Below are 72,089 nucleotides of genomic sequence, written 5' to 3'. Positions count from 1 at the left end.
GCTATATTGGTGAAAAAAACGGCGAAAAACGTAGCATAGTTCAGAGCATGCTATTCCGGAAATCATGTCACTGTTCAGTGAAATTTTCAGGACAGCTGTCATGGCCGACGCCAGTGACTGTCAGGCGGGGCAGAGCGAAGGAGTTTTTAAATGTAAGTATTGGCTAAATTTGTCCATGGAAAAAATATTTTTTCTGTCAGATATCTTAGTTATAACGACACAGAGCTACAAATGCAGTTTTGTGTTTATATGTGAGATAAAAATTTAATTTTGAGAACTCACGATGTCGTAGATAACTAGTAGCCCTGTAGCCATGGAAACGCAACGTTACCGGCTAAGTTAGCCAGCCAGTGGAGCGTAACGACGTAACCCACGCATTCCCGTCACCTGACTTGAGTAGCATGCTACATTTTCTCACCTGCTATATCGTTTTCGTGGAGTAGTAGGTACTAAGTAAAATGCTACCTCTAGCCTGCTATATAGCAGGTAGCAGGCATTTCGGACACAGCTAGTGGTTCCAGAACCTGCAGTTCTATGTTGCTACCACAAGAGCATTTACCGTTTTCGGCCACAGGAGGGCAGCAACAGGCTTAAATAAACAGTGCTCCTTGTTCAGTGGGCAGCAACCATGGATGTATTAATAGAACTGGATGTGGTGACTACGTTGACGCCTCGTTCTTGAGGGAAGCTTTTTGAACGGGCCACCGACCCCTTTTGACATGCGCAGTTGTGTTTTCTCACGTCACAGGCATGCGCAGTTGTGCTTTTTAACCATGTGATTTGTTGACCCGGCCGCGTCCACAAAGTTTACACGTTCATGTGGATTTTTAATGAGCGTTCACCGCTCTCCCCGATGTATTGCATGTCCCTGCATTAGCATTGTTAAGTACCTGCCATCAATCACGATTCTGTCAAATATCGTTTTGAAAAATTATTTCTTTATCCAGGCATCTTAGTTTTAACAGTTTCATTATAGCAGAGCAGGTTATATTTGCTCGTATGTGGTATTTATTCTGTTTACAACTTTGCGATCGTACAGCCAGGCTACAGAGCTCCAGAAACCGTAGCCATAGCAGAGGAGCGGCCGGAAAAGAATGCTCCTGTTGCGGTACAGTAACGCAGCTAATAGCGGAGTTTGTGGTGCTATTTTCCATTCGCCCTTGATGAATCCTAACGCAAATCCATATGTATAACATATACATTCTGATTCTTCTTCTTATTATTATTATTATCATAACCGTACTCAGCGAATGACCACATAATAGCACCACAAACTGAGCTATTAGCCCTGTGCTTGTACCCGCAACAGGACCTCTCTGGGCCGGCCACAATGTGATGCAGCTCGGCTTGGCATAGGGGGTTCTGGAGCTCTGTAGCCTGGCTGTACGATTGCAAAGTTGTGAACAGAATAAATACCACATACGAGCAAATATAACCTGCTCCGCTATAATGAAACTGTTAAAACTAAGATGCCTAGATAAATAAATAATTTTTCGAAACAATATATTTGACAGAATCAGTATTTTACGCAAGCTAGTTCTTAATGCTAATTCAGACACACTAACAGAGCGGGGGAGAGCTGTGAATGCGCATTGGAAATCCACAATAACGTGCGAATGGTTCTTGAACACGGCGGGGTCTGAGAAAAGCACAACTGCGCATGTCAAAAGGGGGCAAGATGTCGCTGATCAAAATGTTTAAGGAAGTAAATTGCTTCCTGGCCCCTTGGCAGCAACAGGCTTAGATAGACTGTTCCTTGCTCCGTTTCAGCAATTCAATGAGCATTTGAATTAGGCTATTTAGTTTTTTTGTGTTAGTTATACATTATTTTTCTTTATTATTTCAGAGACCACACACTCACTGAAAGGTCAAATAATGTATAAAGGGTTTATAGAGGGGTCCACAGTCCCAGACCCAATGTGGCGCGAGGGGGCGGAGTCTTGCCACCACGCTACTGTCCACACCACGGACCCCACAAATCAGCCCCTGAGAGGGCTAGAGAAACATGGTCTTCACCGGTGGGGGCAGGTGGTTAGCCCAGAGAGGGGTCCACAGCCCCCGACCCAATATGACGCGAGGGGGCGGAGTCTTGCCACCACGCCACAGACCCCACAAATCAGCCCAAGAGGGCTAGAGAAACACGGTCTTCACTGGTGGGGGCAGGTAGGGGGCCCGGAGAGAGGTACACTGTCCACGACCAGCTCTGACCCGAGGGGACGGAGTGTCGCCATCACGCCGCTATCCACGCCACGGATCCCACAACTCGGCCCCTGAGTGGTCTAGAGACACACTTGTCTTCACCGGTGGGGAGGGGTGGGTGGCCCGGAGAGGGCTCCACTGCCCCTGACCCAATATGACGTGAGGGGGCGGAGTCTCGCCATCACGCCACTATCCACGCCAAGGATCCCACAACTCAGCCCCTGAGTGGGCTAGAGACCCACGGTCTTCGCCAGTGGGTGCAAGGAGATTGCCCAGAGGTCACTGTACTGCACTCAATCAGCTCTGACCCAAGCAGGCGGAGCCTCGCCACCACGCCACTATCCATGCCATGAACTCCACAACTCAGCCCCTGAGCGGGCTAGAGACACACGGCTTTCACCAGTGGGTGTATGGAGATTGCCCAGAAGTAACTGCACTACACCCGAACCGCTCTTACGCGAGGGGGCGGAGTCTCGCCACCATGCCACAGACCCCACGGCCAATAGGCCTAGAATATAGACAATTAACTATCGGTGGAATGGAGGTGGAGCATCCATCGGGGACCCGCTGTAGGTCCGCTAGCCTTGTGTTATCTGGGTTTATCCCTTACCTTTGTCCAGAAACAGAAGTTGAACCAATTACAGCAAAATAGCTAACGTTACAGGAATCATCAGTGTAACTGCTTTAGCCACTGACCGCTACCATTAATGTTATGGAAGCTGCTGCTTGTTGTTGTGAGCTCATGAGCTAACTGGCTATCTCGCTCTTATTGTGCAGGATTAGCATTGGAGGCATTGGAACTGTGTCCAGGCGATAAGACCTATGTTAATTTATCAGACATTATTTCATGTCATTTCAATTCACAGCTATTTCAGTGGCATGACTAGCTTCCGTCCTACCAGTCCTGAACAGAAACAAGCCAGCCACGCACATAAGCCAGGCTGGATCTGGCCTGGTTTACCTTCATGCCACAAATTGAAATAAACACTCATTACTGAATAAACTCTACACTTCTGTTTAACAGTGAAAGAACCTCCAGATAAATCGAATGAATCTGGTTTGTTTTCCTCTTCTGTAGTGTAGCTACTTAACGTCCTGGGTGCACTCCCGACAGTAGCTCCTCCTGCTACACCTTTTAGTTTTTTTAATCATAGGTTCACATTTTATGACATGTTGATTGATTGAATCTGCCGCCTGTCTCTTGTTGTGTTGTGTATTGCTGTGTTGTTCTATGTTGTGCCGTGCTGTGAGCTACAGTATAAGATACATAGAATTTCCCTAAGGGGATTAATAAACTTTCTATCTATCTATCTATCTATCTATCTATCTATCTATCTATCTATCTATCTATCTATCTATCTATCTATCTATCTATCTATCTTTCTATCTCTCTCGCCAACATCTTATTTCTAGTATCTTCATTGCTGAAGATGCATGTACCAGGATAGTTCAGTGATCGCACTATTTGTCTACTATCAGAATAAACCAACACTACTGGTCAATGGAAGAACTCCATATCTCTAGCTAGCTATCTGGTAGCATTGTAAGGCGCCCCATGGTACGGGGTTGACCGTAGCACTGGACGAGAGTATCCTGTGGCGAGGAACAACTTTATACCACCAAAGCTCCTGTCAAGAACTGCCGATTGAAACAACTTCACAGGCAATACTGTATGTACTTCATACTGTAATCGCCTGGGTCCCGAGATAATCGTGTCCCAGACAGAGACATCGAAGGTGTCATCAGAGAGAGGTCACATTTTCAGCATAGAAAAAAAAGACAATGTTAGGTTTCATACATTGGCCCTCCTTTGCAAAACAATTGTTAAATGATTGAATTAGGCTTAACTTGCAAACCATATACAGTAGCTGTAAACTACGCTCACAAATTAAACATCATGAGAGACCCGTAATTCCAGCAAAAAAGATTGACTAAGCGATGCATACATTTCCCTTTGTCTTTGCCTCAAGGTGAGTGTGTTCACTTCATCAGATGCATGTATGACATGTATTCTCTAAAGAGCTCAGAACAGGACAGACCTCTGCCTCTGCATACCAACACACAGACTACAAAAACCCAGTAAGGCTGCCCTTTCCATCAAACACCTGCAAAGACCACACACAATGAGACACACAAACAGGAGGGATGGGGTGGGGGGGGGGGGGTCATGTTTACAGTTGTAAATAATGGAGTGGATTGCAAGTGCTGTAAATTGGGCGGTAAACTGTCACCTACAGTAGATTTGTTGTACTATAATTTGTACCTGAACTTGATCTCAGACTCGGGCCATCAACACTGGTCTGCATTAAGGGAAGCTCTAATGGGAGCCATGTCAGCCACCAGGACTTTTCTGCTGTCGCAGGCCACAGTACTGTACGTTTCGTACAGCACATTTCCATAAAAGCCAAATTAATCATGTCATCTTCAGTGTCCGTGTGATTGATGCTGACAAATGACAGTTTAAAACCAGTTGTCACAATGAGGACCACGAATCACTCTGAGGAAGATCAAAATATTCAAGAATGTGTGTGTGTGCGTGTGTGTGTGTGTGTGTGCGCGTGTGAGAGTGTGATTAAAACATTAACCCTCCCTAACTCAGGAGTCATATTCATGCTGTGAGCAAGGCATATTAGGAGCCACATACTGTAGATAAATACCCTAATATCTTCATTTATCAATTAGCATGTGTCTTGTTCTCTGAATGCAAACACAGCAGGGTTGCTTTGAAATGCAACCCTATTGCTGAGTCTAATTAGTGTGAATGTTAGTCAGAAAAATGTAAATACATCCTGGTATTAATCTACTGCAGCCCTTCTTATGAAACATTGTTAGTTTTCTTGGGTCCAACGTTCTTTGAAAATGGGCAGGATTTTAAAAAACAATTCTCAAGATGTTTTGCATGACGAGAAAGTTTGTCTGCCTAGAGAGATGTTCATAAATTATTTTTTTTGCCAGCGTCATCGGAAGAATAGGGTGGGTCAGGCAGCAGGCCAAATGCAATTTGTGTGAGATCGCTTGCGCACGAGGGAATGATGCTGGCGATCGGAGAATTCCAGTATTGGGCAACTTCCTTGCACATCACGACGTCCGCTGACATCAAAGCAGGTGTGTTGAATTTTAAAGCATTGACAGAACAATATTTCTTGACAATCTGCATCTCAGGGATGAGCAGTTGAACTGTCAAAGTGCTTGTGATCTGTGTGACAATGCCTTACAGGATAGTCTTCAATGGCATTGTAGCCTACTGTACGTACAGTACAGTAGCTGATGAATGAACTGTATGACCACACACTGGAATACTGTATGTGAAATACCACGCGTGAAGACAAGACTAGACTGGGTGTTTTGGATATTGTGGATCATAAATCTCTCTTGATGTAATTAATGCAATCTCTAACTTATGCTGCAGTGGATCAAATGGCAGATCCGACAAATAGAACCAAAGAGACAGAAAAAGACATTCAACATACAGTTGAAGAGAGAAGTTCTCTGGTAAGAGATGGTAAGTTTATCTTCTTGAAAATCATCAGTTTGCTTAGGATGTGTGTAAAAATGGTTGGGAAAAGGCACTATAAATCCTAAGAGCAGCAGATTCTTAATGAGTGAGAGGCAGAGCAGATTGTAGTTTTGAAACAAAAACTGAAGAATGTACAGTATCATGCCTACGGCCTTATTTCTCAATTAGCTACAGTACAGTAGTCCCACCAACCAGCTGCAGCTGTTACCTTATTTCTAGTAGGTACCTTATCAGACTGTTTTTCATATCAGGTATGTTACAGACATCATGGGTTGTATGTTGCGTGTTGTACATCTCCTCTTTCAACAACTCCTCTTGAAATCTGATAATACAAGATGACAAATCTCTCAAGTCAACAACTGTATAAAATGTTCTTTACCCAAATGGAGAATTTAGTTTACTCTTAGTTTGAACCTTCCCATTCTTAAAACACAACAAACCAATCTTAAAGTAAGGTAACACAGCCCCTGCAGTACATTGCAATACAGTATCTCCATGGTGATTTTAGTGCAGATAGGCTAATGCTAATTCCTGTTCCAAATGTGTCCAGCATGTTAATAAATCATAGGACATTAAATGTTAAATAAAAGAGAGAAAACAATTAATATTTGATCTGGAAATGGTGATTTAAAAACAAACATGCAGCAAAATTCATTAATAAACATTCAGAAAAGCCTGTGAAAAGCAGGTTCATCAGGTAAAATCTAAGTGCCAATGATGAGCAGCAGATCCTGCTGCATTTCACGGGCAAAGAACCATAAAAAGTGCATGCCTCTCCGGTCAACTGAATGTACTAATTTGCATGTTCTGGTACCAAGTACACTACTCTCAGCTTCCCAACACCAAAAACGATGCCATGCCTCCACCCTCTCAGCTAATAATCCAAGGTAGTGTTGATTTGCACAAAGATAGGCACACCTTCGGGATTGTCTCTTCTCCCATCTACTCAAATATTGAACTGAACTATAGCACATCTGAGTCTCTAAAATGGTGTTAACACTGCCCAATCTCCAGAGTGGTACCTCATAAAACCCGAACAGCTGTAGGTGCACTCTGCTCACTGTCTGCTCGGTGTGTCCATTTATGCCATAGCATATGGTATACTGAATAGATTAAATCCACGACCAGCTGTTATCCAGCAGCAGGAGAATGGACAGTTGTCAGGTTGAAGGGAGGTCACTTGATTCAAATAAGAGTTTCCAATCAATAATTTCCCTCCGCTGAATAGTCATGACACTGCACAACTTCGGAACACTTCCCAAACTATAAAATCCTTGTGGATGGAAAAATGAATGCTAATTGAAGCCATTAGTTGTTTTCATACTGATGCAAAGTGTCCATCGTCTTCCTCCCTTCCACCAGGGGGTGCTCTCCCCGGTCTGACAGAGGGAGTTCAGGTCGAGGCTCCGGCCAGTGTGCAGAAGCTCAGCGTCAGTCTTGAGTACGAGCCTGGGAAGACCAGCACAGGCAAAGACTCCCATGAGTCTCAGCGGCAGAGGGAGTGTGACATCACTTCCTCTCTCTTCCCCACGCAGAAGTACAGCAGGAGGTCTTCTTCATCGTCATCCTCTTCCTCAGACTCCCGTCAGACAGACACGGGAGGTCAGTGGCACTGGCTTTTCAGCCAACTGATGTGCTTGACCTAGTCTGTTCTAGCCTGCACTCCCCAGACCAAGGAACACGCTGGAAGCACAGCATACCACTGTTCTGCATTGAAACTGAGCTGTTATCACTGAAATAGATATTCAATTCATTTGCAGTTTAATTGTACCACATGCACGTTCTCTATATTAGACCCCTCAGAGGTTGTTAGTAAGAATTCTAAATGTGATGAATTACAAGCTTTATCCTTCAATATGCCGTGAGCATATTTAAATGCAGCTTTCTATTATTAATTATTAAAATGTCTGAATAATTCAGACACAGAAACTACAGCATTAAAAATGCTATAATGTAAAATCTGACCACAAGAGTGGAAACACTTTCACTAAATGAAGTAACATAATTGATTACATATGTACTTATGTACTTGCATTATTAACAGCATAGATCAGTAAACAATGCCATTGTACTGATTAGATAAAGCAGTAATTTCAAATTTGGGCTATGTTTTACATAGTTAGACCATGTGTCATTTTGTTTATTCAACAGATACTTCAGAATTTATTCTACTGGTGTTGTAATTAGTATTGTATTTTGCCATCCTCCAAGCATACAGTAGCATACAGTACCATACTGAACAGAGACCAACACCCTAAAAATTTCCCATCTATCTCATACATTGCTGTCTGTTCCTAGTCATCACCATAGTCCAGTGATCTCATTCTTGATCACACCCAGGGGGACACCATTTTGCAAATGGTGTTAGGAAGGCCTAGTGCACATTGTTTCACAGCAGTTACAGTGCAACATGGAAATGTTCCTCAGGAGACAGCCATACAGTAGAGACTGCTAGTAATTGATTATGTCTCCAAACCGCTCTCTCAGTTGTCTCTCTATGAGATAGTGGCGATTTCTTCAATTATGCATGTTGTAAAAGAAGGTCCTGGAAGGGAGATGAGGCTTTTAAAACGTTACAGAGCTTTAGGAGCACCCAGGATCCATTTAGCACCCAGGATCCATTCTCCACTGAAAAGTCCAAAAGCACAGATTGGATATTCAAAGCATTCTTACAGTTAAGACAGACCTTTAAATATTATTAGAGAGAGAGCAACTGCCTCAGATTCAGACCAAGTGTTACAAACCTGCATTCACTGAAATTGTTACACAACTTATTATGCCATGTTATTTAGCGTGTTATTTTAGTTTGATATGCACACAACGTCCACTGGAGTGACTGCTAATGAGCTTTGTTCTCTATTTGTCACACAGCGGACTGTGCAGGGATTGTCCTGAAATGCCTCTTCTGCAGATTCTATGACTTGTGCCTCATGCTGCCGGACTCGTGCGAGAGAGCGACCAACCACTGCTGCCCCACCTACAAACAATTCTCTGCCTCTGTGGACACCATGCCCAGCAACGACTGGAGGTTTAACTGTGACTTTGACTGTGGCCTGTTGGATGCCTGTCAAGAGACAGGGGAGTGCCTGGAGCTGGCTATGGAGATCTCAGAGATATGCTACCGCTAGCTGTCCATGCGGGCCCAGAGACATGGCTGTGCTCAGCTGACTCCGCCTTGCCATGTGACCTGACAAGATGGCAGAGACCCCCAGTAGGCTACGTATGTGGCATAGGGCGGACTGTCCCAGGTAAACAGGGGACGTGGCCCATTGGTCCAGAGGGGATTGACAAGGCTCAAGCTGAGGTTGGATGAACTGTTGTGTATAAATGTAGGCATGGCGGGCAACCGTGACCTCTACTGTTGGGTGTTGTTACCCAAACTCATGACAAACTCATAACCAACTCATTCATATCAGAGAATATACAGTTGCTACCTTGCCAAGTGCCCAACTGAACATAGTTAGCTTAATTGTTGCATGTGCATTTGTATGACAGAACATGTCTGACAGAACGCTGTATGACAGAACACGTTTTCGTGCAGGGTAACCAACATATATTCCAAAACTCTACACCCCCTCACTGATGCACTGCTACATACTGTAGGAATGTAAACCAACAGGCACTCGAGCTTCAGCACAAGATATTATTCTGAAACAGAAAGAATCTTAGAGCTTGTCCTGTCCCCTGTTTGAGTGTCATTGTGAAGGCACAATCAGAGGCATCTGTAGGACACTCGTCCTTGTGCTCCCATCGACCTTAGTTCTCGGATGGCGAAGACAGTTCTCTCAAGTGTCGGCCGATTGTTTGGATCACTTCAGTCTCAAATGGGCCCTTGTCACACAATAGGACATGGGCACGGGGGTACGGTCGCTTTGTCACTCTGTGACGACTGAAGAGAACACAGCCCAGCGTGAAGTCATACCTCGTCTGTTCCCCTGGGAGCTCATGAGAGAGGGTGTGTACACCATACATTATTGTTTTATCTACACTTGTTAAACATTTGTCGTTCGGCTAAAAGATGCAGATACCAAAGGAGTGATCCTGCTGTATGAACAAGAGAGGGGAGACGCACCTCTGTGTCGGAGACTCTGTCACTTCTGCTGCAATGCTGTTGTCAACTGTGCTAGGAGGTTCAAACAGGAGCTAAGTAATATTTCTACATAGCAATAGATAGCTAGCATATACATATCAACCCGTCTTTTGAGAAATTAGGAACAGTATTGTATTGGACTATGGTGATAGCCACCTCTCTAAAGTAGTCAGACTGCAGTACAAGCACCTGAGGGTATGATACTGAGCATGCTGGGCTAAATTGCATGTTTCTGTTCATATCTACAGGCACCGCTGCTTGTTACCAATTACCTTATTACCTGCAGAGGCACAATTACAAAGCTGACTGCTCTAGCTAATACTGCGCCATAAAATCTATTGGCGGTCCTTTGTGGTTTTTTGAACATAAAGTGTGTCTGCATAAACAGATGCCTTGCCTGCTCTAAACTGAAACATCTGCACGTCTTAAACTCACTGGAACTCTTTCAAATGACCTGATAGCTCTGGGAGTTGCGTGGGCTTCAGGAACTCAAATGCTTTTTAATAACATCCAAATGGGCTGTCCTTTACTGCCCAGGTTCAGAAGCTGTCCCAACTCAGTCCAGCAGGGACACACAAGGTCAAGTGCTTGTCATTGTTACACAGCGATTGCATGCTCTCAAAATGGTTGCTCAGAGTATTGTGTCGACCCATAGCTTACACAACTGCACCACTATTTAGAGCTTAATTCAAAACACGGGTACTGGCCATAATACTGTACAAGCCTACAGTGTATTTGAACGCTAGCTGTGCTTTCTGTGTATAGCTGTGTATAGACAGCAGCATAAAGTGCTGCTTCAGTCTCTATGATGGTGTTTAGTGATGCTAGACTCACGTTAACCAGGTGATGTTATCGTATGCCGGGATACAATGCTTACATGCATCTCTGCTAATCGGATATGAGCTGTTCTTTGGAGTTTAGGCCCCAATCGCCTTATTAGTGTGAAGCAGACTCTTCCTCCAGAGCACACAGCACTAATACCATTTCCCCTCAGACACTCAGCACTACCCTAGAGTGGCCTCCCGAGGAAGCTGCACCATTAAATATGAATGCCATGTGTTTAGAGGGTTTTTATTTCAAACGGCGGGTTTGTCAGCATCCCATGTGTTGTTCCTCAGGATCCAGTCCATATGGAAATGGTGTGCCAGAGCCTGATGTACTGTATAGCACGGTGCCTCTGGAATAATTTAGGCGTGTTTTTCTAATGGTCTTTCTGTGTTAATATTCCTAACATTTCAACCGTGATTTTTTTAAACAAATGGAGCATTTCTAAGTGGACTGGAGTGATGCTTACTGGACTGAAGTGTAGAATGTAGCCGATCAAAAAGCGTAGCAGAAGGGGTGCGTGAGGGTTGGCAGAACTTCTCACACAAATGTTGACGCATGTGTTTCTCATAACATTTTTCCCTCTTTTTCTCTCAAAGTGCATTCATATTCATATTATATTTATATTCAGGAATGCAAATTCATTACTTCTGTTCACACTTTATTATAACAATATAGACATGTAGAACTGGTTGCAGATAATTCATTAATTCATTGCATTAAAAAACTTTCGATTTTGGACCGCCTTGCTCTCGAACCAATCAACTATCACAATTGCATAATATTTACTAAATGTTCATAAAGGATAGTTATTAAAGTGTTAGTAGCTTTTACTGTCACAGAATGGTGAAATCGAATCTCGGATTCAGTCATTCCCTATATCATGTCTTTAGTGGTACCTTTGCCTGAATCCATCACAACACTGGCTAATACGAATGCAGACTGTTAGGAGGGCATGCTTAAACCCATTAAAGAATCCTACTGAGCATTTTTCTCAGTTGTCCTCATTTTTGTCATTTGTGCTATTGTCCTAGTTCAGTTTACATGCCCACTCACAATTACCCCTTACAATGAACTTGACCTTAAATTCTCATAGAGAAGGGATGTATGTGCATCATACCCAATTAGGCCAGGGGCATTTATAGCACAGAATAAACTATCACTCCCGCAACATCCTCCAGGAATTGAGCCTGACACCACTGACTCTCTTGAATCTATATTTGGGCCATGTGTGTGGATGTGTGTCACTCACAGGCCCACTTGACAGTAGAGAAAGTAGAGTGAGCTCTGTGCCCATAGGCTGTGAGTGCCAAGGCACAAAGGGAGTTCCCAGTGGGCCCCTTGAACCAGGCCCTAGGCAGGTTTTTTATGATACCTTTCAATCAGCCACAGATTCCCAGCTGAAATGACAGGCGATTTGACTCAGTCTCCAATTAATGACCTCATTTTGTCAATTAAGAGCAGAGGCGGACGGGAAAATCCCACATATGGATCTTCAATGAGGGCTGGGGGCGCACGGCAACAGCTTGATAGTAACAACACGAGGCCATCTATCTCCCCTGCCGAACAGGACCACCGCCCGTCCTCCCAGCCTGACCAGCCCCCGCGTCCTGCCAGGTGGCGTCCTAGGCCGGTTCCGGATCCTTGAGAGGGGCGGGACGACTGGCATGGGGGGGCGGGCGGAGGAGACAGGGGGTGAGTAGGGGGTAGCAAACGTGGCAGTGGATGATGGAGTGCATCAAGCTCTCCTTGCGTCCCCCCCCCCACCCTCACTCCCACCCCCCACAGCGTAGAGGAAATTAAAGAGCCGTGCAGCAGGAGGGAGGAGAGGAGAGGGGGGGGGGTGATTTAGAGCGTGGCACAGGGGGATGAGGACCCGGCGCATTGGAGTTAATTACTGAATAATGAGGAACAATTTATTGTGTTCTTGTTAGAGACATCAAAATGCTGGATGCTGCCTACAGGAAAAGAGCATGGCTCTCCCTTTACCCCCCCCCCCCTAACCCCCTAAACACAGAGTTTAACTTGTCATTGTTGTTCTGGCCCAAACACAGAGTTTAACTTGTCATTGTTGTTCTGGCCCGGGCTCTGACAGAAGGGGAAGGCAGGTTTCCCAGGGCTGAGTGTCATTTCAGTGCCACTGTCCTACTGTAGCGCAGGGGGCCCCTAAGTGCCTGTCTTCTGTTTGGAGAATTTATTCAAAGAAATAATGAGAGCTGCATTAGCTGCAGATCGATCTCTCTGGCCCTATCTCCCAGGCCGGCGCTGATGAGCACGCCATTACTCCTCCGCCTCACCTTTCCACCCCTGTAAATCTGCATCAGCCTACTGTACGCCGCGTTGGCCTGAACCCTGAGGAACGCCTCTGTGATGCTCATATGCGTTACCTGCTTGAAGTCACGCACTGTTCGGAGGTACATGTAAGAAAACAGGTCATGAAGAAACCTATAACACAGCACTTGAGATAACCTCTTCTATCTACAGTTGGCATACTACATAATAGCATACTGTAATAGACCATAAAACAGGAAAAGAAGCTCTAACTACTTTAGTAACCTAACCTAGTACAGTTGAGAATTTCATTAAAAAAGAACTTTCCATAGCAAGAAAAACTAAGTTTGCACAACTTAAGCGTCAGACGTCCCATGCGATATGTGAAGTACTGTTAACTTTTGATGTGTTAAATATTAAATCTGACCACAGAACAAAGCAGCTGTCAACCGCTGGCACTTGTCAGAGGCAATCCATGCCAATTATTATTGAGTATGTCATGCCTGATTCAGAGGCTTACTGTATACTGAGGTATGCCTAAGAATATTTTGGCAACAATGCAACCTAAGGAAGTCCTTACACCGCAGTCCTCACTTGATCTAATTAATGAATGTCATGCTATCCTGTGATCATCTGTGATAATCTAACTATGTGGTGATAATATTATACAAGATTCTAGATTCCCATCATATCAAGATGACTCGTGTTTTGGTTCTGTCTGTACCCTATGTCCATGAATCTATCACTTTAACTTTGTCAAAGGTTTCCCACCGTAAACAGCACCACAAATCTCAACCGCTAACATACATCCAGTGCCTCCAATGACATTGAGAAGAAGAGATGGCTCTGAGTGTGTAGCCATGCTGTGTAGCCCAAATAAACATGTTCCATCTGAGACTGCTGCAGCCTTCAGAATGATCCCAACAGACAGATGAGTGCTACTTGAATGTTAATGAGGACTCCTTTAGACACGCATAAATTAAATCATTACATGTCTGCAATCATGCAGGTCCTGAGGTGCCCCCTATTTATGGCATTTGAAATGTAGCTGGCTTTATTTACGACATGTCTCTCAGCACAGGCTTCGCCACCTGAGCAGCCTAACGCTTTCAAAAGACCCGTTTTTTAATGACCTGTAAATGAATCACTCTGACAGAATCATAAGAGAAATGGAATCCCCCTTGAAAACAAAAGAAAATTGTGCCACGAAATGAGTGGTTCACAGATACTAGGGCGGTAAGAAAAGCAGAGAAATGTGAAGCATAGAATGTGTGGAAATGTGTTTCAGAGACCATTGTCAGTAGTAGACACGTAGATACGTCTGACCATTGAGAGGGGCGTCAAGTGACAGTAAATGGATGTTCTGGATTCTCCTGCTTAGTCAAAGATCTTAGTTACAAAACAACGCTGTACTTAATCAACATCACAAAATGGTTTTCAAGCAACAACAACCAACTTTTTTTTGTAACCTCATAATTACAGCATATGTCTCGTTTCCAGTTTTTCTCCCTTAAGAGAACATGGTTGTCAAGCCCTAACCCAGGATGGAACGTGGTACAGAAGACAGAGCGGGAGCCTCATTAATCAAAATAAGTAGACTTATCTTATCTGAAGTTCAATGTGAGTTTGATATACATCGTCACTGCGAGCCAAGGACGCTTCAGACGCTATTGAATATGATGTTCTGTTCGGTTCTATTCTGTTCTAATGAACGCTTTGCATTGAGTATCCCTCATTAATAAAATAATAATCAAAGAGGCTGCTTGAGAGAGATGCAGCCATGTGTGTCCAAATACTCCAGCAAGCTGCAGGCCCCATGACAGAGACTTACAGTAGGAAGTGATTGCTTTTCTATTGAATCATCAGGCCCTTTTTAAAGACATCTTTGGGGCCCGAGAACACCCCTGGGTGCAAAGGCAGCAATAATGAGAAGTGCATAAGTTTCAATCCCACTCTCAGGCCAAAGTCAGGGCTTTCTGTGGAGAGCGAGAGAGAGCGAGAGAGAGCGAGAGAGAGCGAGAGAGAGAGAGCGAGAAAGAGAAAGAGAAAGAGAGAAATTTCTCTTAAGATTCTCGCTTATTCCCTTCTATTTATTAGGATAATGAATTTTTCGAGTGCTGTGCCAGTTCCACTGAGCCCGCTCCACGGCCTAATTCTCTGTAACATTTCCTCATTGCCGCTGGGGCACATTATATGAAGGCAGGGCTTACAATACCATCAATATGCCCTGGACGACAATCGGACATTTCATAGATATTAATGGAATTGCAAATTAAATCAAAGTTGGAGTGGAGCTATCGGGGTTATGATCAATGCCTTTTGCACAGTCAGATTTAATACGGGGTTCGTAATTTGAGTATCCAAACAAAATGTGCATCTTAATGGAGAAGATGAAAGCCATCCCGCACGGGGAGGAAATCACACATTAGCTGCATTGTAATTAGAGAACTCAGAGTGCAATGTTCCTCTCAGCCAGTGCTAATGTTGAATTAAAGCCTTCCAAATCTGTAACGCAGATACAGGGTGCGGATGCTCAAATGAGTTTTGTGGCACACAGGAGATATCTGTCTCAAGCAATGAAAGTGTCAATGAAACCTTGAGAATGACAATGGATCCAGAATTAGAAGTTCTACAAATCCCCAGTCTTTACACATTGTCGCCTGACACAATATTGGTACACAACAAAAAAGACTTAACAGTGATTTCATAGGCCAGCAAAGCAATTCATAGGTGCTTATATGAGAGTATCTCTCAATAATGCATGCGTCTTCTTCCGGTGTCCTACCTCTCTTTAAATATAATATAATAGTACAACACAGGTTGACAAAATGTTCGCCTTTTCATTATTTATTGTAAATCCATCTTTCTGTACACAGCAGCCTCCAGAAATTAGATTGTGTTTAGTCAGCAGGTGAGCATGATATCAGCAAACACCACAACTAGGTTCCAATGAATAACCCATGAGCTGACAAACAATGCTGCTCCCATACCCCACCTGCCACCTAGGGCAGTGACCACACAGCCACACACACAGGCACGCACACATACACACACATTTTTGTCCTTTGGGTAAGCAGCGAGTTCTTCAAGGAGGAGGCAAGTGGCTGAGCTGATGTAGCTCTCAGACTGAGAGACAATTCCACAGTGGTGTAAGAGCTGCTTTTCTGAATGAATATGAATTCAAATGTACTTGACGGAGCCTTTAAAAATGAATTAAGCAGCCTTGACGGCCATTTCCCTCCCCTGGGCTTGAGCAACTAGGGTTTATCAATAATTGCTCATTTAAACATGCATATAATTAAAAACACTATTATTCCCAAGTTTGAATCGAGGTCCCTAAAATGTCAACCACTCTACAGTTTGTAAAGGTTAGCCTACTTGGCATCTGTGTCTTTTCCCACATTTCTTCCCTCAAATTGCATTCTCATAAGAGTTGATCAGCTTCCTGTATGTTTGAAGGACACCACACCACCTTGACAGGGTTGTAGCGTTATATATAGCTTCTTGTGTAAAAGTTTAATTATGTGTGATATTTCAATAACAGGTCATTTTAGCATCTAACCTGCTGACCTGCTTTAGAGTAGGCTGTTGATATTTCAGATCATTTGCTCCAGAATTTACCATTGAAACTATGATGTCCAATCTCTGGCAATAGGCCATGAACTATAAGCCTCAACTCAATTTCTAGGGGTAACATTTCATTCTCAGATGTCTCACTGAGTAGGCCTATAAGGAACGACGACAAAATCCATCAATAAAGGCGTATTGATGTTGTCAAATGTTAATATGTCACCTATAAACCCCGAGGTCCTTCTTCACCCACACAGGGCCTGTGCTGCATATTGTCTCCTCATGTTGTGCAATATCGACCCAGGTCTACTCCTGAATGGCTTCTGCTGTAAAACGTTGCATGCCAGGACAGGCTTGGACATTAATCAAAGTTGATTTGAAGTGTGAGGGCACAAGTGCTTTTTCAGCAGGAGAACTGTTTAGCACAACAGCGGCATGTTCACAGGGCCTGCTCCTGTGCGTAATTGCAACACAAGGAGGTCATAAATAATGTATTCAAGATCACTTACACCTCATGAAGCAAGCCATAGGTCTGAAGAGAGATCATATTTTGCTGCTGAAAATACTGATTTCGCTCTTCTGGCTGCACTTCCAAGGGAAAACAAGACATTTAGGGAGGGATTGAAAGCGTTTAGAGCAATACAAAACGCCATGACAGCATGGCTGCTGCCACCGATTATGCTATGAATAAACTCTTGTCTAAAATGATGGGCGAGAAGCAGCACTACTCTAGAATAAAAAGATCCAATACAGAGGATAGGGGTTATCTTACTGTATTCCCTTTACACTCCATGCATATATTGTTGAAAAGATATGTCCCCTAACCTGTTCACCTTAAATCAGCTTCAGCTAATGGGAAAAATCTGAAGTTGTTAACAGAATTCAAAGCCATGTTTGTTTTGAGGAGAGATTATGATGGTAGATGCGAATTATTATTAAAATGGTCATTATAAACCCAGGGTATTAACATCACAATGATTCCAGACCTTCACAATTACTCACATGACCTCTTGGCAGGCTCTAGCAACAGATGAACATAATTACTTAATTTTTTTATAAAATGGAAATGTATCCATTTTCTATCCAACTACTTTTTAATTGAAAGTACATTTGTATTTAATCATTTCTTTCAACATGAATTGATCCAGATCATCTCCAATGTCCAGCTGTTTGCCTACTAAAATTGGAAAGATGTCACTTCATCATAATTTCCCCTCAAATGCATAAAACAGAGCTCGTTGTTATTGCTCTCCGATAATGGCAAATAATGTGTTTGATAAAACATCCATTCTAACTGCGAGTTTCCTGAACGGTTGCACAGTGAACACCCCATGGTACAGCTTCCTGTCTATAGACTGCCCCTCGGTGGCCATAGAGGGGAACGCTTGAGAAAGAGCCTGATATCAGTGCGATTACAAGTTTATTTGGTTTTACAGGAAATAATTCAAAGAAGAACTATTCAAACACCATGGTGCCTACCAGACCAGACTGGTTTAATCTACCTTATGCAGCTAGTCAAACTGAATGATAAAGAGCATCAGATCTCTCCATATCTTAATGGGATCCTCTCACTAACGATCCCTATTAATGACCAGACCCAATTATGTAAATCTGAGTATAGCCACTAGTGAGAAGTTTCTCACACAAAACACAAGCATTGTCTCATTGCATAGATGGTGTTAATTGCAACTCCTTTGGAATAATTGCAGGGGCTGGGGCTGTGGCCTCAGCTAACCTCTCTTCTAAGTATTGTTTTTCAACACATAAGAGTACAGGAAGCAATTAAGATGGTGCTCATGAGCACCACTTGGGGGACCAATCAGCAAGACCATGACAGAGAGAGAAGAGGATGGACAGAGGTCCAGTATCCGGAGATACAAACAATGAGAGGCCATGACACACAGATACCACATATTTCAAAACATTCTTGATTTATTCCAATGTCTTGTCCAGTGGTCACAATTAGAAATAGCTATACTACGTGCAGCTGAATATAGTGTGTTAAGCAAATCATGTGCAGCTACATGTAATTTGTTGATAGGTTACTGTACTGTAGCTTGTGTTAATATGAAACAGGATTGTGCTATGTAAGGTGTCTTTCCATTTACATTTCAATTTATGAAAGATGGAAGATTTTTTTTCCTTTTCGTCCATCCACTATGCCTATTTTCTTCATTTAATTATGTAAAACCGAACATGCAGTAATTGGCAGTATAACACATCATTTAGCGCATCAAAATCTTGAACCATGACCCATTCTCAATTGTACTGTGCACTTATGAAACAGATCCAGCTGAAAGAGCCAATAGCTTGAATGCTTGTTTATGAGGGTCACCTACAGATGAATGCAGCATAATTATAGTATCACTCAAATCACACCCAGGTAGTGAAGTAAGCAGTGCAGCTTTATGAGCAATCTCTACTGCCCTCTGCTGGTGTGCAACAAATCTCATGCTACGAACACACGGACAGACATACATGTCACACATGTCACGTACTGTATAGAAGTGGCTACACTGCTTAAAAACAACAATCTAAATAAGGATGATATAGAAGTCGAACAGAATTGTTCTGAAAACAAACACTGTAGATTAAGGTAGTCAGACAATAACTGTTCCCCTTACTTATGGAATATAAAAATCACAACCAGGTGGTGAAGTAATGAGGTAAGGTAAAGGAAGGTTTATGAGCAATATCTACTGCCCTCTGCTGGTTGATTGGTGTAAATCTTATGCTACCAAAGGACATGCACAATATCATGCTACGAACGGACAAAAATCTCGTGCTACGAACGGACACACGGAATCTCATGCTAAGAACGGATACCCGGAATCTCATGCTACGAACGGACACACAGAATCTCAGGCCAAGAACGGACACACGGAATCTCATGCTAAGAATGGACACATGGAATCTCATGCTAAGAACGGATACCCGGAATCTCATGCTACGAACAGTTATACACGTATATAAACGTCTGCACCGCTTAAAAATCACTTGATCAATCTCTCCATCTATTGGCACAGTTAGCCTGTGTCCAGGGTGGTGGTAACCACGTAACAATATTCCTGTGCATGGAAGCTATTCTCAAGAGTGATTCCAGGAGAGGAAGAAAGAAAGTTCGTCTCTCCCACTCTACCACAGACTTTGCCCACCCTCTATGACTAAGTTATGCCCTGTCATGTAGTCAGAGGCATCAGATGCCAAGTAGACCACTGCAGCTTGCAGGTCTGTCACTTGAGCCAGTCTTCCAGCAGGGATATCTGACAGCCAACGCTGCAGCAGAGGTCTCAGCCTCTCTGTGTGGATGAGAGGGGTGTCAACAATACCCCTGCAAAGAGAGAGGGAGAGAGAGAAAAAAACAAGAGGCCTCAGAGACATCAGAGCCAGGAGTGACAACGTCGTATCACAGACACCACTTTGGTGACAAAAATAAACCCAATTATCCGATGGAGAAAGGGCATACAGTACGCGCCATCTCTGATGATATTTACAGTGGGACCACTGGTGTTCTGTGACTGACACATCTCACGGAACGCCAACGGGTACAATACTACCCTGGGTGTCATTTGCCTTCAGGAGTGTGTTGATAAGCACTTTCTATGCATCTCGCTGGCACGCCTGCTTTGATACGTGCCTGATTTGCGCCTGAGCTGGTTTGATTCCGAGTGCCTGAGCGGTATTTAAAAGAAAGCAGGTGTGTTGGTGCTTCTGGTGTTTTCTTCCTCTGAGGCAGGCACTTTCAAGACTTGGCTGCGTTCCTGTCTAATAGCTGCGTGTCAGCATTAATGAATCATTACAAATTACGTTCTCTCCACATAATGGGATGTATCATAGGCTCAGTGTCTGAATAAACATGTCAACACGACCGTGTCTAATGCGGGACGACTTCGGACTTTTCATACAATTGACGTGACAACGGATAAAAGCACCAGGGCCAACTCATCTTGTGCCAAGAGCCAACATATTCCGGCGCCTTGATATGAAATTCCAACATTTGGCTAAATTAGCGTTTCCGAGGAGCGTGTGACACCTTGGTTAACATATTCCACCTCAATTATATTTCTCTTCAGCAGCCCTGTTATCTGGAACCTTTCTTGGCAATCAGACGTGCTGTTTTCCCTCAGCCAATTTTCTAGATAATGCAGCTTATCACCACAGCGGCTAAAGTTGCCAATGAAATCAGGCAGCAGTCAACCTCGCGAGTGCTAATTGTGTCCCTTTTTTATGCATATTTACCGACTGTCACTTCAAAGAAATCAGTGGCCCATTGAGACACCCTGTTAGCGGGGGAAAAGAATTGCTTCTTTGCAAATTAAAATTAGCAAACAAGCTGGCGATAAATAAAGCTGAGCGTGGCGTATGAGTGGGTGAGCGGGTGCTTTGTTCTGGGGCTCGTCCCGCCGACTGGACGGGTTTGCTCAGGGAGGGCTGGGGCTGAGGGCTGAGGGCTGAGGGCTGGGGGCTGGGGCTGGGGCTGGGGCTGGGGCTGAGGCTGAGGCCTGGGCTGAGGCTGGGGCTGGGGCTGAGGGCTGAGGGCTGAGGGCTGGGGCTGGGGCTGAGGTCTGGGGCTGAGGCCTGGGCTGAGGCTGGGGCTGAGGCTGGGGCTGAGGCTGGGGCTGAGGGACGCACCACTTAGCACGCTCGCCTCTTTTCTTCCCTGCTGCTCAGCTTCACAGACAAATAGATACAAACAAGGCGCCATTGTGGCGGCGACACTTAGATTGAGGATGCTAATTTGATTCCCTAATTGAATAGAACAATTAGAGCAAGTGTTTGCTTGATTCATCCCTCAAGACGTCATCTAATTAAGCACAGATGCATTGTTTGAGGGCTTAAATTGGCACCTCGTTCTTAAATGGGGCTCTTCATGTGAAGGCAAACGCAGAATTCCTCCTCTGCATATGTTCTTTTGGCTGCTCAGTACATGAAAATATTACAGTACTGTACAAAGGACAGACAACTCTTGTAGATACATTTCAAGGCAAAACTTACGGCGAAATGCAGTTGACTCGGACTCCTCTGTCGATCCATTCTGTGCCTAGAGTCTGTGTGAGTTTGACCACTCCAGCCTTCGAGGCGTTGTAAGACAGCTGCTTCTGTGGATGGGGCACTGGAGATGAGACAGATGGGAGAGGAAGGACTGGACATCACAAGACAGCACTTATCAATACTAGGAGAAGTTATCTTAATGGCAAGAGGTGTGTCAATTATTGCTTAACTCGGTTTAGCAATTCTTAGTTGGTACCAGAGTGGATCTGTAGCCTTTTATGTCTAACCACTAAACTAATTCAGTTTCCTCTCTGTCAGCCCTGGACCACTTTAACTAGTTTCATTGTTAGAAAACACACCTACAGTATGGTCATACTGGGCCTAACTCTCCCAGCTCTCTGCTGGATTCTATATGAAAACAAGTCCATTAACAGTTTGGGACCCTGTGGATGAAGTCATGTAAAATTAATTGCTTGTAATGTCCAGTTATGCACCGTCCACAGCAACAAAGGCGGCATGCCATTTGTTTGCCTTGACCATCACAGATGCTGCACACTGCATGGGATGCTGGGAGAGGGGCTCATTTTGTGCCGGTTGATTAATCATCATAAGGAAGGCTCCAAGTTACATACAACTTTAGTAGTTAACCCCCTCACCCCGTGATCTTGCTGCCAAATGGCTTTGGTGGGGACGGGGATGATAAATAAGAGCCAGACGCAGAGAGGCAGGGGCCAGTCCTGGGGAGACAACCACCCCCCCCCCCCCCCCACATCCCCCCGTTTGTTTTAAAGGGAAAAGCGCTGATGTGCAGGTGGAAGGAGGATGCTGTGTGTGACAAAGTGAAGAGGAGACTGAGGAGAGTGGGGGCTATAGGGGCCCGTTACGGGGTACGGGTACGGCCGGGTAAGGTATGGTTGGACAGAGTAGGGTAAGTTGGAGTGGGAGAAGGTAAGACGCGGGGAAGGGTTGGGCAGGGTAATTGGAGATAACGCAGAGTAGGGGAGAGCATGGTAAGTTAGGACTCCTGAGGAACAGGCGCGGAGGGGCAGAGCACCGGGCGAACGCACGGATTGAAGGTGAAATCCGACTTATCAGGACAGGAAACGGAGCTATAAAAGCAGCTCAAACGCCTCTAATCCCCGCTGAAGACCTGATGATACAGCTCCCAAAATACCGTTCAGAAAACGCCTTCATCCTTCAAATAAACCCACATTGATGTTTTCACCATCTCTTAAGAGAGACGTAATCCTTGGAGAGACTGAGGGAAGTACAGGGAGAGTGTTCTCTAAAGCCCTCTTTGACATTCACCCTGCTACTTAATGCCCATTTCAAGTGTGGGGAAAACATGCTTTATCAAGCATGCCTTTCCATTCTGAATTCCTCAGGACAAAGAGAGTTCAAATGATGTACGCTTGCTGAAGAATGGTGACATTGAGCATTCTGTTCTCAAGCGCATTACTATTTAGATTAGATTCGATTCAAATTTATTGTCATTATTATACAGATATGCAGGTATTACTTTGAATGGGAGCGTGTCCTCGCTCAGGTCAAATCTGACCAATCCAAACCACGAATAATCTGAAAAACACAAACCTAATGCTGCCCCTCCTGTCGATAACTGAGCTGCCCCTACTGTTTAAAAGTGAGCTGACCCTCCCGTCTATAACTGAACCTCTGTCCATCATTCTCTTGAGAACGAGGGAGAGAGAAAAAACCCCAGCACATTGTATTCAGCAGATGGACAAAAAGCTGTCACTGTGCATCTTAATTGGACATTCACGGCTGCTTTCTGGTACTCCACTTGGCTAGAACAGGTCCCATCTGATTATACATTATGACAATATTATAACAGATGTCCAGACCAATAAAGTTAATTCCTGCAGGACTGCACGTAATGTGAGTAATTGATCACTTTTTTATGCAGGCCACTATTTACCAGCATGCTCCTGTTTTACAGATTGCCCCTGCAGTTGGGAATGGGGCCCATATGGCACAGCGGTTTATTGGCGATTTGACTACACAGCTGATGAAGTGCCGCTGTTCCTCTGGAGGAACCTGTTGGAGGAGGAATTACACTTGGCGGTGAATCACTCTGGTTTTACAGTGTGCTCAGTTACATCTAAAAGCATCTTCCACTGCTCGACGAACAAGGCCCTTGGCACAAGCAGGGATGTTGCCGTTGAGCAGGTGCCCCCCCCCCCCACCCACCACACCCCGCCTTCACGTTGGGCCGCAGGTCGTCTTCCACATCCTCCCCGTAGCTCCGCAGAGATGGAATGTTTATGATGATGCAAACTGGCCTGGCAAGTAGCAATCACAACATTTATTTGCAGCTGTATGCGCGTGGATACACTAGTGTTGTAAAACAATCAGTAAACTGTTTCGAAGCCTGAAGGTGCTCTCTGATGCATGGTCCAAAGTTCTCGAAGAGAAAATGACACCCAGAGAGACCAGGGAAAGTCTACGGGGGGCTGTACACAACTGAACAACACACTTATCATGCCACTGAGGGAGGTTACAAAATGCCACTGTGATGATGTGTACAACTCTGCAGGGCAGCAGAGGAGGCATTCAACACTCAACTCCTCCATTATCACCCCATGCCAAAAAGAGAGATGAATGCCTGAATGGATGAGATCCAAAGGGAACACACGGAACAGAGTCATCCCTCACCTATGAGGCTGGCCATGGACGCCGTGTTAATGATCTTGCCGTAGCCTTGCTTCAGCATCACGCGACCAACGGCCTGAGGTGAGGATTCAGGGAGAATGAACACGTTAGACTCCACATCACTACTGTAATGCTAAATTATGTAACTGATGACAACTAAACTCTTTGGAAAAACAGCTCTCCGTCAATCAGAACAAGGAAGTGCAAGCATTCTTAACAAATCTTGCCTCACAGCAGTCAAGGTTCCCAAGTGACAAAAGGAATAAAATAAATAATGCTTAAACATCTCATTGTTTTCTACTGAACAGAGGCCCATAAAACTCTGCAGGGTCGACCCACCTGACAGCACATGAACGTGCCCCTCAGGTTGACATTAAAAGTTTGGTCCCATTCCTCCAGACTGGTGTCTTCACTGGCAGAGTTCATGTTGATACCAGCATTGTTGCACGCAATATGGATCTCTCCCCATTTGGACACTATGCTGTCAATCATCATCTGGACCTCCTCCGGTTTGCTGATGTCAGCGGTGACCGAAATGCAGTTGATCCCTGTAGCCAAAAAAGCAGAGGTCGTTTACAAACCATGTCAAACCCATCTGCACCGCTTCAAATGATTAACATAGTACAACTCAAAGCAAGATGGGAGCTTGACTGTCATGTCTGTCAGCACATAAGAGAGAATTGCCCATGAAATTTCAAAAGACAGCTTTTTTCCATGATAGTTGACTGCCACCTGCTGGGCAAAAATATTTAAGACGGTAAATATGAAGCCAAGCCGGTTGGTGAAAAACGCCACACCGGTTAATGGGCTCACATGTTGCAGGTCACCACAGTGCTGATTGGCTGACAATACACCTGGTACTAACCTTTCAGAGTGAGCTCCTCTGCCACGCCATCGGCCTTCCCTTGGTCCAGGTCCACTACTGCCACCCTGGCCCCTGCCTCTCCCAGCGCATGTGCGAACGCCCGGCCTATGCCCTGGCCCGCTCCGGTTACGTAGGCCACCCTGCCGTCCAGACGCATCCTGTCCAGGATGGGCTTCCCCCGCACACCCCTAAACACCACGTCATCTCTCACCAGGCTCTGAAACACATGGTGAACACTGGTGCAGTCCTGAGTGAATGGGACTCATTAACATCATGACACGTGGGACTTGTGGGGACATTGCTAACCCCACAGCCATAGAATGAAACCACTGCTGGGGATCACAGGGTCCCCGGTTCGAACCCAGCTCCCGGCAGTGTGCTGAGGTGTCCTTGAGCAAAACACTGAACCCCAAAAACCTCCCTAAACCGTGTGCTGTGTGTCTCACTGTATGACAAATAAAGATGTTTGATTTGCTCGAGCGTTACTTGCGAGCCAGGACGTGTCAACACCGTGGGCACTCTGCGAATGATACTGATGCCGTCTCTCAGCGGGACAATAACCTGTAAAAGAACAAATTAATTAATTAATTAATAAAAAAATAAAACTAAATAAATGTCGCCAACACAACATAATAGATGACATCATTGAAACCATTCCCAAAAGCTATGACCTGCTCAACACGAGGATCACTCCTAACAAACTGGTTAAAGTCTCGGAGGGCCAGTCCGTTGGCATCGGTGGAATCTTTGAGGTAGACCTTGCCCTTGAACAAGGAATTATCCACACAGAGCACACCGCTGACACGAAGGAGGTTGTTGTCCAGGATGTACTTGTAGTAGTTGATGTAGTTGTTCTTGTCTGCATCAATAAAGACCATATCAAACTGGTCTCCTGCTGCAGCCAGTTCCTTTAAGAGAAAGAAGACCTGTTGTAGTGACGATATTATTCATTAACTAGATTCTGTACATTGATGCTAAGTAAACAGAACTGACTGGGGAGCAGGAATTAGCTTTTAAATTCATTTAATTTAAGTCATCCAGAGCAACTGACATGAGCAATTAGGGTTAACTGCCTTGCTCAAGGGCACATCAACAGATTTTTCACCTACTCAGCTTGGGTATTTGAACCAGCAACCTTTCAGTTAAGGGCCAAATGCCCGTAACCGCTAGGCTACCCACCACACACTTCTGGCTTGCCTGAGTCTTCGACTAGCACTCGTGAAATACACGACACATGAATGGGTTTTGGTAATATTGGACTGTATGTTTACAGTATACAACAATAATATTAACATTATTTCAAACCAATAGTAACATTGGTTTGAAATAACATTCAGCCCAACATGTTAAACCACTGCAAGCTAAACTTAATTACTGATAATAAATCAAGCTTTGGTCACCTTCAAGGTATCCATCGCTAAACCAATCTTGACGGTTATCTTTTTGCCGTGTGGAGACTTATCAAATATAGGCTGAGCAAATTCTCTCAGGTATGGCTCTAGCTCACAGGCGACCACGGAGCCATCCTCAGGCAGTCCCTCTGCCATGGAGAGAGCTCCGTACCCCGTAAACATCCCTATCTCCAGGATCCGCTTGGCCTTACTGATGTGAACCAGCATCTTCAGAACCTGGCCTGCAATCCAAAAAAAACATCATCAAAGATAGTGATTGGGCATATCTCAATATTGATATTACTGAAGATCTACGGTGATTTATTTGTAATATGCACACAATACGGGTACCATGTACAATTAATGCTTAAAAAAAGCTCTGTTGACTCGATGTGCACTGCATACTTAATTAAAAAGGCTAATATGTAAGATTTGAAGCTTTGAAATATCTCTATATTTGTAAATTGAGTATTGGAGTTTCTGAATTGAGCATAATCTTGGAGCCGGCAGCAACATTTCACCGTGACTGTACAGCGTACATTACATGAGACAAATAAAGGAATCTTGAATCTATATTACTTTGATAAATGGAGGGGTTGATAGATGAAAACTGCATCTTTGTAGACCGCTATTTGGCTCTGCTACAAGACTTCCGAAAATCTTTTGTTGAGTTGATGAAAGACCTTGAGAAAAAGATGCAGCTAGGAACTGAGGATGCCTCGTGGCGTGGCCATTCCTAGTCCAAAACATGCGCATCTCCTGAGCTTCAATCAGCAGCAGTCCCTCATGTGGGAGGGAAGGCGTAACCAAACTGCTCAAAAGACTGCATTTACCCCTGCAGACAGCAGGTGGAGCATAAGTTACATATCCTGCCTTTAATGTCAAACCTTCCACATGCCCAGTGATGCACTCCTTTGGAAGACGGAACAGAGTTTTGTCTTCCTCGTGAACTTTGTCCCAGTCATGATCCATTGTTTTCCTGCAAATGGATCAGAGGAATAGTGTGTTCACGGAGTGATGCAGTAACAGAGAGTATGGTATTATTAGGCTACCATTTATTCACTTATTTGATACATCTGTAGCCTAATTCTACGCTTTAGGATAATGTAAAACCACATTTCTTACTTAAAGAGTTCAGCTAAAGGTTCGCTTTCCTGACTGCTTGTCCTCTCCAAGTAGCCATCTAGACCCACTGCCATGTCCAGAGCCTTCTGCAAATTGCACCTCAACTCTTCTGGAATGTTGACACTGCCATCTGCTATCTCCTTGGCCTTGGTTAAGAATTCCACTATGAATTCCATTGGTGTGTCAGAGACTGGAGGAAAAAAGTAAAGTTTGTAGGTAACAAAGGCGAACTGATGTCATGAAATAACTATGTATGTCAGCAGTATACTAGTCATGCACAACATCAAAGTCAGACCACTGCCACAGGTCTTGCAGGCAAGCCGGTCTAAACGGTCTGAACCCGACGGCAAATGGACTGTAGCCTGCCTGATCGCAGCAACTAGTGGCCGCCATAGCCTTTCGCCCCAGCAGTATATTGTTTCAGATGCGGACTGACATTGACCATGTGTCACACATGCAAAAACGAATTGGTGTTCTGTTTTAAAAACACAACTATTTAGTCTATTCAAAATATCAAAATATGAAAATAGACCTTTGACAGCCTGCATGGTAATCTTCGTTGAAACAACTCAGGTCCCGAGCAGTCGAAGATTGCGAGGCAAGGAGACAGTAGCCTTACAGTAAGCAGCACTGTCAGTGACGGCTTTACGCGACGAAAGCTAGAAGAGTTCCTCCACTCTAGCCTGCTATGATCTATTTCTGTCAGACGACTCTTTCGTAGTCTAGCACTACGTTTTCTCCCTTCTGCTGACTTTTGGAGACCTCGCGTGGGCATTAAACAGAAGAACACGAGCGTCTGCTGGCAGCAGGTCTATGGTTTTCAGGCTGTTGGTTGTCTTGATCAGGGGCGTGTTTGTTAATTTTGGGGTCCCCAAGCAAAGTTCCGTTTGGGGCCCCTCCTTCTTTATCTGTCATGACCGTTTTAGCATTTTAGCACACATCAGCTGCAACAATAAAATAACAATAATAATTTATAGCTGCTGCGAAGAGATAGGAGACAAATACTGACCGGACTAATTATTCAAAACTTCTTAAATTAAAAATATCTTTAAAATCATGTGTCTGAAATCCAATCAGTACAATGCCTGAAAAGGCATTAACATGTTTATTCTGCATCACGCAGGGCTTGAACACACAACCATAAACACCAAGGCAAGGTCATGTTCTTGTTGAGCCAAATTAATAGCTGGCAGTTAACTTTTATTAGAAGGCCCAAGTTCTACAAAAGAAAGTTATCAAACTTAAACACACATGGGGCGGCACGTGGCAGCCTTCATGCATGTATGTATGTAAGTAATGCATCATCTTCTATCTGCCTCATACAAGACAAACTGACTGGGGTATGAAACGTTTTTTTGGCTTGTCTTCCTAATTGCAGAGCTGTGGCTGTGCTCAATCAGTGGCCAATCAATTTGGCTGGATCTATGTAGTCCTAGGGAGGGGCTGGGTGGGGTTGCCAACAGCAACGTCTCTGATTGGTGGAGGTGGATGAGATGAGGATAGCGTTCTAATTAAAATGACAGTATTTGAGAAACTAAAATAATGAAAAATGTCACACTACATCTACCATGTCAGTGATCATCATGAGACTTTGCAGTGAATGAGGAGCATGGCTGGCTTCAGATAGCTCTAACTAAAAAGGGATAACTCTCACAGCTTATTAACACAGTAAGAATACTGGATAAACATTTTAGTAGGCCTACATACTATGATGGGAATGAGTTGTGGGACTGAGCATGGATTCACTGATTGACTGAATTGATTGGATTAACACAGGTGGGACTGATGTAAGCAGACAAAAGACTGGTCAGATGAAGAGATGCAAACAAGATGAAACAATGGGTGCGTTAAGTAGCTGAGCGCTTGCATTATAATGCTCAATGTGAGCGCCGAGCAATTTTCAAAACCATACAGGAATAATGTAGCCTGACTTAAAACTTAATGTCCATGTGTGTGTATGTGTGTGTGTATATATATATATATTTATATATATATAAATATATATATACACACACCACACACTTTATTTAATTTTTTTCCTCACTAGTCCATTATGAATTTTCCCCCAAATCTGTTTTCACTATGTGTTGGATCTTGAGTTGTTAACTGTTGTGTTGTTTGTGTTATTGTTTTTGTATTATGTTATTTTTATCTTGAGTTGTTAATTTATTTGGTTTGTGTTATTGTACTGTTGTGTTGCATTTGTATTTGTCATGCATGTATTTTGGAATTATTGTTTAATAAATAGGACCCCAGGAAGACTAGCAATTGTCATTAGACAGTTAGCTAATGGGGATCCATTATTAAATGGAAAAAAAGACAAATACATGTCAGCAGAAATGCCTGGATCATAATTTAAAACTTTAAAATATATTTTTAAATCATGTCACAGCACAATGAGTATGCATTCACATTTTAATTCTGCATCACACTGTACATGAACTCATGTTACACCAAGGGATCCTTCTTGAACTACCTGCAAAGTGAGAAGCCATTGGTTTCGCACTATGATAAGCTGAGCTCCACGAAATGGAGCACATACATATAGCATGGACGCCACTAAGGATGGTCCCGAAGAAACGTTATTCAGAAAGGCACAGATAATGTGATGTCAACAGATCATTTTTATATTCTAAGTTATTCATTCGGGGGGGGGGGGGACATGTGTTGTGATGTACGTCCTAGTAGGTCATGTGCAAGTGTGTACAGTACAGTATGTGTTTGCGGCATGACGTGAGTGTGGGCGTCCTATACAGTATTATTCATATGTATAGGTCATGTGCAAGTGTCTATCGATGGTATCTTATGGCCATGGGGAAGAAGCATGCAGACGTGCTCCTGATTGATGGCAGATTTCTGCCTGAGGGGAGTGGCACAAAGAGATTATGACTGGGACCCGATCACCTTCTTGGCGGACCAGATGACACGCTGCAGTCTGGCCCTGTCCTTGGCTGTAGCGGTGGAGTACCAGATGGTGATGGAGGAGGTGTGGAAGTTTAAGGAATGTGAGAATTGAAACAGGCAGACGATGAATTTGATTGATGACTTCAAAAGATAGGTCTCAGTCTGAGACGAAATGTGGTTTGTGGATTGTTACAATGTATGTGCCATGCAGTTTTTCAACTGTACTAGGAATTTGCTTTCAGTCATGGTGCATAACATGGAGACAACATTGGACAGGGTGCAGGGACAAGACAGTCCAATGCAAAGGGCAAGTACAAAATGCTACAAAAAAAAGGATAAGCTAAGAAAAAGAGCAAAAAGTAGTGCAGTCAGTGAATATATAGTGAGTATGCGGAGTGTAATGTGTATGTGAGTGTGTGTATGTGTATATGTGCGTGCGGCGTAATATGTGAGTGTGGTGCGTCCTATACAGTACATTCAGGTCATGTGCAAGTGTGTATGTGTATATGTGTGTCTGTAGTGACGTGAGTGTAGGGTGTCCTATACAGTATTATTCAGGTCATGTCTGTAGGGGAAGGGGGGGAGTCAGAGAGGGACAGAAGCCTTTTTGAAGAAGCTGATGGCCATGGGGAAGAAACTTCCACTGTGGCGTGCAGACGTGCTCCTGATCTAGACCAGATCAAGATCAAGATCAAGATAATTGGACACTCAAAGGGTGGTCCTATGGTGGTATGCGTTTGATAAAAGCTGCTCTCATTCCAGCTTGTCCTGACCTGTTGTCCTAAACTTAGATTAACTGAGAAGTTTGCTTAAACGTCCAACTACCAGGATCAGAGTCCAACCAAGCTTGCATTTTCAGAAGTAGTAAGAAAAAAACACAACAGAGATGACGATGGACTCGATGATGGAGGTGTAGAAGAGTAGGCTACCATCATTTTCTTTGGTAGTCCGAATTTCTTCAGCTGCCTCAGTAAGTACATCCTCTGCTGTGCCTTCTTCGCAAGGGGGCTGGTGTTCAGTTCCCATTTGAGGTCCTGGGAGATAGTGATGCCCAGGAAGCAGAAGGAGTCCACTGAGATAGCGGTCACTGGGGTGTCATTCAGTATGATGAGGGGAAGGGGGGCTGGTTTCTTTCTAAGGTCTACAATCATCTACTGTTTTGAAAGCGTTGAGCTCCAGGTTGTTTTAGCCGCACCAAGACAGCAGCTGGTCGATCTCCCACCTGTAGGCGGACTCGTCTCGTTCAGAGATGAGTCTGATGGGGGTGGTGTCGTCTGCAAACTTCAGGAGCTTGACAAACTGATGGCTGGAGGTACAGCCGTCGTGTACAGAGAGAAGAATAGCGGAGAAAGGATGCAGTCTTTTCAGTGTTTTTGCCCAGCTTCACATGCTGTCGGACAGGAAGTCGGTGATCCACCTGCAGGTAGAGTCGGGCACGTGCAGCTGGGAGAGCTCATGCTCCTTGTGCCCTGTAGATGGGGGCATTGTCATCCTGGAAGACACCACTCCCATCAGGATAAAAAAAAATGTTGTAGGATAAAGGTGATCAATACAAACAATAACTTTGTATTGATTTGAAGTGACCCTTTCCTCTAAGGGGACAGGTGTCCCCAAACCATGCCAGGAAAATGCCCCCCACAGCATAACAGAGCCACCAGACCCCTCTCACAAACATTCAGGCCAGTACCATTCTCTTGGTGTACACCACACATGCATTCGTCCACTTGTCGAGGATATGGTGAAGGATGACTCATCTGACCATATCACTTTTTTTCAAATCTCTGTAGAACAAAAAAATAAAATGGGAGCTCGGGAGGTAGAGCGGCCAGCTGGGGATCGCAAGCTCCCCGGTTCGATCCCAGCTCCCGGCATTGTGCCGAAGTGTCCTTGAACAAGACACTGAACCCCAAAATCGCTCACATGCAGCACGGTGGTGCAGTACCTAGTACTGTCACCTCATAGCAAGTGTCCTCTTTATGCAGAGTTTGCATGTTCGCCCCGTGTTAACAAGACTTTTCTCCCAAAGAACTCAATACAAAAAACATGCAGAAGAACAGATGCTCTTCAGTCCAGTCCCTGACCAAGACCTGGACTGAACACTTGACTTGGTGACCTGACTTGGTGCCCACTGCTCCTGGCTGCACATTTCATTACATTACAGTCATTTAGCAACACTTTTTCTGTTGCGACTTACAATAATTGCATTCAACACAGAAAAGCCAATGTACTACTACGTGCCAAAACTCACAAGTGCATTTCCTTTCTAAGACAAGTGACTAAGAGCATAATCTATTGCTGAAGGCAAAGTGCAAGAATAGCAAACTAATGGCTGCCCCTGGAGGAGGATGGCATGACCGGGAGAAATGCAAGGAACAATGTCCACTGGCAACGGCTGAAAAATGGCATGTTTGTGTGCTGTGTGCCTATGTCACTACACTGTGTAATGTGTGTGTCACAGCAGACCAAATAAAGCACCCCCCCCTTCCCCCTCGGGGCCTGTAATTAAATAAATAAAAATACATTCCTCGTTGTGATAATGTAATGATATACATGCCAATGTAGTCACTGTTCCTATTGAAACACTAGCTAGTTGAGCAGTCTTTGTGACTGAAGTGCCCCATTAACAAACCCTCTTTCAAAGTCTCTTACTGTAGATATTTTCCTCTTGCCATCTTGATCCAAAGTCAAGGTCAACTGGGCCTGCTCAGTATTTTTATACATGCCACAGAGCATGACATGATTTGATGTTAATTGCTTAATTGTACCATGCAGTACACCTGTATGGAAGCATCTGCATTGATTATGTTTCTCCACTCATTTATTCTGGTGTTTTCTTTCATTTGTCACACGTCTGTATTTGTCATTATGTGATCTCTCCAACACACTTTGATAGGGTTCATCAGGTTAAAAACCACAGTGTATTATGTCATGTCCTACAGTCATTTCTGTGCTCTTTTACTTTGCCTGTTGGCAGAACTCTTCGTCAGAACATTGAAGTATCTGACGAAGAACATTGTGTTCCTTGAAGTATCTGAAGAATTTTGTCTTCAAAACATCATCGGTCAAGGGTGTAAAAATAAATCACCACAAAGGAGCTACAGTGTGCGGACTCTTCAATCTTTAACTTAATGACCTTTTTAGCCCAGCACCTTAAACATTCCTCACTATTAGAACTACCTGATTCCTCCATCACTGCTGCAAGACGAGGCTGTGAACAACAACATGTCCTATATGGTCTGTGTGGCATGAGGGGGGGGGGGGGGGGGGGGGCTGCTGACAGAGGAGGTGAAGCTGCATGCTGAGCCTGGATTTTCCCGTGTGGCACCAGGACTGCACTCCCTTTCTGAGAGGCTGTAGCACTGGGGTGGTCAGGATAGCACTGCTGCCCACTGGCCTGGGCAATGCTGGTAAGGAACCACCCAACAACACAACTAAACCCCTGTTCAGCACGTTAACAGATATGCAAATCCAATTCATACTTATCTGTACCCTTCTTAATCATGTAAAGGCCCATTTAGAAATATTTGATAAAGAGGCAGATAGTGGTGTTTACATTTGAGGCCTTTTTATTTATTTATGTGTGTTGATATTTGTTTATTGGTTTGCATTGATGTTGAATTGTAAACTTTTAATTGCTATAGTGAGTTGTGTTTCGACGGGCACTGTAGAGTAAATTTTCAAAACCTGATGATTTTTGTATGATTTTGTATTGCTCCTTTGTACGTGATGTTTCACAAATGTTATAATAAAAACATTTTGTACAAATTATTTAGATAGATAGATAGATAGATAGATAGATAGATAGATAGATAGATAGATAGATAGATAGATAGATAGATAGATAGGTGAGTTAATGCGATTAGTTATCAGAATACTTTTTATTTTATTTTAGATCTATGCTCTTTAATCTTTGTCATAATATGACTATATCAAAACTGGATACATTACATACAATTACTTTATACAGTTTCTAAAATTAAAAACACTTGTTTTCAGATCCCCCATGAAGACACAAACAAGCTTTTCAGCTCCCATCAACTCACAGTGTGATGTTAATTACAAAACCTGTCAAAAATATGAATGTTTAATTTCCTGAACAGACTAGCATGCCCAGTTTGCCAGCCTCATAGAATAGATCATGTTGCATTATTTGAAAGGGATTGATCATGTTCAATAAGATCTTTCTAACAATAAATGCCCCAGAGTCAGGCATGGCAGTGTGGGAGCAGGCCATGTGACCGTTCTGTCATACAGGAGTGCTTGATCTGTCAAAGGTGCAATCAGCAACATATAATACTGATAGATTATAATTAAAACTATGTCAGAAACTCAAATATGACTAATACTGTACATCATGTGTTTAGTACTCATGCCACAGCACAAATATAATAACCACAATTCTGGGACGCCAAGTGCAGGAAATTACTGCACTCTTGTTTGCTATTGGAGAGTTAGTATAGTATAATACAGTTTAGCCTACAAAATATTTAAAAAGTAATTTTGACCCATTGCATTCCATATCTTATTCTATGTTTTTTTTGTCCTGTTATATTTTGCAAGCTTCAATCTTCAAAATGTAACAATATCAGCAAACTATGTGGCAAGATAATGAATTAAAACGCTGGGCTTAGTGATCCTACCTGGGGAGTGTCATATGATCAAAGAGATACATTATGGACTATGAAATGTGAGACAATTTAGAATACTGTTGTACTACTAGATTCATTTAAATAACTTCAAATTCAGTAGCCTACCAATATCTACCCAAGAACAAATCATCTTTGAGTGTTTGCAGTAACAATAATCAAATCAATCTGAGTGTTTGCAACTCTAATTCAATACTCATTATCTATCTTAGTGATAAAATTGCTTCACGTTATAGTTGGAATCTTCATTGCTAAATACTGGAACCTACACGTCAAAAATGATCTGGGCTGAGTTTCCCAGAGGCATCGTAGCGCTACATTCATCGTAAGCTATGGCGATGAACGTAGCGCTACGATGCCTCTGGGAAACTCAGCCCTGTGCGGTAGAGCAGGGTCTGTGCTGCCATCTCCTGCTGCTAGAGTTATATGAACTCTAGGATATGAAGGGCACATTCGGTGGAGGACCTAGAAAACAATCACTGGTTACAGATTCAGCTTATCTCGAATGTGGCACGTCGCATTTTGGCATCATTCAACATCATACAACAACCCCAAAAAAGGAAACAAAGACACAGGACTTTCTGTCTCCATCCGCTGAGTGTTGCAGAGCGCCTCTGGAGCGAGTTGGGTGTCATTTCATTTAACAGGCAAAACTAGCCTGTTGCACTGGTGCCAGTAATCCAGATGCTACAGTATAAAATGTCAGTGTGGTCTGAGGATAGCGGGCGGTGCTAACAGTCATCATGATCATTCTCCTCCATGCTGGAGCTGCTACTGCGACGGCTGCTTCTGTCGGAGCCGTCCGGGGACACCGAGGAAAGCAGGGGGTCACTGGAGGTGAGAGGCGACAAGGAGTTATCCCTCATAATGTCCTTCATTTTGGGGACTTTGCAGTAGGGCCCCGTGTGGTCTACTGTGTCAGTGGGGCCCTTGTTGAAGCTGATGGTGCCATTATTGAGGTCCAGCGTGGTGGGAGGGGACATGTCAGGGCCCGAGGGCTGCTGGTAGAGGTCAGAGGGACAGTCTCCCAGGACAGGTTCCTGTTTGATGGCCCGCGCCATCAGCTCTGAGGGGCAGAGGGAAGAGGATGCCACCACCGGCAGGCCATGAGCCCGCGCCTGCATCTCCAGCTCCTGTGTGAACGAAGAACAGCCACACATAAACATTCATGAATGCACACACAGCACAACCAATACTACAATTCGATTTTTTTCAGCTGGAGGAATGCGATGTGTATCTATTATAATGGGATTTAGCCCCTCAGGACTGGGTGACCATCTCTCATGGGCTCTCCCTATTGTGACCTACTGTACTGTACCTGTATGCGTAGCATCAAATGTCGGTTAGCATGCTCCAGTCGTCGCTGTCTGCACTCCAGCTCTTTGGCCCTCTGCTGCTCCCTCTGCAGCTTCCTGATATAGTCCACGGAGGCCTTCAGAATGGTGCCCTTATTCCAGCGCATGTCCCTAGGGAGCAGAAAGGACAAAAGCCTTCAGTCAGAACCAACCGAGCAGCTGATCGGTAAAACGCAGAGACCTTCATGCCCCCAGGCTGTGACAGAACCATCAGATTTCAAGCACTTACAGAAACAAACAGAAGGGAAAAAGCTGAAGGAACGTACGGATCATTTGACTTAGGAATCAGAGTTCCCAGTTCTTTGATGCGGTCGTTGATATTGAACCTCCGCCTTCGTTCAACTGAGAGAGAAAAGTGTAAATGTGAAAAATTGAAGTGTAAATGTGAAAAACACAAAGTAAATTACACCTATTCCCTCTCATGAAAACTCACTTAGATTGTGGTTATCCTTCTTTTGTCTCTCTTTAGCCATGGCTCGTACCTCAGCCTCTGAAAATGCCAGAGAAAACTTATAACATCATAACAGTTTTTTTTAGTGTTTTTTTTTTACAATGTACCAAACTCAAGTCTCCCTGTATGAAAATTAAAAAATGCATGATATATTTATTTTGTTATTGAATTCAATAATTAGATTAATCATATATGTAAAGGACCCATAAAGTACAATAATATGGTATTATTCATTACTATCTTACTGTATGTTACATTTTCTAAAGATAAAATATGAATGTAAAATAGTTGCGCAACTAAAGAGATTGTTAAAAAGTACTACTAATAAAGATTGTTAATAAGTACTAATAATAAGTACTAAATGTTGTTTCATTAATTTGCTTTGCATACTATACTGTAGATCCATATTGTGTGCAATTTTTCAATGTACACAAAATACTTCACCAAGGCATTACTATGAGTACTCAACATACAATAATGAATTCCCACAGCCAATATAGTCAAGATAGTTTAGTATTATATCTAAATGGTAAATGGACTGCACTTATAGCGCTTTTACGGCGCTATTTTATGGCGCTTTACAATGGCCTCTCATTCACACATACATTCACACACCAATGGCCGCAGCCAGAATGCAAGGTGCCAGCCTGCTCATTGGGAACGATTTGAGGTTCGGTGTCTTGCCCAAGGACACTTGGAAATGTGGACAGGACTGGCGACCCTACGAGCATCAGACGACCCTCTCTACCTCCTGAGCCACAGCCACGCGCCATCACGAGCACAAAAGAAAAGCTAATTACACTTTCCCCCACAATTATTTTCTGTTAAAATCCTGCACAAATAAATTATAACATACCTACTGGAAAGCCATCGGGCCTTTGATAGTTCTCAAACTGGCCACAGGATCCAGGCTTGTCCAGTATGTGCATCATACCAGCAGCTGGAGTACCTACTGTAATTGGCAAATGTTTTTAAAAGCATGTTATGCACTGCAGAATTGCACACAATATGGATATTATGCATATGCATTGTAACAAATACATCCATCTACTAACTGTACAATGGCCTCAAAAAACTAAAATACCCTCATTGACTGCTTCAATCAATTTTCTGCTTTTATAGTCATCAAAAATGTCATTTTGCTGGGAGAGTGAGGAAACAACTAGCTACAGAAAAAAGAATTACCTGAGAATTCCCTTTTGATGTTGGATAGGCTGGAGGGGCAGGAGCTGCTGATAGAGAGGCCAGGAGGGGGGAGGATTGGGTTTCCATACATGTCCAGAAGGCTGCCAGATACGGGAAGCTGGCGACGGGGCAGACAAACACTTGGTAAATAAAAGCATAGTGTAGCATGAAAATCAATGGCTATGGTTTGATGTTTATATAATTAATTTACCGTATTTGTAATCTGGAGTCCTGGGTCCATGAGTCCAAGAATATCATCATTGTAACTTGATTCCAAGCTAATAATGTCATCGATGACATCGTCCATCTGTTTAGGAATGATACACATTGTTATATTTTGTCAGGATGTCATAGCTCCTCTGCCCATCAGCTCTGTCCACCACTGATAAGCTGACCTACCTCTTTCTCACAGTTGGAGCTTAAGGTCAGCAGGGCCATGGGGCTGTTGGGGGCACTGCTGCCTGGGCCAGGGGTCATGCCGTGCTCTGGGGGCTGACTGGGGCACTGGAAGCTGCTGGCCTGGCTGCCAGCTTTACCCCCCAGGTTGGGGGAGAGATATTGCCTCACCTGCTGCCTCTGAGTCTGCTGGATGTGGTACTTAGTGGGGTTCTCCAGATGGGACTGCACCTATTTGAGACAAAAAGAACATTTTTATTGTGAAATAAAATGTAGTTCCTTGGCTTGGTCACAAAGTATATTTCCATCGCATGTTGTAGACCGATATCGACAAGTAGTAGCTTTTCTACAGAATGTATTGTCTCCCAAAACAAAGTGATCATTTTTTATGAATGCATGACTATATAATGTTATATTTAAAGGGGAAAACATGTTTTTGTCCATCCCCAAACACTTCAAACCAGTTTGTGCTAAAGGTATGAAGTAATTAGGTCAATACCATTCAATTACAGAAGTACATGAATGTCCATACTGCAAGTTATTACAAAACAACAAAACATAAAATGAACCCATCTCACCTGGTAATGGCTGTATTCAAGCATTTCCAACATTATGTTAAATGTAAGATATTATTTAAGATAATTTGCTTAATATAGGGCCTATCAGATATTCCCTTTTGCCTGGTCAGCCAAGCTAACGTCCAAATAAGAGTAGAGGCTTGGCCAGTTCAACTTATTAAAGACTCAAACCTCATTAGCTATGCAAATAAGGAGAAAGGAGGAGGATACAAAGACTCATCCTCCCTCTGTTGTGTTGTTCTTACTTAACGAAGAATTTATGTCTTTATGGAGTTCATTTGACGTCACCACATTTATTTTACAAAGAACTCTTTCTAGTGAAGGGCTACTCATCTCCAAACTGAAACTTGCTCACGGCTAACTAGCATTTCATCTTTAGTTCCCCTCATCTAGTATGAAACATTATTTGTTCTGAGCACAGAGAATACAATTGCCACCACTGTTCCATTTCAAACACACTGAATGGACATTCAATTTCAAAAATGTATATGGATTTTGGCCTCTTGGGGTGTGGAAAGACTTCTTAGGCCATACAGAAGGCTACAATAGAAATCTGTTTAAATACTGGGTCCTGGACCTGGCTCAAAAACCTTTGGGAAATAAGACAATTCCAGGGCCCTGTACTACGAAGCTCGTTCAACATAGGATAACTTTCCCCTAGCTCGCTCGAGTAAACCGGACCTACGACAGTGGCTATCACCTAGCTGGTCCAATCTAGCTGTGCGCGTTCACGGTAAAATGGGGAGGTATTTGCTCGAAATGACCAATCACATACCTTTATATAGGTATTCGGATACGGCCATGGACAAGGCAAACAATACATAACCAAGTTCTGCCCACCGCATTTTACACAAGAGGAGCAATATTAGCCTAGGCTATAGAACGAACTATAGGCGACACAGTCGCTACTGCCAAAGGCAGAAAGGAAAGCTGGAAAAATACTGCCAAATGCCTACGTTTTATCATTATCCTCCTCATGAACACGATCGAGTAGGCTAGATCATTGGGCTATATCCTTATGGCGTGTAAAGCAATTGTAGCCTAATAGGCCTACCTTATTCTTTCAGCTGCAACCCTGTGAGACTGGCAAGGGACGCTTAAATAAAGTAAATGTAGGCTATAGTTGTTAATAGTTTCAGGTTGGTGTAGACAATGTGATGTCTCTATACAAGAGGAACTAGAGATAAAACAGGCTAAGATGGAAAAAGTGAAGCTCGAGGTGGAGAAGTAGTCTATAAACCTACGGGGGAAAGTATTTCAGTAGGCCTACTGTATAACGTCATTGATTGTCAGGCATTGGTGCAATCACAATTCAATGAAAATGTAGCCTATTTATCTTTGTTCCTAGGAACGGGAGGCATAGTCTAATAAATCATCATTAAAGACTTGAAAATTGAATTAAAAATGTGTGTTTTTACTTGTGTAGTATATTTTTATACTGTATTACATCAAGACATTGTATTACTCATGTAGGAATATCATTGTACTAGGAACAGGAGATGAACTCCAGTTGAGATAGACCTTTGTAATTACAAGCAGTTCAACATTTAAATGACAACAAATGTTCTTCCTGAGGCCACATTCCTTTGCTTCTGAGAACAAAAGAGATTGCACCTCTGAGGTTGTTTCAAGTACAGTTGAAATGTGCCGGACAAAGGAAGAACCCAAAGACGGCCCCATGTCCGGAGGGGGCAGAACCCAGCGACACCAATTGACCTATCACAAAGACAAGCTTACCAGATCTGTGTTAAAATGTACCTCCCTCGTATGCAAAATTGTTTATCGTGTGTTCATTGGCCTGAAGCCAAAGTATATCAACTGGGATACCACCTACTGTAAGTCAGTGATGCCGAGATTCGACCTGTATTAGGCTTACTCAATAAATTTGGTTTAAACTGCATTTTTCTCCAGAAGATTCTTTTCACATTATTCTGCCGACAAGAAGAAACAACATATTGGCGACGGGGATGGGATGGCGCGCTTATAGCTCCCGATTTACAAGACCCTTGAAAGACAGCGAAGATCAACTAAACTTTTTGTGAACCTAACGGCCAAGGAGGACAAGAGTGAGCGACGTCGCGAGTCTTGATCAAGGTAAACCGTCTTGCAAATCAATTTATGCTTACGCCATAAAGAACTTCCAATAAATAAGGAGAAATAGATTAAATTGTGTACGCATTGTTGTGCTGACTCGGTATGGGCATGGTCTTAGAAAGACGCATACGAGTGCGCAGAGGTTAGAGAAAGACGGGAGCTCCAGAGTGGGGTTCCAGGTCTCTAAATAAAACCGGTTAAATTAAATGCATAAGGATTGCATATTCTTGTTAAAAGTGTGAGGTACCAGTATGTAAAAGCAGGCTAAACCGGAGTCCTGTATTGTCTCGTTTTAAAGTACGTTTTTAGCAGTCTGCTATTTGTCTTGTGTAAAATGTTTATTGTCTATTGTAGATATTTGAGATTGGTTTAATCTTACTTTCTGAATGAAAGGTTGAGGGAAGGAAGTTTCCTTGTGGTCTCCTCCACGTGGGTGATTGATACTGTAAGGCCTGTATTGTGTGTGTGCCTGCGTCTTTGTTCTCTCCACGTGGGACTGGATATTGTAGGCCTGTGTGTGTGTGCCTGCTAGCGGCCTTTGTGTGAGGAGACTGGCTGTGTGAGGTGTGAAAGTTGAGGTGTGAACGAGAGAGTGAAAGGAAGCGTGCGTTGTGGGTTTTGTGCTTTAAAGTCTAAAAGTTGAGATTGTGTGTTTGTTGGTTTTATACATTGTAAGGTTTGAAAGTTGAGTTAATGTAAATAATATTGTGCTGATATTTCTTGTTTAATTGTCTTTTGTGGGTGAGGCTGCTCCCCGTACTCTTGAGTTGTAAAAATTCCTAGCCCCCATTAAACCACAGCTGGCTGTGGGGGGAGGGGGGTCTGTGATACGCGGTCACTAGACAATAGGTTTTTTTTCAGTCCCAGGTGAGGCGGGCAGTGACCATTTTCTCTATCTCTTTCTTGTTCTATCTTTCTTTCTCTCTTGCTTCTTTCTCTTTCCTATCTTTAGAAATTAGGGAACGATAATTCATCCAGTGGGTCGTGCGGTGTATGGGACGACTGGATTAGATAGAATAAAGTTAATTCATAAATCAATGAGGGATGTTGAACCCGGGCCAGGTGGACACTGATCGAGAAATCGGTTATTCAGCACTCAAACCCTAGCAACAATCCACTAGTCATCATATCCTTTTGTTACTTAGATCCTTCTCAATCCTTTAATAAATTGTGGATGGAATAGTGTAACTAAGGTGAGGGACAGTTCAATTTCATTCTTTCTTCTTTAATTTTGCTGTCTAATGCCTCCATCTAGTGGTCATTCATAGGTAGCAGTTCACGCTGGTTTGGTTGTGTTGATTCTTTAATTTTGCTATGCCTCCATCTAGTGGTCATTCATAGGTAGCAGTTCACGCTGGTTTGGTTGTGTTGATTCTTTAATTTTGCTATGCCTCCATCTAGTGGTCATTCATAGGTAGCAGTTCACGCTGGTTTGGGTTGTGTTGATTCTTTAATTCTGCTGTCCTATGCTGCCATCGCGTGGCCATTGTTAGATATGACCGCTTTCTATATTTGTTTTGAGTATTCGTGTGTTTTATGACAGTTTGACTTTAGAATAATGGGTTGTTAATAGCACATTTATTTTTAATTATAAATGCTTTTTATTAATTGTTGTTTTTCCCTTTGCCCAAGTAAATCGGTTCTGGCTGAACCTGGAAAGGAGGGTTTTTTGGCCCTGATTCAACTGACCATCTCAGACCAATCCACTTCAAGACCATCCATCCATCCATCCATCCAATCCATTCAAAGGGGGATTCCTTTGCATATCATCCATCTCCTGCTTCAAAAAGTAAGCCTGATTGCTGGTTAATACTCATTGATTGAATTAGATTGGCTGTCTTATTTAATTGTTTTGAGTTATTGCTATCTATTCAAGGCTTGCTGTTGTATTATATGGTGATGTTATTTGGATTGATTACTTAATTTGGTGATAAGGATACATGGTTTATAGGGTGTTTTATTATTAATGGATGTAGATGGTTTGGTGTTGATTTTTGTGGTCTTTGAGTAATTAATGGTCCGTTTGATAGTTGGTTTAGAGGTGTCTTGGTTGTCCTTGGTAGAATAAGCATTGGTTTATGGATTTGCTTTAAGTATAGTGATATAGACGTACATACATATATTACGCTTTGCATATTGTGTGTGTGTGGAGTGAAAGGACTGAGTGAACGGACAGTAGGACTCAACTTGCTGACAGGCAAAGTGGTGTGTACATTTCGATGTATACGTCAAAACCTTTTTTATTTTAATTCATTATTTTCTGGCATACAGCGATTAATGAGGGGATTGTCCTCTGGTGCACAATACCCTAAGCTTGCGTCAAACCGGGCTTTGTGGTTTTTAATTTGTAGCAATTAAAAGTGCTTAAATGGGACCGATCGCTTCCTGTGCTGAAGACTAGGGTGGAAATTGAGCAAGATTATATCTGGTTAGGCAGTTTAGTCAGAGCAAGGGTTGTCCTATGTCCGTGAGTGATTGAGTGTTTTTGTTTCTTTATCAATTGCCTAATTGATAGAGTCTATTTGTGCACGGTTGGAATCTTGAGAGGCTTATAATAGTCTCGAGTCTTATCGGTCTATCGATCTTCGTGGATTCCAACATGTCATCAGACACAGACGTTAATGTGTCCATGCTCACACCGGTGGAGCAACTCAAACGAGATTATCCAATACTGAAGGGCATCGATGATATATCCAAAAGCTGGGCACGGAGATGGTCTGACATACCACGGCCTTGGCCGTCTTCAGGAAGCTTTGATGAAGGACTCATTCAAAACATGCGTGTTCTGGTCGAGGCGCACAAAGCTCATCAGAAGACGGGACGACGAGGTAAGGCTCGAAAAGAAAAGAGAGATGCCGAACTCGCAGTCTTGACACTGTTCGGTAAAGTAGGGAGGAGACAGAAAGCAGCTGTGGAGGCGGCAGCCACCGCAGCTCTAACCATAATAGAGGAGGCCAATGATAAGACGGACATACTACAGAGTATAATTGATGCGCCATTCTCTCATACGGCTCCAGTCTTGACTCCGCCTCCTTATGAAGCTCAGGAGGAAACTACTAAGGCTTACCCACAGCTACCCGTGCTAAATACAGAGGGAAGATATGTCATCAAAGACGATAATAATGACATTATGCAGACGGGAAATGCCAGGACGACCGTTGTGACTCAGCCTGATGCGAAGAGCAAAACCAAGAAAGCAGATAAACATCCGGCATCAGCTGAAAAGAAGAAGAAGAAAAAAGGCAAAAAGGGCAGACACGAAAGTGACAGTGGCTCTTCTGAAGAGGAAGGAGCGGATATTGGAGGATATAGTGAGCGCATCAGACAGATTATGGCACGCGCCGAGAGAAGAGGGAGAAAGGACCAAGAAACAGACTCTAGTAGCAGTAGTGAAGAAGAGAGCGAGGAGTCTGACTCGGATGATGGTGCGAGAGCCAAGGCACAGGTGAATAAGGAGCTGAGAGATATGGAAAAGAAGTTGGATTCCATTAACGCGTCAAGGACTGAACTTGAATCTGAACTATCTGCAGCTAAAAAGGGTGATGATGTGGCTCACTTAGAAGATGCATTGAGGGATCTCTCTGCAGTTCGGACGGAGGTGCAGACACAAACACGTCAGATGGAAAAGGAGCTGGAAAAGCATGACCTTCGTCCAAGACCCAGCAAAACTGAGGTGAAAAGTGGATCAGGAGGCACACGTAAAACAAAAAAGAAGAGCAAGAGGAAGACTAAAAGTGACGGGAAGATGTTTCCGGTGGTGGTTAGGGGTGCTCATATGAACTACCAGCCCTGGCAGGCTAGTGACATGTCTGCAATCTTGGATAAACTGCCAATTCTCCAAGATGGCGCTCATCCCTGGACGACGAAGATTGATCAGCTATCACAAGGCATCTCACTCGCCATGGGTGACATCAAGAGGATCTTGTCTTCAGTACTAGGAGTACCGCCAATGGAGGAAATTCTAGAAAAGGCTGGAATAGGAAGATGTGCTCATACAGCAGTTTATGATGCGGAACTTTTCGCTGCCAATAGAGGACGTTTGTGGAGAACCCTGAAGGAGATGTATCCTACCAATGTACACCCAGATAACATTATCTTCGACGCTTTAGGTAACACAGAGAATCCCAGAGCATATGTGGCACGTGTTTACCAACAGTGGAGAGACCTCATGGGAAACGATCCTGAGGAGCACAAGTTGGAACGCGCTATGCTGCGACTGAAGCTCCAGGAAGGCCTGCCGCAGTCCGTGAGGAGTAAATTGGGGGAAGTGGTTGGTCTTGGGTCTATGGTAAAGAATATCTACATTGATCATATCGCTCATCTAGTGGAGCATCACAGGAAGAAGGAACGGGCCCAGAAGGACCAAGATGAAGAGACGATGAGGAAACTTGCCCAAACACAGTTAATGGACGGGAAACGGAGAGAAAAGGAGAAGAAGCAAGCTGTCGTCCTACAGGAACCACAGCCACAGATCCAAGCACCGCCGCAGTTCCAAATGCAGCCACAACTCCAAGCACCGCAGCAGTTCCAAATGCAGCCACAACTCCAAGCACCGCCGCAGTTCCAAATGCAGCCACAACTCCAAGCACCGCAGCAGTTCCAAATGCAGCCACAACTCCAAGCACCGCAGCAGTTCCAAATGCAGCCACAACTTCAAGCACAGCAGCAGTTCCAACCACAACCACAGTTCCAACCACAACCGCAGTACCAACCACAGTCACAGGTTCAACTGCAACCGCAGCAACAGCCAATGATGCAGCCTCCAGCTCCACTCCCTGCTTCTCAACAGCCTCAGGCATGGAGAGGCGGAGGAAGAGGATTCTTTAGAGGAAGAGGGAACTTTGGTCGTGGGGGAAGAGGAATGATGCAACGTCCAAGCGATGGATTGTGCTTCAACTGTGGACAACCTGGACATTTAGCTCGTAATTGTCCCGGAGGAACTCGTGGAGGCGGTCAGGGCAATAGAAGAGGATGGGTATCAGTTCCTATAGATAGTATTGACTTTTCATGTGCTCAAAAGCAGGAGTCTACGGGGGGTCCAGTTAACCCCTACGGAGGCCCGGAGCCCGGTGGGCTCTAGGGCTGCCCGGAGAATCCGAAGAGGGGGTGTGAGCTAGTGGTGTTGAGGCCAGATGAGGATCCAGCTATTTGGGTAGAAATCAACGGTCGACGAACAAAGATGATCGTGGATTCTGGAGCAGCCTATACTTGTGTCCAGCCTCGAGACGCCACTCACCTCCAAAAGTCTGGTCAATTTGTTAGGACAATCGGATTTGAAGGGATTAAACAGCTCATTCCCACTACGACTCCAGTGGTGCTCAAGTACAAGGATCAGCAGGCTGTAGTATCTGTTCTTGTATCAGAGAAAACACCTATTGGTCTGCTTGGAAGAGATGCTCTGTGTCAATTAAAGCTAACCATCAAATGCACAGCTGACGGCTTACAAGTGGAGGTACCTTCTAAAGACAAACGACAATTCTTTGTGACATCTGGACCTCCGATGGTCTATTGGGTAGGAAATCTCAGTGAAGACCTGATGGAACCGGCAAGAGTTTGGGAGAAATTTCTCTTGGCTAACTTGCCTGCTGCTAAGCGACCTGATTACCCTCCACATTGTACTCTTCAGTATTTTAAGGGTGATGTTTGTCCAATCCCCGGTGACTGGTTGAGGAGTCAACCAGATCAACTTCAGCTCAGCTCAGGGTGCATTATTCTGGGACCAGAGGGTGCAGCCATGAAAATAGCATCAAACGACTACCTCAACAGCGAATACACGGTTGAGGATGGCATACCACACGTGACTCTGTTGGTCTCTGAAGACTGCAGCCAGATGCATATTGCTACGATGATGAGACGTGCTGAACTGACCACCTTCGTGCCATTGGTGGAGAATCGGTCTGTCTGGATCAGTGAAGACCGACAGTTTCTTAAAGTCATGATCTCTGCACAAGGCATGGGAGAACCACAGGCAGTGACACTGACGGACGAATCAGTATTCTCCGTCCATCCTGCTAGGGATTTTAAGGAGGAGATGTTGCAACAGGTGCCGGAGCACCTTTGGGCTCAACACAGTACGGATATTGGATTTGTGAAATCAGCCCAACCGGTCAGAGTCCAGCTCCGGCCAGGAGCAAGACCACCTTGGAAACCACAATATCCTCTGAAGGATGAAGCAGTTGAGGGTATTAAGCCACAGATCAATGGATTGTTGAAGGCAGGGGTCTTAAAGATAACCCAGGACCCCCAGAGTAATACGCCACTGCTGCCAGTCAAGAAGCCGGATAATTCATATCGTCTGGTTCACGACCTAAGGGCGGTCAATGATGTGATCGTCAGTTTTCCAGCAGAAGTGCCAGATCCACATGTGCTCCTTTCCGCAGTCCCTCCTGAGGCTACACATTTCACTGTAATAGACCTGTGTGGAGCTTTCTTTAGTGTGCCTTTATGTCCAGAGTCACAGGGCTACTTTGGTTTTACTTATGAAGGCCGGCATTTTCAATATACACGCTTGCCAATGGGGTATTCTCATTCTCCCCATCACTTTAATCAAGTCTTGAAGGAGGACTTGGCCGGGTTGAAGGGTCAGCTCGATAGTACTGTCCTGCAGTATGTTGACGACATTCTCTTGTGTGCAACTGATGAGGAAACTTGTCACAGAGACTCAGTGAAGCTCTTGCGGATCTTGGCTGAAAATGGGCATAAGGCTTCTCAGAAGAAATTGCAATACTGCCAAGACCGTGTTGTCTACTTGGGACAAGTAATCTCCCATGGTCATCGAAGGATTTCTGACGACCATCTGGACGCCATCAAACAGGCCCCGAAGCCGCGTACGGCGAGAGAGATGTTGAAGTTTCTGGGCATTTGTGGTTATTCATCTGTGTGGGTTGAAGATTATACCCGGCTGACAGAGCCTTTGAGGGCCATGGTGAAGAATGCGGGTTCTGATAACTTGAGTGTTTCTCTCACATGGACGCATGAGGGACATTTGGCTTTTGAGACTATCAAGTGTCGTCTCTTGGAAGCACCTGCATTGGCGCTCCCGGACTATTCAAAAAACTTCTTGCTGTATGTCTCGTCATCAGAAGGAGAGAGACATGCCTGTGCTGTTCTTGCCCAGCTCACAGGTATTGGGAGGAACCCACAACCCATAGCGTACTATTCAGTTGCTTACTCTGGAGTAGAGATGGGCCTTGCACCATGCTACAGGGCATTGGTTGGTGTTTACTTGATGTATGAAAAGGCATCCGCTTTGACTATGGGATATCCGGTCACTATTCTCACTCATCATAGTGTTAGGAATCTCTTGAATTTTAGCAAGTACACACTGACGGCTTCCAGGATCAGGGACTATCATCGACTACTGGAACAGGAAGATGTTACCCTGGTACGGTGTGATACGATCAATCCAGCAGATACGATGCCGACTTCAGAAGATGGGAGTCCGCATGATTGCGTGAGAGAAGCTGAAAAATATTCCAAACTTCGCTCAGATCTACAGGCACTCCCTTTGGAGAACTCGGATGTGGAGTACTGGACAGATGGATCTTGTTACCGGATAGGTGACAAACTGTGCGCTGGCTATGCCGTTGTCAGAGCCCATGGTCTTGAGTTTGTGACGGAGAGAGCTGAGGTGCTTACTCAGCCTTGCTCAGCTCAGCTAGCTGAGTTATTTGCCCTTACTGAAGCTTGTTTACTGGCTGAAGGTAGGAAGGTGACGATCTACACGGACTCAGCGTACGCCCATAATGTTTGTCACTTCTACGGAGCAATTTGGAAGGGGCGAGGATTCAAGAAGACGGATGGCTCTCCGATACGACACCAGGAACAAATCATGAAGCTGCTGCAGGCCATGATGAAACCGAAGGAGATTGCTATCGCAAAATGTGCAGCACACAAATCGGATGCTTCGAGAGTGACACAGGGGAACCAGGCTGCTGATTCTGCCGCGAAGGCTGTCACAGGGGCGGACAAGCCAGGTGATGTCCTTCTGGTGGCTTATCAATATGACTTGGAGGAGAAGATCACTCTTGAAGATGTTGTTTTGATGCAGGAGGAAGTGTCTGCGCTGGACAAGAACCTATGGGTGTCCAGGGGGGCTAGTAAGGATGGAAACGGACTGTGGAGGAACCATGAAGGTTTTGTGGTTGCCCCACCACATTTGTTGACCTTGTTGATCCAGGAGGCTCATGGGCTTGCCCATGTGTCTAGGGGGGAGGTGAAGAGAAAGATCACGAAAGAATATGGATTCTGGGCTCCGTACCTACTTGAACGGATCGATCATGTCATTGGACGGTGTATGATTTGTTTGAAAAACAATGTCAGAAGAGCAGTGCCGACCATTCCAGGGCACATCCCTACACCAAAGGGTCCAATGTCACACCTTGTTATCGACTACGTGGATATGATAAATCGAATTGAAGGGAAACGATACATGTTAGTCGTGGTGGATCGATTCACAAGATGGACAGAAGCGTGCCCTACAAGAAGAAAAGATGCACAATCAGTGGCTAAGTTTCTGTGTCGTGAGGTCATTCCAAGATTTGGTATCCCGGATAGGATCTCATCAGACAATGGAAAGGAATTTGTGGACAAAACTGTGAGACTCATTCTACAAAAGTTGGGAATCAAACAACGTCTAGGATGTGTCTATCACCCACAAAGCCAGGGAATTGTGGAACGCATGAACCTAGCCCTGAAGAACCGTCTTGTTAAAGTTTGTCAGCAGACAGGACTGAATTGGATGGACGCTCTTCCCCTTGCCTTGATGGCTTGTCGGTCCAGTGGACTACGGGAGTTAAACATGACACCACATGAATTACTCACAGGAAGAACCATGCCCACGCCATGCTTGAGGACAAGTGGGAAAGGTCCAAGTCTGTCTTTGTTGGAAGATGATATGAAGATGTATGTGAAGTACCTGACAAACATTCACAAGAACATCAGCACCTATGTCGCTCAAAAACAGGCCCAGGTGCTGGAAGAGGAGTTAATCAAGGAAAAGGAGAACGCTATTGTACCAGGAGATAAAGTGTTCATCAAAGTCTTTCGCCGAAAGTGGTTTAACAGTCGACGAGAGGGACCGTGGACTGTGGTCAGATCCATAGGGAACGCAGTCCAGGTTGAAGGTTCTCCTACTTGGTATCACCTGAGTCATTGTGTCAAAGCTCCGAATGACGGGTTCGAAGACGAAGGAGATTCCCCATTAAGTCAGGAACATGGAGATTCACCCAAACCCAAAGAAGATTCTGGTGATGAAGAGGGTGCCAAAGATCCTCAAACTGAGAAACAAGATGAAGAGCCAAGCTATGTTCATGATGATGATGAAGCTGATTGTGTGGATACACCTGCTCCAAGCCATGCCAAAACACACACTCCAGCCAGTGATGCCGACGGGAAGTTCATTGACGTCGACTTACGATTTGCCCCAAATCAGATGGACACGGCATCCGAGGATGATGAGACCAGAGAGTTGAGGCCAGCCAGGACAAGGACAAAGCCTCAATGGCAGAAGGACTATGTCACCTAGCATGGCAACGGTGATCCTGAACCGGATGAAACGGCAACTGATTTCCTTTGAAGCTGAATTATGGAGTACAGTCATGCTTCTATGTGACTGTTTAGCTACAGCGCATATATCTTTTTAGTTTGGAACGTTTCCATGGTTACTGTGCCTCCTACTGAAATGTTTAGGGAGGTTGTTCACGTTCATTCAATTCCTGAATACTCTGGAGCGTGGAATATTTTTATTCAGATAGAATATGTTGTGTTATGTTGCCTGATTATTGTTGCTTTGATTTTTGTTGTAATATTCCAGTCTTGAGAAATTGGGCGATGCGTGATATTGAGACAAGAGTGAATGTTTGTGCTGTTTAAATTCAGTACAGAAGTTCGTCATGATGGTAGAGACATTCAGTTGTGGACTTACACAACCCCCGTTTAGAAGTTATATGAGTAAATCTTTTTCTCCTGCCTCCCAGGTGAAAGGTGCCATAGTGGACAAGACCTTAATGCAGAAGAGGTCCGCTACACATTCACTGGAATTCAAGGTTTAACTGAAAGAACATAGTGAGGGTGTAGAGATGGATTTACGTACTCTGATATGTGGGCTGTGGGGTGTTTTATGTTGTGTCCGTCCAGTTGTCAGCCGTTCATTTGGACCAATAGTCTCCTACAAGGAACAGTACTCTATGGAAATGTTTGTTTCTTCGGGTAAACAGATCACAGCACGAGGACAGAGAAATCTGTTTTATGATTGGATGAGGTACACTTCTAGACAGGTTAGCAATTCTACGTGTATCGTCTGCCACAATGCCAACAAAACCCCTCGAGTGCTCCCTTTTCCTTATCAGCCTGACGATTGTATCTACAACTGGAGGGAAGGAGGGGGAGGATGTCATATCCATTGTTTCCTTGCCTTCCTTCCCATCCTTCGGCCCTCTACTCTCGCACCTTATGTGGCCCCATGGTGTAGAAATTGGCCGTTGCTTACATTAGCAGGCAATTCTTTTGTACCACCGATAGTCACGATCCCAAAAGATTTGGTTTTTCCTTTCTGTCTTATGCGCATGGAGAATCAGCATCTGCTGTCGTGTTCTGATTATGTACCGGGTAGACAATGTGTCAATAGGACAGACCTTCCGATGAAGTGTAAAGAGGTGTATGGTTTGGGTAGTTATGTGATTTCTCGGGTGGCGGACAATGGGACTATACTTCGGTATGGGTTCGGGACTCAGGGTAATCTGGCAGTGGGTACACGTTCGGTAGCCGATGTTTTTTGGTATTGTGGGAAAGGTAAACAGATTCAGGATGTTTTAGCTCCCAAGTGGTTAGGTGTGTGTGCGCCGGTTATGTTATCAAGTACTCTCTCTGTGCTGGCTTTGAATGAGGGGCCGACGAGGGCAAAAAGAGACCTTAAAGATTTGTTGTACGTACATGATCAGGATGTTGTCATGGGACCATTTGGGCCTGAGAATATACCCCATCAGTTTTTGGCGATGTCCGAAGTGTCTTTGCCGTACAATCCTGTCTTCTTTCCCGAGTCTAATGGTCGGTGGATTAATTACTTATGGTACAATCAACAGAGATTCATTAATTTCACCATTAGGGCTTTAGATCTGGTTAAGGAACAGTTGCATGCTACTTCTTTGATGACTTTACAGAACAGGTTTGTCTTGGACACCATCTTGGCGGAGGAACAAGGGGTCTGTATGAGAATTGGCCCTGAATGTTGTTCGGTTATTCCGATGCACTCTGGTCCTGAGGGTAATTTAACAAAGGTGATACGGTTGTTGGAAGGTTTGAGAGATGAGCATGTCCAGAATACTGTTGGTGGGTCTGATTCTTGGTGGAGCTGGTTACGGCTTGATACGTGGAAGGCCCTGTTGATTAGGATGGCTCTGATACTCTCATTGGTTCTGTTCTTGTTCATGGTTTTGACATGTTGTGTGATTCCCCTGCTCCGATCTATGGTTCAGAAGATGGTGGGTAGTTTAGCTGGACAGCTTATCGTTACTACAGCAGGAGTGGCCTTTGAGGGCTCTGAGGGCATGGAGAGGGACCTTTTGGGTTCTGGGAGTGTGGGTGGCAGTGATTCTGATGATGACCTTTTTGGTGTTGGGGTTTGTCCTTAATCTGATAGGATTGATTGGGATTTATTGGGTTTAGGTTATGTTTTTATTTTTGTTATGGGGGTCTATGTGTTTTTATTGTTATGGGCAGCCATAAGCTGTTCTTTTATGTTTTGTCACTATGTTTTTCATTTGTCCTGTTGTTTTTGCCTGTGAGGGGTGGCCTTCGGCCCCCTGTCATTAACTTCGGTTTGTGTTGAGTGTTGTTTTACAGGTACCGCGGACCCTGGGGGCCGGGCCCTAGCCATGCCTGATTTATGCCATCCTGGGGGCTGACGGTCATCTGTTGTTTGTATATTGTTTTCTTGTTTAATCCTTTTTATCTCTTTAATATGTGTTGGTGTATGGGGTTACTTGGTGATTTGCAGTATGAGATATTTTTGTTATAAGGGTATCTTGTTTGTCAGGCTGCAGGGGGTCGTCTACATTTCACCTGTGTTTCTGATTCAGGTGTGTGTACACGTCTCCTTGGTTGGGGTGCTTTGTTTTCTGTATAGTTCTGTGTTGATGTTTACAGATTATCCGGGACTGTATTGTGTGGGCTACCACGGAGTGGTTGCCCCTTGCCAGCATGAAGCTATGAACTTTGTGGAGTCACGGATGACTTGTGGGTCGTTCTTGGACATTCCTGGAGTGCTCTCCCTGTTTTGGACAGGGTGAGCTTCCCATCTTGCTACGAACATTGTTCTCTGGGTGTCGGAAAGGATTGCGACACCTGGGGGTTTGAGGTCTGAAGATTGCTCCAGCGTGGGACGTGGAGATGAGACAGCGCTGAGGGCTGTTCTCCTACGGTGGGGCTAAGTGCTAGTAACCTCTGGCCCCCGATTTGCTTTATTGTTATGTGATATTTTGGTTGTTTGTATGTGTTTTGGGGATTGTTTGTTATATTTGATGTTTTGTGTCGTGGCGTTAGGACGCCTCGAAGGGGGGATATGTAGTATATTTTTATACTGTATTACATCAAGACATTGTATTACTCATGTAGGAATATCATTGTACTAGGAACAGGAGATGAACTCCAGTTGAGATAGACCTTTGTAATTACAAGCAGTTCAACATTTAAATGACAACAAATGTTCTTCCTGAGGCCACATTCCTTTGCTTCTGAGAACAAAAGAGATTGCACCTCTGAGGTTGTTTCAAGTACAGTTGAAATGTGCCGGACAAAGGAAGAACCCAAAGACGGCCCCATGTCCGGAGGGGGCAGAACCCAGCGACACCAATTGACCTATCACAAAGACAAGCTTACCAGATCTGTGTTAAAATGTACCTCCCTCGTATGCAAAATTGTTTATCGTGTGTTCATTGGCCTGAAGCCAAAGTATATCAACTGGGATACCACCTACTGTAAGTCAGTGATGCCGAGATTCGACCTGTATTAGGCTTACTCAATAAATTTGGTTTAAACTGCATTTTTCTCCAGAAGATTCTTTTCACATTATTCTGCCGACAAGAAGAAACAACACTTGATTCACAGCCTATACGAAACTGCAGGTTACGACTGTAAACCCTATTAACCCTATTACACTCTGTGTATGCACAAGGCACAATATGGAAGCAGCTGTCATTCTGCAAATGTTCATATGATATCGGGGAAAGCCAAAGAGGGCTCTCACCCAGCGCCGTTGTTAAGCGGTGAAAGGTGATGATGATTATAAGGGCCCACAAGCAAGCAGGGCCCACAAAAAAACAAGAGGTCCCTCTTTCTATGATGAAATTATTCTGCATACAGATCAGTCACACTAATGCTGCATCAGAATTCAAATTAAGCCACAAATAATGCAATACAGATGAAAAAAGATTTAATTTACTGAGCAATATCCCCCTTCTTAAATGGTTTGGTCCATGCCATGGTTCATGCTGGCAAGTCTCACCTCTTTTGACATTAACGTCACTATACCGGCTGACTGTGAAATACTAGCACTAATAGCCTAACGTTAAATCATAAACATCATGCTCATACATAAATCCGGGCACCAGAAAAGAGTGGAGAGAGAGGCCAGGAGAAAAGGCAGCAGAGTGGGAGCCCATAAGCATTTTTTTTTTTCCACAAGAAAGGTGAGAGTAGCTATGTTAAGACGGTCGGTCAGTTAATTGCCCGCGGTCTCACATTAACCATGACAACGAGAGCCGTTAGCCTAGTGTATGAAGAAAGTTCTAAGCTAGGTAGCTAACGTTAGCTAGTAAGCTTATGTTCTGGTAACAAATTGATCTGGTAAGCTAGCTGCTAGCTAACGTTAGCTACCATTAACTAGACAGCTACTGCTAGCTACAGTTCTAGCAACCAGCCAACTACTGTAGGTAAGCTAGCTGCTAGATAACGTTAGCTACCATTAACTAGACAGCTAGCTACAGTGCTAGCCAACTACTGTTCTGGTAAGATAGCTGCTAGATAACATTACGCTACCATTAACTAAATGACAGATTAACTAGACAGCTACTACAGTTCTAGTAAGCTAGCTTTCACTAGCCAGCCTCAACCACTGCACTGTTCTAGTGAGGTGGCTACTGTTAGCTAGCTTGCCAGCTGGCACAAATACTTCCTGTCCAAATAAATACATACAAATCCAGTAGCAGCAGCCAGGACACATGTTTCCATTCTCATGAATGCTTATGTGTTATAGCTAGCCGGTTCTGTTAACATGTCTTTTTAAAACCTTTATGTGCTGCTACTCACAGAATCATCTGTGGTCCCCTCTGATCTAGACACCCAGCCCCCAGAAGATGCTTTAGATGGTGAGTGAGTGACTGGTAGAGACTGGTTGGCTATTAAACTTGTTACTAAACTACTGTACTGCTATGAATAGCAAAATGTAGATGTAAGTTAACCCAGGTTAAGATAGCCTACATATGAAACAGTTACATTACATAAAGAAATCCATGGTTAATAATGAATAGTGTTAAGTTAATTAATAGAAATTCATATAGAGTTGATTTCTTTTTAAATCCTTTATGTCCTGTGCTGCTACTCACAGAATCAGCTGTGGCCTTGTCTGACCTAGACACCCACCCCCAGCCCCCAGAAGATGCTTTCGATGGTGAGTGAGTGAGGTAGACACTGGTTGGCTAGTTAAACTTATTACTGAACTACTGTACTGAATAGCAACATGTAGATGTAATCCAGGTTAAGATAGCCTACATATGAATGCTCTTGGAATAAGAGAGGCGTTTATTAGCTAATCAACAGCCGCCTAGCCAGCTTCCTGTAAACTCTACAGTGCTACATAGATTTATTCCCAAGTCTTAAGAAGACACTGTTCGGGTCTTACTGTCTACAGAGCCAGGTCCTAGCTAGTTAGAAACAGACAGTGAAGGGAGTGAAGAGGCTCATAGTAGTTCCAGTCATGAAACGGCTACAGACAGAGACAGTCCAAGCACAGGAAGTACACAAGTAAATGTCTATGGAGAGGTAAATTGGAAAAATAACATAGAGAAACAGACAAATTAATACAAAATGATACATAATAAAAAATAAAAATAAAAAGGGGGTCGAAAAAAGTGGTGACGAAAAGTCGGAGGGGTAGGGGCCCACACCAATATTCTTTAAGGGGGCCCAAAATTCCTAGCAACGGCCCTGCTCCCACCCCACCCCCGACACCTCCTTCAAAATACAACTGAAATTCTACAAGTCAAGGTCTAGGTTGTAAAGCTAGCCACGTGGCCCACTACTCTGAGACGGTGATTTAGATATTTATGAGTGGGTGTGTCGGGGGTCAACACGTGTACTGCTGAGAGCTATAAACTTCCCAGACAACTCCCAGGCCTCTCCTCTCACATGCTGATAGACGCACGCACACACACGCACGCACGTGCGCGCGCACACACACACACACACACACACACACACACACACACACACACACTACAACACGTGTGTCTAATGCAATACATCTCATCACTTTTCAATCTCCCTGTCAAACATGCATGAGCCAAAGAGGATGTTCCCTGAACATTGATAGTACTAACAATGATCTACTGTAACATAGATGTTATAAGGACATGCAGTAGCTACAGGGTGTACTTAAAACTAAACTTTTCACAAGATGATATTTATCTTGTCAAGGTTTTGTCTCATCTAAAAGGAATTTTTCTAAAGGGCTGCAAGAGGCTCTTAGTAACAGATACGTGCAACAAACTAATCCAACACAAGGCCAGTGTGCTACAGCATTGATAATTCAACTGACAAATTATCCAGCAGGGTTGAATTCCTAACAATTAGAGCCTGATTTACTAAAGCTAAATAGATCAAATCTGGGCAAAACCTACCATAATACTCAAAAGACTCTTTTGTGTGGTTATTGTATTGCCAAGTGTTGTTGAAAAATAAGTACGTAAAATGTTACTTTTTTTTTTATACAAAAAATAAAAGTAAATATTGTAATTTCCAATAACCTACTCCTACTACTAGTTACTTGAACAAATGTAATCAGTTACTTTCCACCTCTGGCAAAACAATTCTTATCAGAACATGCAAATACTGTACATGTTGGGCACTTACATTTACTGTTATAAGATAGCCTTCTAACATTATAAAGGGAGACAAAACTTGATGGATTTGCTCTTAAGTATCTTTCTCTTAAATCTTTAACAAACACAGACATCCGTCCCGTTTTGTGGTCAAGGAAAGCAGATTCCTTGAAAGAAAGATCCCTTCCCTCACAGGAGAGGAAGAATCCAAAGTGTAGTTTATACTGTATAAGAAAAGCTATTGTTTATGGCTCATAGACACACATACTGTATAACAACAGTATAACCTAAACTCGGCTTAACAGGATAATGCAAGATAATGAGCTCAACGTAAAGGTCTCACACTGTCTAAAAACAGATATTGGCGGATACAGCATGATCCCTTTGTTGGGATTACTGGAAACCATTACAGAGAGAGTGTGTCCATAGAGAGGTGAAGCGCAGGCAGGAGAAGTGCCCTACGGCCTGACAGAACCTTCATCAATACGCCAGAGAAGGAGCTCTTTGTCCTCCCATAGTAGAGCACGCCTTTGTCTGCCCTACTCCGTGGCCTTTCCCCTCAGACAATCCTTTGGGTGAAGACGTAGTTGTGAAGAAGAGCAGTATTACTCCTCTCCAAGGGGCATCTCCAGGCAGGACTTTTCAAAGAGTCACACAGAGGTTTATCACCTACCCACGGAGAGCACATGGCTCTGAAGTACGTTGAAGACTCAAGCCTGGGGATGCTCTTGTAGGCTACTATAGAGAGATTCCTTAGCTACCAAGCTACAGTACACTAGTGTTCTCTAGGTCGTCCTCAGACGAGCCCTCCATCCCATACACCATACATCTACTTTCCGCTCCTGCATCTTTCTTGAGTCCACGTATGTTAGTGTGGGATGCCCTTGTGATCTATGCACGTATATTGGCTCTCAAAGCAGACAGCTCCTGGTGTCTGCCAGTTTTATTCTCCTGATTGCTATTTTCTCACTGACCCTTGGTGACCCCCCACACAAATGCATGGTAACATGCTCACTCTTGTTGATGTTAAGTACTGCACACAGCATTCTGGTGTAGCATCCATCTAGGGACTTCTGCAAGGTGGGCTTCAGGGTCCAGCATTCACATCTCTACCGTTACATAGAAGAAGCTGAGTTTGATTTGTCGAGGGAGGTTGGAGTTCAACACACTGGCCATGCCGTTCAGGGCCTTCCATGCAAGCGCCTTTCTCACTTTAAGGTCTTGCTCGGATGAGTTGACCCATGAGCCCAGGTATTTGAAGTCATTGACTTCCCTCAGAGCAATGTCTCCTGTTGTTGTTAGAGGTGGATGGTCCGAGAGGATGTTGTAGGTGATTACCTCGGTTTTCTGGGCATTAGCCGAAGGCCAACGTTGACACACTGTCACCACTCTGCACAGGAGCTCCTGTGTTTGCTCTATGCGGTTGGAGAGCAGATGTCGTCAGCGTAGTCCAGGTCCGTTAGGACTACAGCGGGGTATCGTCTAGACCTCTTATTGTAGGTGTTATAGTGAGGCCGAGTTCCTGCTCTGACCAGTGATGGCCTTCCTGAGCGCATAGAAGGGGGCAAGGGTGTATTCATTCAACTGTACCAAGTATATTCCCATTTAGTTACCATAGTATTCCATACATTTCCTTTTCCCTACATTCTTAGGCATTTCTTATTCTGCAACAAATATACAAATGCCCGATTTTGTGGGCTATTCTGTTAAACATCATGACATACTGTATCATTATAGGTGAATCGATATTAAATCTGCTTTAAATCACCTTTAACATGATTGTTATAATTAATCATTACAAGAAATTGTAACTTAGTGAGAACTACAGTAGATAGCGTACAGATTAGAATCTAAACTTTAGATTTAAAATGTCCTTAAATTTCCTTCGCCTTCAGGATCACCTCCAGGGAGCGGGGGATGGAATTGTATTTTCATCTGTATTTTAATATTTTCAGTAAATCATTACCCATATACAGTATTGTGATACGTATCGTATCGTGAGGTCCTTTCCAAAACCAAGCTCTACTTCGGACAATAGATTAATTACATTTGACCTTTGACCTTGTCCCACCATAAACAAAAACTTGACACTGTACTGGTGCCATGCAGACAACAAAGGCACCATAGAAATGTAAGGTTTATGTCCTTTGATGGACAACCAAACTGCCCTGTACAAATGTCACTGTTGAAGTTTTCCAAGAGTGTAGTTAAAAATCCAAATCAATAAAATAAAAAATCATCATATAGCAAATGTACTGTTAGTGGCCTTGTGTAAGGCAATTTGATTTGTTAAAATGTTTTTCTAACATACACTTCCTCCTCCTCTCTTCCAATGGATAGTTATATCTCAGGAGTAGAGTTGAGGAAGCTTTTGAGACTAAACAGAACACCAGGTTTGGCTATGGGGTTAAAATGGGATTTGGTATGTGGGCGTGGGGGGGGGGGCTGTATTAGCAGGGTTGGCAACAGTGTTAATTTCGTTGACGAGAACTATGACGAAAACTATTCGTCAACGACATTTTTTGGGTTATCGTCATGAGACGATAACTAAATAAAAATGAATGTATGATGACAAAAACTATGACTATATCTATTCACATTTTCGTCAAGAAATAAAAACTAGACTAAATGGTTATGGAGGGACGTATGGGAAAAGTTCAAATCAGAATGTCGAGGTTCGGGATGTGCGCAGTTGGATCATGGATGTATTAATAGAACGAGTTGGATGCAACCTACAGGTAGCCTGTTGTGTGTAGGCCTACATTTGAATAGTACCGTTGCTACACCGGCCGGCGGGAAGTCAACTAACAGCATACGACTGCTGCGCCTCAACTGTTCAGTAAATTACCACAGTTCAGAAATGTCTTTGTCAACGTTCGCACACACCGGGAGAAAGAGGAGAGCAGACATCTGGATAAACTTCATATTTGATGCAAAGGAAAACAAAACCATTTCGTAAACCGTGTGGGGTGAAAATTACTGGCAAAAATACAACAAACTTAAAGCGACATTTGGAGAACAGTCATCCCGAAATTCACGAGAAGGTAAGCACCCCCCCACCCCCGGCTAATGTTACTGTATTAGCTAAACCCAAGCTGGTGTGTCTCTGAAATACTTCAAATACAATACAAGCTAAAAGAAACCAGTGTTTCACGTAGGTTTGTGGCGGGGGAGAACTGAAGTGTCTGATCATTGCAACGCTAACGTTAGTGGCTAGCTAATGTTAGGCACAGGTTAGCTAGCAACAAGTGGGGCTATGCTTGTGGCGGCTGGCGGGGGTATCTAGCGTTAGCTAGTCTGGGTAAGCTAGCTAAGCAACTACTGCTGCTGTCTAATGTTATACTGTAGCTAGATGGATAAGACACGAACAGTTAGCTACCTGGCGCCGCCAGAGCCCCTCTCCTCCGGTGTGACGTTAGCTAGCCTGTGCCTGATGTTAGCTAGCCTGACTAGCCAACTAGTGCTGACATGATAATGTTATAGCTTGCTATATCAGGCAAAAAACACAGTTAGCATCAGACTGGGGGAGAGGAATGCTTCATTATGAAACTGTCTGACAGAAGCAGCCTCGCTTCTGTCAGTCTGCCCCAGGGCAGCTGTAGCTATGTATCTTACCACCACCGGTATGACTGTGTCTGAATGAATACTGGACTCTGTAAAGCGCTCTGGGTTTCATGAAGGGCGCTATATGAATCCAACTTGATTGATTGATTGAACTAAGCCTGTTAAATTTGAGTTGTCTAAATCTATGGTAGATTTTGTCGACTAAAATCGTAATGATATTTAGTCAACTAAAACTAGACTAAAACTAAAACAAGTCAGATGACTAAAATATGACTAAAACTAAATGGCATTTTAGTCAAAAGACTATGACTAAAACAAAATCATAATTTGCTGTCAAAATTAACACTGGTTGGCAAGGGTGTGCATGGGTGCGGGCAGTGGCAGCAGTGATTGTGGTGCTTAATACTGCGTCATAAATAGCAAATATTAAGACTTTAATGATCTATCTTTGAAATTTAGGTTTTCTTGATTAAATACAATTCTAACACTTCACTTGTCCATATACTATGCTGTGCTGTTCCACTCTGTGCAGCATCACTCTTTAGCCATTGCTGGGTTTGGTGACTCAATCCTAGAATAGGCTATATAAAACACTGTTTATCAAACCCAGCCTATGATCGATTAAGCCATGATCAGATTACATAAAACTAATTTAGCTATCTGAAATAATAACTTCTACATTCCTTAAGCATCTGTAAATGTTCTTCTTTTAACTCCACCCTGTCTCATTTCTAATTGAAAGCTTAGAGAAACATTGTTTAATCGGAATATCAGACGAACAGCACTTCTGTGTACAGCACTTCTAATCTGACAGGGAAGGGAAGTCCCCAGGCCAGTGAAAGCGATGACGCAACATCATTTTAAACTTGAAAAAACAGTAACTAAAATGAATTGTGATTTATTTTAATGGTGAACATGAAATGTCTGCATTCTTTTAACAATAAAGACCAAGAAAATGTAAAAGTAAATAAAATGTGTATGATAGATGTGCTGGGGTTGAGCTCCGGCTGATGACGTTTGGGAGCCTAATGTTATGTGTCTGGGCAATATAACCTCATGGCTATTAGTGAAATTGAAGCTTCCCACGTAGGAACAAACAATATTTTGTAAGTGGTTAAACGGCTGCTATGAGTTGGGTTTCCATCATAGCCCTGGGCAGTAGATATTTCTAAATTCATTGCCTTCCAGCCAGCCGTCACAATCCTCATGGCATTACAGGGAGGGGGCCTTCTGTAACGTCCGTCTTGGTTAAGAGGAGGAGCCACGGACAAAGAAGAGTCTTCAGAGATAGTCGTAATGTGTTATGTGCTATTGGGCCTGTGGCAAGAGACTTTGACAAGAATGTAACCTCCTCTATTCATTATGGGAAACTTTGTCCAATTTTGGGGGGACTAAGAAAATGCACTTGCCATAAAGATGAACAATAGAGCTTATTATGTGTGCAGCTGCATAAACCACAGAGCCTGGTTATCATGCCTGATGGAATCAGACTGGCTGTGTGCTTTCTTAGCTCTACAGGACACTGGAAGTCATTTACTCAAGAGAGGCCTGATATGGCACAGCAGCCTACACATCCTGCTGTGGGGTCAAGACGCCCCGTTATTAATTCTGACATGGATGCTACTCTCACACTATAAATACTTACTGAAAATGATTGCAACAGTCAGATATTTGTCCATATTCTTCTTTTTTGTGCCACTGTTGATTCAAAAGAAGCTTATCTGCCGTTCAGTGGGAGGGCAAAGCAGGATTAGTTCAAATGGCCAACAATGTTGAGAGCACATTGTCCATACCCTGAGATGTTCCGTCTGGACACGCAGGCACAACTGGAGTTATCATGAAGAGTGTTGTGGTCTATTCAACATTCAAACAAAGACCTTTTTCTCTTTGCTGGGCTTTGACAAAATATAAAACCTTAAGAGTCTGGCTCTCCAAAATGAAGAGCACAAAGATGCAGCATTATGCAGACCAAGCCTGGAGCAGAGTGTTTGAAAAGGTCACCCCGACCATCAGTTATCAGAAGGGAGAATAAACCAGTTACTCTGCACGTGGAGCTAAATCTAATGATCTTTAAAAGTGAACTGTTTGGGAAGCCTTTACAAGGGCTCTTCCATGTAGCATTGGTAAGTTTTATATGCCATTTTTTTCAATATCAAATCACAGTTATGAATTAGGATTATTCACAAACCTGTCATGAAACAAGACCCATACAGAAGATTTTAAATCAAAAGTTTGACAAATTCTATGAAAACTAAACTGGGCTACTTTAGCTCTTCACTACTGCCCACCCAAGTAGAGATTTAAAACGTCACAATCCCTTTTGTTATAACTACTCAATGGACACAAAAGGCCGTATTGATGCCAAGCTGTGATAATCATGATAACAGTCCCTTATTCTAAGTCTTTCCCACTAATGCACTACAACAGGCCTCTGGGTCCGATCCATGTAAGCCTAAAAAGGCTAGAAGTAAAATATAGACTGTGTGTAACAACTATAGGGAGAGGTGAGTCCTTTTAAGAGTCCTTCATATTAACATGTGACATATTCTATATTTTTAAACACACAGCAAACAAATAATTCAGTATGAAACATAAAAATAAAAAAATAAAATAAAAATACAGGAACTGAGGGTGGGGGGGCGGGTTTCTTTATTCGGCCACACGTGACACACAAATTGCACACAGTGAGTGGCGACACGGCACACAACAGACACATGCAATTTTTCGGATGCAAATCACCGGTGGAAATTGTTCCTTGCACTTCTCCCATCCAAACTGTCCTCCTCCAGGGGCAGCAGGAGCAGTGGGAAGCCATCATTCATGGCGCCCAAGGACCAAGTCCAAGTGCTCAGTCCAGGTCTTGGTCAGGGACTGGACTGAAGAGCATCTGTTCTTCTGCATGTTTTTTGTATTGAGTTCTTTGGGAGGAAACCTTTGCAAGCAGGGGGAGAACATGTAAACTCCGCACAGAAAGGCCCGGAGACCTTCTTGCTGTGAGGACAGTACTAGGTGTTGCACCACTGTGCCACACATGAGCGATTTTGGGGTTCAGTGTTTTGCTGAAGGACAATCCGGCACAATGCCAGGAGCTGGGATCGAACAGTGGACTGTGCAAGCCCGAGCATACCTCCTAAGCTACATCCCGTGGTAGGGAAGGGTTAACTTCAAAATGTATTTGAGGGTCAGTCATGTCAGTATCATCATGACACAATACAGTATGTATTATCAACAATGTTATGATGAACTGTAGCTATAGTACTACAGTATGTCATGACTTTGAACTAATGGGATAGCAATCATTATTTTAACAGCAGAGCCAGCAAGCATTTTCATCTTACACATACTGTAACAAGCTCAAGTATAAATGCCATTGGCAAATTTGGGGCCTATGACCATTCCTTGCTGACGTAGTGTTGTGTGTGTGGTGAAAACTGAGCTCGCCTTTGTCTTGATCCCTTGGCTGGTTCCTTACTACTTTCTTGTGGGGTGTGGAAGTTAAAGAAATGCTATTGCTTATGCTTGCTTCATTAAAAATGCTATTGCTTATGCTTGCGTTTGAATACAGTATATTGTGTTTTCCTATGGTTGAATTCCAGTCAGGAATGAGTTATGTCTGTTCCCCAGCTACTGTCTCTCATGCCCTCGACAAGGGTGCTGTGGCCTGAATAAAGGATTCTTCAGGAGGAACCAAAACAGGACAAGTTCATCTCCTGTTTGCTGATAATTTTGCACTAATCCTGAACCAAGGTTTCTGATTTCGTTTAATTGTATGTATCTGACTTGGACTGCCCAGGCCAGAGAGAAAGTCATCACTGTACTCTTTCTCCCTCCATGCACGTAAAATAAATTATAGAAATGCTGATGGTCTGCACAAGTTCTCCTAATTGATTATTAAGCATTGGATTAATTCAGTTTGCGCCCTCTTGGAGCAAGGTGTGATCATTTCTTATACTGTATAGAAATGGTACTTATTGTGTAATTTGTAACTTGTAAATGTGTAATTTGTAAATTGTCTATTGGAGTTTATCTGTATTGAGCATAATCTTGGAGTCGGCAGCAACGTTTCACTGTGACTGTACACGTACATTACATGTGACAAATAAATAAATCTGGAATCGTACCCATACAAAGCACATGCAACACTCCTATTCTGCCTGTAAGAAGCCATAAGGTAAGGACACATGGCGCTTGGTGCAAGACCTGAGGGCTGTTGATGACTGTGTGGTACAGGCGTCTTCTCTGGGGATCGCCACCTTTACAGAGTGGGGAAGCTTGTGTTTACTCAAAGAACCTGAGAGCGATGTCGTCTGGAGCTATGCTCCTGGTAGGGCCACCAGTGGTAAGGTCGAGGGGGAGGGTACTGATGAAGAGTGATCCAATCCAAACAAGTCCTCAACGGTCTGTGCACCAGCCTCCCCATATTAAAATACTTCATGCACAGGCGTTCTCCTGAAGGACACCCCATCCTGGAGTGGTACAGTACCGCCAGCAATTGCTCCGCAAAATCCTTAGGATCAGCTGGGAAGATAGGCGAACTAACGCCAGTGTCTTGAAGGAGGCCCAAAATCCCCAGCATCACCACAACCATCTCCAGGCACCAACTATGATGGATGGGCCATGTTATACACATGCCAGATACCCGCCTTCCGAAACAAATGCTGTACAACTGAAGGAAGGCCAAGGCACCCAAGGGGGACAGAAGAAGCGGCACAAGGGCAACATCAACACCCACCTGAGGAAGTATAGCTTCAACCTCAACAATAGGGAGGAGATGCTTCTCAACAGAAACCTGTGGAGCAGGATGGTCTATGAAGGCACAGCACAACAAGAAGAGGACCTTCACCGTGCCGCAGAGGAAAAGAGGCAACAGAGAAAGGAGAGATCCACCACCGGCAAAATGACTCCAACTACTTCCATTATGAAAACCATCCACAAATGCCTCAATTGCAACAGAACCTATGGATCAAGGATCAGCCTCTACAGCCACCTGAAGACCCACAAATGACCAGACCCACCAACAGGAGGACAATCATACTAGAGTGGTCGCTGATGATGATGGTTACAGGCGTTTCATGTGGTTGCCAATCCCATCAATGTTTTAGAAAGTATTCCTCCCGACACCACAAACTATTCTGTTTTCTGTTTTGGACAGTATGTTCTGCATTTTTGTGCATGGCTGGAAGCCAGCGCGCCTAGTATAGAGTTTGTCGGGTTATCACTCCCTCCCTCCCGACAACGTTGGTCTGCATCTTTCTGTTGGCACCACAAGAGGCAGTAGTCCGAGCACACCAAAATCAAGAAGGACAACCCGCTGATCTCCCACCCGGGAGTCCAGGGTTCAAGACTCGGTGGGGATGACTTTATGGGACTATACCCCAAACCTCCACATGTTCATCCTTTCACTCCAACCTTTACCCCTTGCCTTATAGGTCAGATCCTGTCCCAACCCCATCCCTTATTCTAACCACAACCCACACTAGGGACTGGAAGAAGGACACCAAAACCAACCTGCCGATCTCCACGGCACAAGTAGAGCAGTGGTCAGAGCATTGGACTCCCACCCGGGAAACCAGACCTGGTGGGGATGACTTTATGGGGCTATACACCAAACCTCCACATGTTCATCCTGTCTTGCATTCTTTCTGTCTCCGTGCACGTAAAATGAATTATGGATATACTGATGGTCTGCATAAGTTCTCCTTATTGATTACTAAGGATGACTGGATTCATTTCTTCAGCGATGTAAAGATTGGATTATTAATTTCTTCCACAGGGGTCAGAGGTCCTGGCTTATTAAGGGTCCCCCTTGCTCTTTATACAAACTCATCTGAGCTTAATTTTTTCACTTTCATAGGCCAGCGGCTCTGCCTGGTACCTCCAAGCTAGTTTTGCCTGCCTGCACAGCTTTGGGCGGACTCTAATCTTGGCACAGACAGGTCAAGTCCAAACTGCCACAATGTGTTTGCCAGAGACATTGAGATTTCAGGGGGTAATTTGTACAATAAAGAAACTCCTACACAATCTAAGTATCTAATGAATGTTAAGTATGTCTCTAGTGTGTTAATTGTGATCAGAAGTATGACATTACTGTATCTTTGATGAGAACACATTGTACAGTAGCACATGCTCTAAAATCAAGCTTTGATTTCAAGACATCAGTGTGAAGATGTTGAATGTCGTAGGCAATTGCTATTTTACACTAGAAGTAAACCACTGCTTTTTATCTTTTGGATTCATTTTGGTGAAAGTGATCTCCAACTTACATCTCTATCTGAAATCTGAAAATATGTTTCTGTAATGCATTGCTTTTGAATAGGAAAACCCCCTATTGAGATACATCAATATAGGGATTGCCTTTCTAAAATGCCAAAGTTTAATAAATGCATTGGAATGATTACATACTGCCACAATGCCATCCTAAACCTAATAATGCAGGCACATGCATACAGTATTAATTAGTTCTGATAAGGCATTCAGGGGGAAACCCTAGAGCACATGTAGTCAGTGTAAACAAACAAGATTTAAGATTTACAGAAAATAATGGCAGACAATTGCATGCTCAAATATTGAACCAATCCTAATCTTCCAGGAGTCAGAGGTCACCTGGCTAATTAAGGGTACCCCTTGGTCTACAGACAAACTCATCTGAGCTTAATGTTTTCACTTTCATAGGCCAGCGGCTCTGCCTGGTACGTCCAAGCTAGTTTTGCCTGCCTGCACAGCTTTGGACGGACTCTAATCTTGGCACAGACAGGTCAAGTTCAAACTGCCACAAAGCGTTTCCCAGAGATGTTGGGATTTCAGTGGGTAATTTGTACAATAAAGAAACTCCTACACAAGCTGTAGCACATGCTGTAAAATCAAGCTGGGAAATTATATTTTACACTAAAAGTAAACCACTATGTTTTGAACTGTTGGGTTCATTTAGTGAAATTGATCTACAACTTGCATGTCTATTCTGAAATCCCAAAATATTTTTCTGTAATGCATTGCTTTTGAATAGGGAAAACCCCTATTGAGATACATGAGTATAGGGATTGCCTTTCTAAAATGCCAAAGCTTGATAAATGCATTGGAATGATTACAGCTTGTCACAATGCCATTCTAAACCTATGCAGGCACATGCATACAGTATTAACTGATAAGGCATATAGTTCAACAGGAAACCCTAAAGCACACATGGTCAGTGTAAATGAACAAGAATGAAGATCTACAGAAAATAATGGCAAACAATTGCATGTTCAAAAATTGGACCATCCCCAATTTTCCACAGTGGAATTAATTCTACCAGCATGCTAAGACACATTTTGACACTACAGCACAACAGAACACAAGTAAATCTCTACCTTATTAATACAATATTAATTGTCTACACAACTACTTTCTCTAATAAAGAAAATGTGCCTCAACCTGAGAACTGCAAAAGTGATTCCATTAACTTAGTAATGGTGGTACTGTAAAAGTAAAACACTGCGAAATTATTTACATAGTAAGCCCCATTACTCCAATAACTTGACGAGTTGTAAATCAGTTAGGCAAGCGAAATTCAAACGGCAAAATATCCATCCTTACCTCCTCTTGCTAATAGATGACTTTTGGATACATGTGTAACATCCTTTGTCTTATTGGAGAACAAAAAAAAAAAACATTACCATCTGTGTATGGAGTCCACTTAGAAATACCAGGAATGAAAGCCATGAAAATATGTCAATGTAGTGGAGCAAATAGGATTACACATGTTGAATGCCAAATGTCTGGAAACAGAGGAATTCTGTCAGGAGATAATCCCCCCTATGGATTTAACACAGTCCACTCTCAAAGACCTGTATTTGTCTTTCAGAAGGTGACACAGTCACCTTCCAAGGTCCATAATCATGTTTGATTAACAATGTAAAGAAAAAGCTAAAGCAATAATCCATTTTACGAACACTTCTAATTAGTGATTCAAGCTATGTGTTCAAGCTATTTGATCAAGCCTTAACCCTATAATTCCACCGTGGCAACCAAACCCCCTCACTGAAGAGAGGAGAGCAAAGCTCCAAGAAGACCACTGTCTAGAAGTCCTGTCCGCCCAGTAGAGCTGCCTTTGCACTCGTTGCCCTCTACTGCAGGTGGCTTACCTTGAGGACTTCCATGGGCACTGGGGTCACAGCAGGCAGGTGTGGCGGGGGTGTGACATTGATGGCGGGGGTGTGGGGGCTGCTGGGGTGCAGCAGGTGCGACGTGTCCCTGGTCTTCCTCTCCCTCTCTTCCCTCTGGTCCCGCTGCTCCTGCTCCCGGAGCTGGTCTCGCATCAGTTGCTGGCGGAGCAGGACGCGTGACGCCACCGCTGGCTGCACAGCGCTCTGGGGGGGCTTCGGGGGGCCGCGCTGGACTTGGGGATCACTGAGGCCCACGGCCCACCAAGGAGAGACGCAAAGGAGAGGAGGGGGAAAAGGGGTCTTCGGTCAGAAGCGACACACACACACACACGGGCTGATGGCATTACACTGCGCCATCCAGGGTTAACGAGCTAGATGAGGCATCATATTAGAATACAATTCAGTAGGAGAGGGAAAGGGGAATAGGCAATGAGGGAAGCAATTGAGCTCCTCAGAATGCAGCATTGTTGTGAGCCTGAATCCAATGCAGATTGTTGGGGGAATAAGGGAGGAATGTGATGGCAGAATAAAGGAATTGATAGAGGTCAAGAGAAGAGTGAGAAACCTGTAAAAGATTGGATACCACCCAGCACAACTTGTCCAGAGTATCTCGATTTATGATTTGAAAAAACAATACAAATCGTCCCTGGGAGAGACAACGAAATGCATAGGCTAGTTCATTCAGGGAAATGTATGACGCCCCCTAACACTAGATCAGAGCGGAGGTATTATTTTGGTAAACTATGACAAAACCAGGGCCACCCAGCTCCTATGAGAGCCGAGAGCAGTCAAAGCAGCCTCGGCAACACACTGACTTGCCCTCCCTGGAAAAGACATGCCTGATTTAGAATCTTACCCATGTGCAATAATACAAATGAGCAATAAGTCATTCCTCTCCCTCCATTCCACTCCCATCCACCCGCCTCTGACCCTATCAAATCCACTATGTGTTTCTCAAGACAGACCCTCCAAGTCCCAAATCTAAATGAACCTGGCAGTGCATAAGCTGTCAGGACGAGGCATTCTTTGGGTAAGTGAACCTTTTGATAAAACCACCGCAAAGCCTCTCGGCCTGCATAGCTGTGTGATAATCGCACTAATTAGCCAGTCTTGTCAAATCCAGACACGTTGTGAAACTATCATTTAGCATCACTGTACCCATTTCAATAAAGTTAGGGATTTGTGATCTAACCCCGCCCAGGAATGTTTAAAGAACTTCACAGAGATATCATGAAATGTCCTCTGACCACTTTTACAGACATTAAGCTAATATAGACATCAAGCTGATTGGTAGGAAATTGAGGGAAATCATCACTGTCTACTATACATCAGTATAACATATACAGTAACTGTATAACTTCAGTTACCCCAAAGCAAACACACTAACATGCCAGGCAAATCTTCAGGTTCTTTCGACTGACCTCTTATCATTGGTTATGGCAATGATCCATGTAGGACAGGATGGCCAAATATGGTTTAATTAGCATACAGTGAACTAACATCCAACACTCATTTTTTTCCGCACAATGGTCACACAACATTGTAGGCAACGTGTTTCAAAATGACCAGTTGGGTTCACATGGACTATGAGTTAACCCTCTCAACAGACCATTAATGGAAGAAAAATAGTTGGGCCAAACTAAAGTGTTTAAGACTTCAGGAGGAAATCCTTTATGCCATTTCGTGCCGCCCTAACCCTCTGGAATGAGGATGTGTTTCCCCATACAGTGACAACCATAACCGTATACAATTACCAAGACAGGACAAATACAGTTACACAATGCTTAAATATGGCACCCTGCAGAAGATCAAAAATATAATAAGTAATGAACACTGAAATGATCCTGCTCATTCTACAGATTCTATAGATGTAGATCTGTGACAGAAAATAGGTGACTGTGTAAAATGCTGTTTGATTGTCAAAATGTCTAGGTACTGTATGTACAGTATTTGTTAACAGTGAGACCCTGAGGGCTTGTCCATTGTGCCGAGAGTGCCTTTCACCTGCAGGCTGAAAAACAATCCTATTTTATACTCAAATGTATACAACCATATAATATAATAACCGTATATGACCCATGACAGGGGGCTGTTGAGCGGACCCCAGTGCGCCCCTGCCTGGTCTGGTCTGGGGGAACTGTTAACCATGTCCTGGGGCCAGATGCATTCTGTTGCCATAGTGGAAACAGCAGAAACCCACCAGGCCAGACAGGCGGACATAGGCTCAGTCTACAACCCCCTGTCCCCTCTATGTCTCAGACACACGACTAAAGTGTTAACCATATGGACCAGCTGTGGCTCAGGAGTTAGAGCGGGTCGTCCAATGATCGTAGGGTCGGCGGTTTGAATCTCCTGTCCACGTGTCAAAGTGTCCTTGGGCAAGACACTGAACCCCAAATTACTCCAAATATCAGGCTAGCACATTGTGTGGCAGCTGGCCGCCATTGGTTTGTGCTGTGAATGTATGTGTGGATGGGTGAATGAGAGGCCTTTGTAAAGCATCATAAGTAACCATACCATTTCCTGTACATGGTCTAAATGTCTCTGAACGTGCTGTCGTCTCTAATCCCATGCTGTACATTAAAATAACATACAATAGATATAACATGTTCTACAAAATGAAATGTAAAACAACAAAAATGACAATAAATGTAATTGGGACAGTAATACATTTTGATTGATATGCAATAGGAATGGATACAAGTGGTCCTACCTTTTTATTTTCATGACTGCCACGAGTAACACTTATTAGACTAGTAGAGATCGTCAGAGGTTTCATGGTTTAAATGGATGGATCCTTTTACAGCAGTTCCTGTTATGACTCAATAATGTGTCATTCTCCAATTGACGCTTTACAGTCTGTCACGTCAAAAGGATACAGCTTTATTGAACATTTAAATTATTTCCTATTTAGACATCTGTGTTTTATGCTAGTGTGTTATATACAGTATATTATGCACAAGAGCAAATCACAATGGGATTCAAATGGTAGGGTGGGGGTCATGGGAGGACATGAAGTGAATTTCTAAAATGGTAAAATATTACAAAAGAGTACAATTGCTATGCCAACATAGAGATATACTAATATGAGATCATGTTGCAACTACACATAAAGAAGCACGCGTACACACACATACACACACACACAGTTTCTCTCTCGTTTGTC

At 43.7% G+C, this 72,089-nt stretch overlaps 3 protein-coding genes across 3 annotated transcripts; 1 reads left to right on the top strand and 2 right to left on the bottom strand.

Moving 5' to 3' along the window:
• Nucleotides 1-5,228: 5,228 nt before the first annotated feature.
• Nucleotides 5,229-8,844, top strand: mdfic2 (MyoD family inhibitor domain containing 2; the record flags this gene model as incomplete). Its single annotated transcript, XM_084441000.1, has 3 exons — nucleotides 5,229-5,304; nucleotides 7,079-7,318; nucleotides 8,588-8,844. The coding sequence occupies 3 exons, from the start codon at nucleotides 5,229-5,231 to the stop codon at nucleotides 8,842-8,844; spliced, it is 573 nt and encodes a 190-aa protein (XP_084297126.1).
• A 10,763-nt stretch (nucleotides 8,845-19,607) lies between these two features.
• On the bottom strand, nucleotides 19,608-28,188 carry LOC311311766 (uncharacterized protein; the record flags this gene model as incomplete). Its single annotated transcript, XM_084441528.1, has 11 exons — nucleotides 28,048-28,188; nucleotides 27,516-27,705; nucleotides 27,278-27,369; nucleotides 26,400-26,632; nucleotides 25,671-25,907; nucleotides 25,486-25,560; nucleotides 25,000-25,216; nucleotides 24,474-24,682; nucleotides 24,138-24,210; nucleotides 21,468-21,585; nucleotides 19,608-19,803 (listed from the first exon to the last, which is right to left on the bottom strand). The coding sequence occupies exons 1-11, from the start codon at nucleotides 28,061-28,063 to the stop codon at nucleotides 19,608-19,610; spliced, it is 1,656 nt and encodes a 551-aa protein (XP_084297654.1). The 5' UTR covers nucleotides 28,064-28,188.
• A 7,608-nt stretch (nucleotides 28,189-35,796) lies between these two features.
• Nucleotides 35,797-71,101, bottom strand: mitfa (melanocyte inducing transcription factor a; the record flags this gene model as incomplete). Its single annotated transcript, XM_084440999.1, has 10 exons — nucleotides 35,797-36,198; nucleotides 36,384-36,531; nucleotides 36,687-36,762; nucleotides 36,854-36,910; nucleotides 37,728-37,820; nucleotides 38,057-38,174; nucleotides 38,268-38,363; nucleotides 38,456-38,683; nucleotides 68,903-69,136; nucleotides 71,000-71,101. 10 exons carry the CDS (start codon nucleotides 71,099-71,101, stop codon nucleotides 35,797-35,799), a joined length of 1,554 nt encoding a protein of 517 aa, XP_084297125.1.
• Between the last annotated feature and the right edge of the window lie 988 nt (nucleotides 71,102-72,089).

This window comes from Borostomias antarcticus (assembly GCF_949987555.1).
Source record: "Borostomias antarcticus genome assembly, chromosome: 7".
In the NCBI taxonomy this organism is placed as follows: Eukaryota; Metazoa; Chordata; class Actinopteri; order Stomiiformes; family Stomiidae; genus Borostomias; species Borostomias antarcticus.
This window is presented reverse-complemented; position numbering and strand designations above follow the sequence as displayed.